Genomic DNA, 67,134 nt, shown 5'->3' on the forward strand with positions numbered 1-67,134 from the left:
TTTCACAACAGATGTTCTTCCCAGGGAGGGGCGTTGCGGCCTCCTACCTCGTGAAACACGAGATGTGGATGGGTTCGCCTCCTCTCATTCGTTCGGCAAATATTTACTGAGTGCCTACTGTATGTGTACGGAACGCGTCTGGGGAGATCGCGTGGGTTTGGCGAGTGCGGTGACTACCTCCTACGTGGTCCCCGCGGGGCATCAAGGGAACCGGGCTCCGGCGCCCGCTTCCCTTGAGTTTAGCGCCGGCATCGCTCCCTCGCCACCCGGGCCCCGCCGCCGGGGCGGGTCAGGACCCCGGCAAGTCCCCGCTTGCGAGGCAGTCTCTCGGTTGGTAAGCTGAGCACCAGCAGCCCCACCGGGTCGGTCTGGCACGTAGTAGGTACTCATTAATGTTTGTGGAATGAATCAACTAGCAAGCAAAGGGCAAGATCATGGGAGAACGTGGGAGAGTTGGTTCGGGGGATTTTACTAGGCCTTGGGGGGAGGGGTGGCAAGCAGCATCCCACGGTCGCCCCCATCCCCCTGCCGCGCTCGAAGCCCTGGCTTTTCCGGGTCCGCCCACTCCCCGGCTTTGTAGGCCAGATTCGGTCCTGGCACTGCCACCTCTTTCCGTAGTGTCCACTGCCACCCCGGCACCCCTAGCCGAGACCCTCAAACCTCCCTCCTGGATGGGCGCGGGGTGGGGGGCAAACCAAGCGCACTGACCACCCCTGGTCCCGGGGATCCCTGGGCAGGCCTACTCTGCCTCGGCGTCTTCTGTCAGAGATGTTCAAACTGGGGTACGCAACTCCGCGGATGCACGGAGAGCAATCCGCTACCCGCTTTCCGAGGAGAGTCAAGCCGATCTTTAGTTTATATTAAGCAAACAGGAAATAAAAGGCAAAATTCACATGCTTTTCTCTATACCGCCCCCGCCGGCCCCACGCCCACTTAAAGTACAAATCAAAGAAACTGCGAACTGAGAGGGAGCTTGGGTTGTTTACTACGGCCCCAGACTTGAGTCCGGCATAATTGAGGAAAGAGCGTAGGGCCAACAGGAGCCTTAGAAGCCCTCTGTCGCCACGGGGGGTGCACAGTGTTTGGAGACCCAATCAGTTTGGTGTCACCGTACAAAGGCCCAGGGACACACGCTGCCGCAGTCTGTTCCCTCCCCTCCAGTTCCGAGTACCCACATGCAGTCCCAGCCTCCCTGCCCGGCTGGGTCACTTGTGGGCCACCTGGGAGCTCAGACCTTTCAGGTGTGCGTGTGTGTGCGAGCGCGCGCGCGCGCGCGCGCGCGGGATGCAGCAGCGGGTCCACCGGCACCCGAGTTCAAGAGACCACCCAGGGCGGCAGCAAGAGCTGAGAACACAAGGAGCCGCCAAACGCCCTGCACAGTTCCCTGAAAATGAAACGGTGCACGCAAGACACACCAACAAGACGATGCATTTGGCTGCAGGTCTGCTTCTGCTTGTGTGTGTTGGGGGTGGGGTGGGGGCATGGATATAAAGGAGAAAAATAAAGAGCAAAAATGAAAGGGCCCAGCACAGACCCGCCCGAGAATGTGGGTCCTTCTGCCAAAAACAAGGCATAAACATAAAACAAAAACAATCCCAGGAAAATATAAAAGAAACCTAATACCTGCCACAAGCCCCCAAACTAAAACTAAAACCAAAAACCCCAAAATGCAATGAATCATTTAAACCTTTTAACCACTGCCTGGCGGGCTGATCCTGGGTTATCTCCTCTCTTAGCAGACTTATACTGAGGCTATAGTCCCGAGGTCCGTTGTCTGGAGGGCCCAGGCGCTGGGACTCGCAATCCAGTGCTCCTTCCAATACAACACCCTGCCTCACCGACTCCACTGCCAAAACACCCCATCAGGAGGATGGCAGGTGTGCCCTTGTAGAGCTGCCACAACCTGCCGGGGGAGGACTGATAGGTCTGGGCGGAGTCCTCCTAGGTCCAGGGGCTGCTGTAAATTCAAGTAGAAAGGGAGGCGACGCTGGTCAACGCTGAGCCCAGACTTGGATGCAGAAGGGGGTTGTCTGTTCCCATGGGTCGATGCTAGCTCAAGCCCCGGAAGGCTTGGCCCCTTAACCAGCGTCCTCAGACATGTCTGCAGCATCCATCCAGTGCCCTGCCTGGTGTACACCATTGTGCTGTGTTTCGACCCATGCATTTCTGCAGCGCGGGTCCATCACTGCACTCAGATTCTCAGGGGGCTAAATTCAATGACCCCCCTGCCTCAAACCCACATCCACAGAGGGAATTGTTCAGCCACAGCCAGAGGCCCTGGGCTTCCTGTGTCCTCCCACATCCCCAGCCACTGGTCACATACATCAGGCTCCCAGATGAAAGCATTTCCGCTAGTGGGTGTTGGTGCTATGGGGTGAGGGGGTAGCCATTCACTCAGTCAAAGGATTCCACAGTTTTCCTGTCTCCCTGCTCCCAGACAGAGGGGTGCTGAGCCGGGCCCGGAGTGCCGCAGGCCTCAAGGTGCGGGAGTGCCCGGCCGGCAGCCTCTAAATCCTGCTCCACTCAGGCCAAGGTGGCAGCACGGAGTTGGTGAGGCCCGACTGGGGTTTTGAGACTGGCAGGTCAGAGGGACGCTTTGGGTGAGCTGGGACCAGCGCTAGGCATTGTTCCTAACATCTGCTGGGTGGGGTGACGCTGGCAGGCAGCCATTTCCGGCTCTATCCAGAGGGGTTGTTGAATTCGACTCTCGATTAACTTGCGAATCACGTAGGTGCATCTGAGTGTGCGTAGACTGTGGGGTTTGGGAGTTTTGGGGGGAGAGTTGTCCCACCTCTTCTGATTGCAGGGATCCCGGCTCAACCGAAAGAGCCATAGCACCCAAGGCTGCAGCTAACTTAGAGCCATGGCTCTCCTTCCATCTGCTTCCTGCCCGCGCCTTGTCCTTTCCAAACATAAAACAAAAGGATCTCCCACCCCTTCTTGTCCTTTCCAAACATAAAACAAAAGGATCTCCCACCCCTTCCCCTCATCAGTCAACGGGCTGTGCAAGCAGAGGTGTGGGGCAGCCTAGGCAGCTCTAAAGTCCCTGTGGGAGCCTAGCTGTGTCCCCGGTGGGGTGTGTGGGGTGCCTGTTGTGTGTATGTCCGTCATCCCAGTGGCCTTGTTTGTGCCCATGTGTGGCACGAAGCAGCCTCCATTTTGAGGCAGGGGATGCAGCAAGGTCAGCCTCCCTGGCTCCCTGACCCACATTTTGCAGAGGCAGGGAAACGTGAGTGATTGGTGGAGCGAGGGTTCCTCAAAGGGGATGCGGGGGGCCGCACTGCGTGGTCTGCAAGGTGGCACTGGGCCTCCTTTCATTAGCCGGTCCTTGACCCCTTGGCCGTTCACCTCCCAACACTTAACACAGCCTCTGGGCCCAGGGGGTGCAGTTGGGGAGGCCTCTGAGGAAGTAGGCCCACCGCCTGAAGCAGTTTGAGTCTCCTGAGTTCTCTCCCCTTTCATTCAATGGAATATTTATGGAGATCCTGTCGGTTGGTTGCAGTTTTATAGACACCATCTCTGACCCTTAGCATAGCCCTTGTAGGGAAGCACTATGCTTTCTTTGTACAGATGAGGAAACTGGGGCATGGAGAGGCAAAGACACAGGTTCAAGTTCAAAGGGCTGTAGTAAGGCCTGTATTGCAAACCAACTTCGCTTAATTCCAGCACCAGGCTTTCCTCTTCTTCCCCTGCACCTTGGGACTCCCCCAGCAGATCTGCTACCCTGGGGTAGAGCCCTCAAGGGAGCAAGTGCTGAGTGGAAAAGAGACAGAAAGAAAGACCCAGAGAGAGTGGGGCTCTTTCCCAGAATCTTCACCCCACCAGCAACCTGACAGCTGAGATGCTAACCGCCTACCTCCCCCCTTTTTATGGTTTCCTCCAAGGGTACTTTGGGAGGATGTGTCCTTGGAAGTCAAGGGTAAAAGGTACTCTTCGCTTAGAGCATACTGGAGGGACATTCAGCCAGGGGCCAAGACGCTGCAGACTTCCCTTCACCAGTGCAGGGACTTTCATCTGTCAGAGCCTCTGCCCTGGGCCCAGTGGGGCTGGAGTGACACAGGTGACCCTGGCTAGGAGGGATTAGCGGTAAATGATGTCCCTGGTATCTCAGGCCTGTAATAACCTCCTTGTCATTAAATGGAAAGGACAGAGGGATTTAGGAGGGCCCTGTTTACCTTTTATTTCTTTTAGGTGCATAAATACCTCCTCTGTGCTCTATTTCCATTATACTGTATAAGTGTAATGGCACTGCTGTATTGCCTACACGCATTTGTAAAAGTACACCTGCCAATGCACACAAGCTGCCCCACATACAGTAGGGGGTCCATCTCTTCCTGGCTGTGGATTGCTCCTAGAGTGGGTGGTCTCTTGCAGGGTAATTTTTTACTCCTACCTTTTGTGAGTCTACACCTAGGAGTTATTATTATTATTTTTTTACCTAGGATTTATTTGACTGACATCTATACACAAAATCTATTCGATCTACATGTGGAGTTAGTAGAGCAGAAGGGATGGTAGGTGGACACAGAACTCACAATTGTCCAGGCAGAAGGAAATGACTACCCACAGATGGAGTGTGAGGTGGTGAGTGTCCTGCAGGGACTTGAGGTCCTAAATTTGGGAGTGTGGGCTTAAGGGGCTGATTTCTCTGTTTCTGGAAGCCCTGCAGATTTCCTTAATGGAACTCCAAGCTGGCTGCTAACACCTTGTACCCAGGACATCCCACAGTCTATGGAGTGAGATTTAATTTAATCCCAGGTGCCAAACAGGTCCACATACCTGTTGGAATCCCTGTTGGGTGGGGACCACCTCCCCATACCCTGTCCTTTGACCACCTCCCCATACCGTCCTTTGACCCAAGCCTGACCCAGAACAGTGCTGGGTGACCATACCTGGCCTGGAGTTTCCTGTGTTTTCTGAAGACCAGGGTCCCTGAGTCTGTGTCCAAGATGGTCATCAGTCAACTTCACATTGGGCCGCCTCCATGCTCTACCTTAGCCCCTTTGCCCAGAGCCACCCAAACCCAGCGGCTGTGCCCGACCAGGCCAAGGTGTCCCAGTCTGCGTGTGGGTAGCTCCCACACAGCCCAGCCCAGATCAGACAAACTCGGGGTCCTAGCGCTGGAGCGAGCTCGAGCCAGTGTCAGTCAGGCTGGTTTCCCTTCCCTAGGCGGTGGCCGAGGAAATCAGCTCTGGCTGATTTCTTTCTAGGCCCTTAGGCTTGCAGGAGAGGTGCTCAAAAAAAAGGGGCAAGAAAAAAGCAGCGGGAGGAAGCCGGGAGCGAGTTGGAGGAGGAGGCCGGGGCAGCCGTTACTCTCGAGTGGCCTCTTCTAGGCGCTGGGTCTCCCGGTCATGGGACTCCGGGATGATGGGGGAACAGACCTCAGGCTCCGACCACGGCCTAGGGACGGGCTGAAGGCAAGACTCCGGGATTCCCTTTCTTCTCCCATCTCGCTAGGCCAGGCCCGGGTCCGGCTAAAGGCGAGCCTAGAGCTTCGCGTGAGGCTGTCTTTGGGGGCCGGGGTAGCCTCAGCCTCGCGGCGAGGAAGCCAGGCAGAGCTGGGCACTCGGACGCTTGCAGGAAGGGAATGCGAGCTCGGCGGAGAGAAATGGCCAGGAAAGAAGAGAGGAGGGCGAAGGGTGAGGGAGAACGGGAGAAACGCAAAAGGCCCGGCCGGGAAAAGGCCGCGCCGAGAGCCGGCTGCACCCAGGCGCCGCGAGGAAGTGGGAACCGAGAAAGCGACGCCCAGGCGGGCGAGCGGGGCGCACGCCGCCCTCCGCGTCCCGGCACCCTCTCCCGGGAGCAGCCCGGTGCGTCTGCGTGGCTGGGAACGGGAAACAGGGCTGGGCAGGGGTCGGGGAGCGCCCCAGCTGCTGAGCGGAGCCTGGCCTCTTCCTCCCGCGGTTCCGGACGCTGGTGCCTCCTTGTCCTGACCCCGCGGCGCGCTCGTGACGCTTTTCTCCGCACCCGCCGCGAGGGCCGCGGGGCGGGGACTCGGCTCTCTGCATCCCGCACTCGCAACTCCGCCCCCGCCACAGTAACCCGCCCGGATGGGCCTGGGAAGCTGAGAATCGTTAAGGCAGTGAAATGGGGATTTCTTCGGTAACGGGCGCCGCTTTGTCCCCTGCACTCAGCTCGCTGTCCAGCACACAATAGACGCTCAAAACAATGTTTGCTGAATGAATGACTGAATGATGACTGTCTGAATGAATATATGAATTGGGAGGTGGAGGGTGCAGGAAGGTCGGAGGCGCCAGTAGGGGATGGGAGGGGCGTCCGGTGGGCCAGGGCTTCGAGCTGTCCTCTTACCTCGCACCAGGATGCGGCGGCAGTGGTCTGCCTCTCCGAGCCCCGGCTGCCCGTCGCTGTCGGCGCCGCTCTCCCTGGAGCCCGCGGGGCTGGAGGCGGAGGTCCCGGCAGTCTCCTTTGGGCTGCGGCCGCAGGCATCAGCACTCGAGTCCTCCGCTCCGCCGCGGTCCCCGCCGCGCCTGCTCCGCGACTCCCGGCGTGAGGTGCCGCGGTCGCACTCGGCGCCCCCATCGCCCATGCCGGCCGCCACCTTCGCCTTAGCCACCGCCTGGCCAGCCTGGGCCGGCCAAGCCTGCTCCTCCCCGCCCCTCGCGCCCCCCGCCCCCCCCCCCCCCCGCGCCCCCCGCCCGCCTCCTCTTCCTCCGGCCCCGCCCCCGCCCGGCCGCTCCACCCCTCCCTGCTGATTGGTCTCGAGTCGGGGTTCTCCGACTCCCAGCGGTGCGCGAGGGAGCTGCGCCAAGGGATGGGGGTTCGTTGGCCCTGATCCCCACCCTTGTCTAGCCCCACACTTAGCCCGGCAGAGGGAGGCCAGGGAGGCCCTACATCCTCTCCTAAATTTTATCAATTCCCTCCCCCAACCACCAGCCTACTCCCCTCCGCACTCCCTTCATCCCCAGGGAAGCGCTGTCTCCGCACGCCGGCTCTTTCAGCGGGATCAATAACCCAAGTGTTCCAGGAAGGCGACACCTACGAGACCGAGCAGAAAACAGGAAGTCGGCCTTGCTCGGGCGCTTGGCGGGGTGGGGGGCTGGGGCTCAGGCCTGGGGTTCAGTGGCCGCCCTTGCCTCCAGACTCATACCTCTGCCCACACTCAGGAGGACAGATCGCAGGCCCTTCCCGGCGCTCCTTGCAGGGCAAGGTCAAGACTGTGGTAAAAAGAGCCCGAGACAGTGAAGCAAGGGTACTGAGGGAATGACCCGCACTCGCCGGGGTGAGAAGACAGATTTGCAGACGGATAGCCGGGTCCGGGAGCCGAGAGGGTCGAGTGAGGCCGAGACTGTGGTAGGCTGCAAACGCCCAGGTCCCCTGCGGCTCTGAGGCCTTCACACGGGGTATCTCAGACTGAGATAGAAGGTGAAAATCTCCCTGTCTCCCCCACCCCACTCCCGGCCCCGAAGAGGTTTTCCCGGGTTCCAGTTCCGCTTCGCCGGGCTGGGGAGAGGGGAAGGGCGGAGGTGAGCGCGGCTGGAAGCCGAGCTGGGTTTTGAAGGCGAGCAGTGGGGTCCCTGGGCCCTCCGAGTCCCAAGCACTTTATGAGGATCCTAGTGTTCTTCTGAGTCGAGCTTCTCCTCGGACAGCGCCTGGAGAGGCCAGGCCCCGATTTCCCTTCCTTTGACTCAGAAAGGGGCTTGGAAGAAAGATTGAGAGGCCTCAGCGAAGACGTGTGTGCAAACCTGTGTGTGCGCGCGGGAGGGCCCGTGACCCCCTTGCCTAAAACGCTATAACTTCAGACTTGTCTTCCTTTTTCTGTGCCGCATGCTAGCGAGCGGGGGTGCTTCGGTGTGTCCGATCGAGAGTGTCTGGGGGCAGGGCCCATGGCTGTGCCAGGTGCCAGTGGCAGTGGGGTGGCAAAGTGCGTTGCTGGTGCAGCCTCCATGACTCCCTGAGCCGGAGGAGTGGTAAATGAGTGAGCGTGTGAGTCAGTGCCTTAGTGGGTGTCCAGTGTGCTTGTGCGCGGTTGAGTGTGTGCATGTGTCCAATCTCAAATGTCCCCAACTGAAGGCGAAGTGGGAGGGGAGCGCCAATTATTTAATTGGGTGACTAATGGCGCCTCCCCACAGGGTTGGGGACGGGAAAAAGGGAGGGTAAAGGGGGCAGGGGAGGAGGCCTGCTGGTCCGTACTATTGGAAAGGAGGGAAGGAAGGAAGGAAGAAAGGGAGGGAGGGAGGAGGGAGGGAGGGAGGGAGGGAGAGAGGGAGAAAGGAGGGAAACGGTCGCAAGGTAGTTTGGGTGGGGGAGGGGAGTTCGGGATGCGCCCAGGGTGTAGGGCAGGGTATGCAGAGCGAGAGCAGCGCGGACCAGCTGCGGGGCCCGAGAATTTGTGGCGCCCTAACTCTCAGAGGGAAAAAAGGAGGGTTATAGTTACAGAAGGGCCCTAGGGAGTGTAACCCAGAGGGACCCAGCTCGGCTGCAAGGACCCATGCCGCGTGGCACCGTGAGCCCTGCACTTGCATTTGGTCCCTCGGAGCCTGGTGCCTGGAGGGGATGCCGAACTCCTCTGTGAACCTCCCCACCCCGCCTCAATGGGCCAGGGCGCCCGCCCTCCACCCCAGACCCGTAGGGCGCTGGTCGCTTGATCCAGCCCCCGTCATCTTCGCTCTGCACTTCAGTCTTTCCTCTCTGGCTCTCTCAAGTTTATTTTTATTATTCAAGTAAGACGTGTCTGGTGTAGAAAAATTCTAAGCAGAAAGCAAACATTCGGCTGGAATCTCCCCGGCCCCCGAGTCCTCGCTGTTCCGTCGACCACATGGGAGGCCCGGGTTTCTGTTCAAAGAAAAATAGAACAGCACCTGCTGAACCCTACCAGGTTTTGTTTGTTTTCACCCTTCTAAATTTTCATTTGATGAATGGTGGTTTACGCGCCAGGAACTCAGGTCTACGTCCCGGCGTCCTCTTCCAAAGTCAGTCGATGGGCTTCCGGGCATGCGCACACTTCCGAGGGAGCCGGGCCGTTCTCCGAGAGAGGCTGGTGGCCTCCCGCAGGGTCCCGTGGAACCGTGACCTGGGAAGTTGGGGCCGCCTCCCCTTTCCTGTCTGCTGGGAGAGCCCGGCAGGGAGCATTGGAGGCGGCTACAGGCCAGCCCCAGGTTGACTCTTGGGAGTGCCCAGTCTTCCTCCCGCGCCCTTTCTTCTTTCCTCTCCTTCTCTCTTGGCAGTAAGGGATTTGGCGTCCCGCAGAAGTCCCGGCTCTCTCTACTCTGCAGGACTGGGAAATGGAATCACGGCCTCCGTGATTGTGCGAGCGGGGATCCAGTGAGGAATGCAGGGCTTCTGCTCCCTGAGGCGGAGTTTGTGGTGTGCGTGTGTGTATGGCTGGGGATGGTGGTGGGCTGGAGGTCCTCGTCAATCCCCCGCTCTGGCCCAGCAGAGACCTTGACCAAGCCGATCCGGGAGCCTGGGCGACCCTTAAACCCAGGCTCTTGAATCCTCCTGGGGCACACTGCCTAGGCTGCCCAGTTCCCCACCCAGGAAGCGTGTCCACTGGGCTCCCACCCGTGCCCTGCCGGACTACATCCTCTGAGCCCCGGCTGAGGAAGGCTGGGAACGCCAGTGCTCTGTATGGCCACGTGGCAGGGATGTGTAGGATCGGCCTTGTTCAGTGTGCGTGTGTGTGTGCACGTGCGTGCGCGCCTGCGGACAGGTTGGAAAGCTGTTTGGCTCTGCCGGGACTCTCCGGCCCAGGAGGGTAAGTGGGACACAGAGCTCCAGATGTCCTGAGTCCGCCTGGCTCGAATTTTCGAGGATCTGGGTGGATCCGGGATTCCTCACCGGGCAGCGGGGACCAGAGGGCCCGTGGCCTATGCCTGCTGCCGTCACCGTCACCGCCAGTCTCCAACCGCCGTCTGACACATCTCGACCCTGCCAAGACGCAAGGAACCCCTAGAATTTCCTCTGCTTCTCTGCCCCCACCCACACACTTACCCTTTTTGTAAAGCGATTGAAGAACCTTAGCTTGGGAGATGTGGGGCGATCTCAGCCGATAGGGGGCGGGGCGTTAACCTAAACTGCTTTTTCAGTGGCTCTGGTCCCGAGGCAGCTGAGCGTAGACAAATCCCAGGTACTGATCCGTCCCTTCCGGGGTTCCGGAGGGCCCTGGCAGCTCGAGGCCCAGCTCGATCTGCGCTATCAATCTCCCTTCCGGCCTCAGCAGGTCCCCGGGAATTAGTGGCCTTGGGCATTAGGGGATGAGTGGGTCTGGGCACAGAGAGCTGGTGAGTCCCGGGCTGGAGTCGGGTGACACTTTGCCACTAGGAGTTCCTCGGACACGTGGTGGTCCAGGTTCTCCACTCAGCAGATGAAGTGGGGAGAGGGTCATCAGGAAGGGGCCACCAACCCCAGCTCCCCTCAGATGCCCCTTAGGACTAGGTTTCCAGAGAGTTTCTTCAAGGAACCCCCTGAGTTGGGGCAAGAACACCCTTGCCTGGCTCAGTACCATAAGTCTCCAATTCCTTCCAACTCCTGCCACTTTGCCAGGGAGTAAGCCTATTCCACTCTTTCTCCAAGAACGTTTCAGTCCCTCCTCACCCACCATCTCCATGCCTTTTGGCGCCTCAGTGGGTGAGACTGACTTCCCGAGCTGCTGGGCTGCTGAGAGTGGGGTCCCAGCGGCCTGCGGGTAAACAGCGGGCCCCTCCCACACCCAGCATCAGGGCTTTCTAGGATCAGAAGTGGGATTCTAGGGGAGCCAAGGTGTGTATGTGGGTGGATGGGAGTCAGATCCTGGGTTCCCCCAGGAGCTACCTATACCTGCCTGCCCAGCCCTCCAGTCCCCCACTGCCAGTTGGCCTGCAGCTCTGGCCTCTGGCAGGAGCCTTCAGCGTCGTCTTCTGGTGCTCAGAACCTGGAACCTCAAAGGTCTGGTCCTGTGTCTGGTTATTCTTCCATCTTTCATATCCCTTGGGTGCTCTGGCAGGTGTACCCGACCAGGTCTCCAGACCTGGACCTCTGGTCTCAGCTCAACCCACTCCTTACGCCTCTTGTCCTTGCTGAGGCTGGGGCCAGCCCACTCCCCCACGACTGCTGGTGAGCCTGGGTTGAGCTTACAGCCAATTCAGATGCCTTCCCCAGATGGCTTCCTTTTCTTTCCTGTCCTCCCTCTTGGCCTCTACTGTGCCACTTCCCTCTCTCAGCCTGTGCATCTCTCCAGCCCATTCCCGGTGCCTACAGGCTCAGGGGGTCTGTCTTCCTCTGTCCTGATTCACCTCCTGTCTGGATCTCCTGTCCACCTTTCTTCCCGCTGGTTTTGGGGCCCTACCCAAATGTCCGTGGGAGATCCTGGGCAGCATTTGCTCCGCCCCCAGGGAATCTAGTTCCCCCAGGTGATTGAATCTGCTCAGCCATCACTGATGGGATGGGGGTTTCCCTGTAACTGAAGGGCACTGGAATTTGGGGTGAACAGGGAAGGACACTCCTCACACACTCAGCTGGGGGGCACAAGACCCAGCTTGTAGAAATAGCCCATTCATCACTTCCTTCCCTCAACCCACCTGTGCCCCACCCCACATGCCTGGGAGCTGGATCCCTGCACTGGCACATTAGGGAGGGAGCCACTGTCCCAGCCCCAGGTAGGGAGGGATTGGCATGTTGAAAGGAGGTGGGATGTTGTTCTTGTTGTTTATAATGAGCATTATTATTTTCGTAAAACACAATCAAAGGTATCTGTTTCTGAGAATGTCAGCAGTGCTGAAACCCAAGGAGGGCAGTTCTAATGATGGGATGTTGGGAGAGGTGCTCGGGCCAGAGTGAGGCTCTTCAAATTCCAGTGCTTAGGCCACTCCTAGATCGGTAGCTGCCCACAGGCTCGGTCACTGCAGTGTCGTTGTCTTATTTCAGGCAACACAAGACGACTGAGGCTTGTCTGTGCTGGATGCCAGTGTTACCCTCTGAGAATTCTGCAGGGAGCAGGATGCTTGGGGGGCTAGAGGTGCCCACCATGGGGGTGGAGGTCACCCCTGTCGGGAGAGCAGGGAACCCAGTGGGCTGGGCCAGGACCGTGGTACAGGTGAGATGGGGGACCACCTCCTGTTGCACCACCTGCTGCTACACCACCTCCTGGGGCTGCCTGTCCAGCTGCCTGACATTTCCTCTCCGGCACCTGGTTGCTTCCCATTCTAGGTAGCCTGGGTTGTTGCTGAATCCTTTGCCCCACCCCCCTTGTCCAGTTCTGAGTCCTGGGGTATGGTCTGGACTCCCAAAGCCACCTCCTAGGCACAGCCTGGACCCTCCCCAAGGCAGTGCTCTCCTGCTTGGCTCTGTCCCCTCCTCTGCTTGGGCAAGGATCCCAGCTGGGCTCTCTTGAGCTCCAGGGCCATCAAGTTCCGCCACCCACCCCAGCCCTGGTAGAACTTGCTGATGCCTTTCCTGAGCCTGTGAGTCCAGGGTTCTATCTGGGAGGGCTGCTCAGGGGAAGCTGTGGGTTTGGCCAGAATGTAAGGAGGAGCCCCTTGGAGTGACCCTCATCTGGTCTGATGAGATTCTCCAGATACCTACCACACAGGGGTGGCTTGTGCCTTGACTCTGGCCTTGGCCCAGGGCCAAGAAGGCCTAAGGGAGGACACAAAGGAGTTCTCAACACCTGCCATGTATTAAATTACCTGGAGAATTCAGAGAATAAAATTTCTGCTTGGCCACAGACCAAGTGGCTTAAAATCTGGTTGTGAGAGGGCTCGCCATATTTGAAAGGCTTCCAGGTGAAGCTTGGTTGGAAGCCACTGAACTGGGCCAAGAGTGGGGGAAGCAGGCATTGCTGGCTGAGAGAAAGACGGGTGTAAAGGCCTGGAGTTGGCAGGTCAGGGAATGAGAAATGGTTGTTTCAGCCAAGACCTTGGGTGGAGTGGGGGAGGGGAAGCCAGCATGCTTGGGGCTGGAGGGTGGGGGCAGTTTCATGGAGGGGCATCAGAGAGGGTGAATAGGCCTGGGCAGGACACAACTGGACCCAACTCGAAGTGTCCAACTTGATCTGAAAACTCCCCCCCATAGGACTCAGGATTCTCTTGGGTAGAGGCCACCCAAGGGTGAGGGAAAAGGCCGCGTAGGGCTAGGTGGGTGTCCCTAGGTTCTAGGACAGGAGCTTGGTGACTCAGGATTTGGCGATCTTCTCTTCCCATTTGCTTTCCTCCAGGCAGATTCCATGAGAAAACTTTCTTGGCTTCCTGCTTCTCTTCCCCACATAGTTGTCTGTGAATATTCCTTGCTCCCCCTCCTCTGATGATTTTGCCACCTCTTCCTTCTCCATTTGCTTCTTTTCTCCTTCAGGTTGTCCAGCTTTCCTCCCTTCTCTGGGCCATCAGTTCCCTGCACTGTTGTCCTCCCCGCCAGGCCAACCTCTGGACCATGGCAGTCTCCCTCCATCCTCCTTCCCCATCCTCTCTCCCACCCCCTCTGCCTCTCACAAGCCCTTATTTTCCCTCTTCTCTTCAGCCCTCTCCCTGCTGCAGCAGGAGTGCCCTCTTCTACTTGTCCGTCTTTGGAAATTATGATCCTGACATGCACACGGAGTTAAAATCAATGAAAAGATACCAGTGACTTGAGAGAATCTTCTAAAACATTTTCCTTCTTTCTTAACAAAACCCCTTCACTCCAGCACATTCTGATTTTATTTGGATCATCCCCTAAAACAATTGCACCTTCATTTTTTTTTCTACCAAGGGATATGTGGTTAATTGTCCAAAGCTATTCTAGGCTCATAATTTCATGAAATCGTCACAAGTCTTAGGGTGGTGACTCAGTTGCTGCATTTTGCAGAGAAGGAAACCGAGACCAAGGTCAAGCGGTGGGTTCAAGCCTGGGTGCCGGATCTTGGGGCTCAGCCAAGGCAAAAATCTCTTGCCCTCACTTTTCCTTCACTCTGAGAACCCGGCTCCCTCCCAAACACAGGAAAGTACTCCTGGGCCAGAGCTTCGGGGAGGGGCTTTTGGACTGAGGGGCAAAGCACCCACCCTCGCAGGGAGCTGTAGCCTCTGTGGTGACTGAAGGAAATCTGGACTTGGAGGATGCAGACTCTGGCAGAGCAGAGCCTGGGTTGATGTGGACAGTGAACTGACTTCCTAGAACTGTGTGTGTGTGTGTGTGTGTGTGTGTGTGTGTGTGAGTGTGTGTTTTTAATTTCTTTATTATTTTTGGCTGCGTCGGGTCTTCGTTGCTGCGCGCGGGCTTTCTCTAGTTGCAGCGAGCGGGGGCTATTCTTCACTGCGGTGCACGGGCTTATTGCGATGGCTTCTCTTGTTGCGGAGCAGGGGCCCTAGGCGCACAGGCTTCAGTAGTTGTGGCACGTGGGCTCAGTACTGTGTCTCGCGGGCTCTAGAGTGCAGGCTCAGTAGTTGTGGCTCACGGGCTTCGTTGCTCCGTGGCATGTGGGATCTTCGCGGACCAGGGCTCGAACCCGTTTTCCCTGCATTGACAGGAGGATTCTTAACCACTGTGCCACCAGGGAAGTCCTGTGTATGTGTTTTGTTTTTGCTCTTTTGGTGATAGCTTCATCGAGATATAATTAATATATCATGCAATTCACACCTTTACGGTGTACAATTCAATAGTTTTTGTATATTCACAGGTATACTAAAATATATAGTATAGGCAGAGATATACAGTGCAGACATCACCACAGTCAATTTTAGAACACTTTTACCACCTCCACAAGAAAGTTGTTGGTGACTATAGTTAATGATACTGTATTGTATATTTGAAAGTTGCTAAGAGAGTCAACCTTAAAAGTTTTCATCGCAAGAAAAAAAGTTGTAGTCATGTGTGATGATGGATGTTAACTACACTTATTGTGGTGATCATTTTGCAATATATACAAATATGGAATCATATCTTGAACACCTGAAACAAATATGTTATATGTCAATTATATCTCAACTTAAAAATGGAAAAAAAAGGAACTTGTACCTTTATCTATCACCCATAACTTCCCATCCCCCCTGAGCCCTAAGCAACCACAAGTCTACTTTTTGTTTCTATGGAATTGCCTAGTATGGAAATTTCATATAAATGGAATCATAATATAGTATGTGACCTTTGTGTCTGGCTTCTTTCACTTAATGTTTTGAGTTTCATTCATGTTGTAGCATGTATCAGTACTTCATTTTTTTAGGTCAAATAACATTCCCTTGTATGTTTATACCACATTTGTTTATGCATTCATTACTGATAGACATCTGGATTGGTTCCATTTTACCTGGGTGAGAATGTGGGTGCTCCCCTGGCCTAGGGTGCCCTGCTTGGCCAGAAGAGGGAGGAAGTTTTCTGGGAGCCGATGGAGGAGACTGGTGAGGCTCAGGGTAGAGCCATCCACTGGCTGTGTGTCCCCAGCTAATCGATCACCTTCCAGAAGCATCCTTCCTACTTCTGTCTAAAGAAGAGGGCCAGGCAGGACTGGGAGGCTTGTAGGAATTATATAGACCCTGGAGTAAAGATTCAGAGCCTTGGCTCTCTGCTAGGCAGGGTTGGAATCCTGGCTCTACTGAGAACTCATTCTTAATGGGTTGTTTAACCTCTCTCTGCCTCAGTGTTCTCATCCCTTAAATGGGGATAATATTAGTACCAACCACCTGAAACTGTTATGAGGAGTAAGTTAGTCTGTGTAGAGCACTTTATTCAGGATCCGGCACTCTGTGGGTGCCCTAGGAAAGAATATTGACGCTTTCTTTTATCGTTTAAGGCTTAAAGCCGAGAGCCCACTCTCAGCACTAGTTGGTAGTTGTCCTTCTCCTCGCGCTGCCCAGGGGGACAGGGGGAGGTTGTCTGCTCTGTGGGTTGTGAGCCCAGATTCCAGGCCCTCAACCCCAGCTTCCACGGTTGGAGTCGGCGTCGGGGTGCGGAGAAACCAGACTCGCTGCCAGAGCCGCGGGACAGAACTCTTTCTGCTGTAGCCCAACCTTCCTTCAAAAGCGGCCAGTGAGAGAAGACAGTGAACGGTGAGACCCGGACTCAGCCCTGCCTTCAGTCCTCCAGCTCGGAGCCCTGGCGCCAACGCTGCCGAGCTTTGCGTGTTTATAGTGCCACTCGTGCCATTTGTGGCTCCCAGGCCAGATTCTCCCGATCGCCAGCCTCCCGGCGGCCTTTCCCGACGCCCCGGGAAGAACGACTCAGGGATGCGGCGAGGAACAGCATCACGAGCCCGGGAGGTTCCCAGTCCTGCCCAGAGGCAGGGGGCTTCGCGGTGGGCAGGGTCCAGGGCTTTCACCCTTTCCCGGGCACTTCCCACGAGGCACGCCCAGGAGAGAGCACCAGCGGCCCAGGGACTGCCTTTTATACCGTTTGATTTCTTTTGAATTTGTAGGATGACACAATTCAAACAAACCTAGAAAAACAACTTCTTAAATGCTGTTAGAAGAGGTTTGAAGAAGCGTTTCGTTTCCGTGCCTCCATCAAGGGCAGCTAGCTGCTCGTCTTCCCTCCCCGACTTTGTGCCTCGGGTAGCTGGCCGGCAGCGACTTATCGTGTAGACAGGTGCCTTTTTGTCTTGGCCGTGCCCTCCGGAACGCTGCACATTCAAGGTCAACAGCTACCCCGATCCCCAGTTCCCAGCGCAGGGGAACCCGCGAGCCTTGGGCCCTGTTGTCCCAAAAAGTGATCATTTGCGATCAGCGTCACCTGTAGGTGGGATTCCAGACTGAGCTTGGCAGGGAAGCGAGGAAGAGCGGTGTCGCTGGCACCCCTTCCGTGGCCACCTTGGCTCTGGAGTCTCCCCTACCTGGTGGACCCGAGGCTTCCTTGCTCTCTGGGTGGGTTGGGTCCAGTTAGGGGTGCGGTGAAAGACGGGATTACCTAGGGACAGGGGTAGGGTGAGGCTGGAGGAATTCTCCATCACCTGACCCAGGGAAAGGACTTCCGAAGGGAAGGGGAGGAGCCGCCTGGCAGTGGCGTTGGGTGGCTAACTGTTGGCCTCTGTGGGAATGCTGAGAATGCCCTGACCAGTAGCCGAGAACCCCTCGTGATCCCGTGATCGTCCCTCAGGGAGCCTGGCCCCTTACTCCGGAGATGTTGCCAGTAATATATATCTACTGGGAGCAATTCTCCAGGAGTTGCTGCCACACTCTTTGGAATATTTTTCATTCAACAAATATTTATTGAGCTACTACTATATGCCAGGCACTGTGCAAGGCACTGGGAGACAGTTGTGAAACGAACAGACACAAATCTCCACGGTCAGGACAGGGGACCTTGGAGTTTGATCTTGCGAGGCCACTCCACCTGGTCGTTCACAGATATACGCGTGCCAGCTGATTTGTTTTCCTGGCTAGAGAACTGCCTCTGAAGATAACTCTCCTTAAAGGGACACCCTAGAGCAGCCTCAGCCGCCCTATACTAAACGAAGGGCCAAGAAAGGGAACACATGGTCTCGTGTCCGGTTCAGTTGGCTGACAAAACAAACGGAACAAAACAAAACAAACAAGCATACAAACAACCCCCCCCCAAACAAACATGTGGACCCAGCATGTGGACTTGTGTTTGTAAGTGCATACGGTGTGCACTAATTTCATTAACTCTTTAAACAATCAGTTTGATCTTCAGAAAGGAAAACATGCATCTGAGGGAAAAAATTCTAAACAGCACAAAGGATTATAAAGTGACAAGTGAGTGTCTTCCAGACCCTCAGCCCCATCGCTGGAAGTCCCAAGCTGTTGCCCCGTATCGGACAAATATCTACCCACCCCAGCCTTAAAAAAGGAATTAAGTCACACTGTCCTCTGTACTTGGTCCTGCCTTTTCCGCCTTTGCCCGAGGCCCAGTGCTTGCTCCTGGAAGCCCGCCTCCGCCTTACCCTTTCTGCGCCCTCACTGCTTGCCAGACTCTTGTGGCTTCCCCACAGCGTCGCCAGTTTAGGGTGTTACCTAAAATTTTGATCTTTGTGGGTCTGATAGATTTCTAAAAGAAACGAATTAATCTAAGGGGAAACAAGGGAAAGCAAGAGAAGGAAAGAATGCAACACCCGGCTGTTGCGTTCGGAGGTCGCGTAAGCGTGGGTCAGGGCGAGGCCGGGCGGTGGTAACCAGCGCATCAAAGCCCCCGGCCTTTGGAGACCCGCAACCCTCGGCGCGCTTCAAAGCCGGGAGAGCGGAGAGTGGCGGCGGGGCGGCGGGGTCAGCGGGAATTAGAACGCCGGGGCCGGGGCGAGGGATCGCCACGGGGCGAGAGTTCGGGACGGGATTAGCGGGTTCAAAAGCAGGTCAGGGAGAGCTAAACGAGGCGACGAGGTCCGTGCGAGGTCAAGGTCCTCGGTAGAGGCGGGCCCCGGGCCGGGCGCGGGAACGGCAGCGGGGGGACTGCGATCGCAGGGAGGCTAGACAGGGAAGCCCGAGGTCCGAGGGCGCGGAGGGGCTGGACGGGCTCCCCGGGGCAGGCCTTGCCTTCGGGCGGCCGCGGGACTAGCACCCCGCCGAGCTTGCGTCTCGGCCTTCGGGGAATGAGCCGGCAGGGAGGTGAGCCCGGAGACACGCCCGAGAAAATTTCAATGAATAAAGAGCAAACGTATCTGATCTCTCGATGCGCGCACATGTATCTGCGGAACAGGGTTAGCCTACTTTTATTTAGATGTTTTATTTTCTTTTAGATTTAAACCCCATTTTTAATAAACTTTTCTTTTTCTTTCTGGCAAGGTAAGAACATCTCTTACGCAAATAGTTCAACAAACTCCTCGGAGCTGTGCTAAGGAATTTCTTGCGGGGCTCTCTCTCTTCCCGCGCCAGATTTCTGCGGCGTCTGCTAAGGAACAATTGCGGAGTGTCACACCTATGTGTAAAGATAAACACCACCCACAGCCCACACTTCCGTGAATCCTGAAAGTGTATGAAGGGAGAGCTGGAGGAACAGCGGAGCGAGACAGCTCTTCCCCGAAAGAAGTGAGTGTTGGAGGTGTGTGTGTCATTCAGGGAGCCTCTGACTTGAACATTTTTTTTTTTTAAGAAGAATGAGAATGTATTCACATATTACTTGAGTTCCCTCTCCTGAAAGATCTCTTGGATGCTGGTGAAGAATAAACTTGGGGATATTGCGTGATGCGAAGTGGGTGATCCACTCAAATTCTGGTGTTGATAGATAAACAGACGACGGATGGCTCTGAGTCACTTGGTGGAAGTGGCCCCGCCCCGGTCGCCATCTCCAGTGTCCCCACGTTCGGTCACTCCTTCCCCGGGGACCTGCTTCTCCCTTCCCCATCCTCGGCCTTTCGCCTTCCCTTCCTCAAGGGCGAGGCCGGCGCCGTCGGGAGAGAGGGAGCCGGGATGCTCAGGCATATGTCCTGATCTCCACGAAAGCCGGCCTCTCTGGATTGGGTTCTGCTGATTTTCCGCGGAGAACTCTCGAGAAGAGCCCACTACTCGGGGGCAAAATTTGACAGTCCTGGGGCAACGGTGATGGTGAAGGCTGTGCTGGACTTCGTGGAGATGGAGGGCGGAGGGTGGGTGTGTGAAGATGGCAGAAAGGGAAAGAGAGCGGGGACGAAGCCGGCAGGTAGGGGAGAGAAGCCAAGAAAACTGGGTCCCAGGAGCCCGAGAGCCAGAGCCGGGGTCGCGGAGAGGGGGAAGGGGCGGGGCCGGAAAGCCTGAGGCCGCGCGCGACCCAAACAAAGCGCCGCCGGGTCTCCGCCGACGGTGATCCGCCTTTTCCCCAATTTCTCTTGAATCTTTCGATTTGGTCGGCAGATCGGCTGGTCTAGGGTGGGGACAAGCAGGCTGGGAGCCTGTCTAAAGGGACCGATCGCTGGAGAAATCCCACTCACTCAACCAACCGACATTCAGCTCCGCCCAACCCGACTCTGGTCGCGGGTGTGGGGTCGGTGGGTAGTGGTCAAGGGGTCCCTTTCCTACCGCTGCGTCCAGATGCACTCGGTGGCTCTGGCTCTGTTCTGAAAGGCCCTGGGAATCTCATTCCTGCTCCCTGGCCCCCACTGGCCGGTCAAGGTGCAAAATGCGTTCCTCCAAGTGAAAATACCTCCTTCGGTTTTTAAATCATATAAACAATGTTGAGACTCTTCTTAATGCCGCTTCCAACCTCTGCACACTGTTCAAAAGGTTACAGTAACGGTAATATAATTTAAAGAAGAAAAAAAAATCCCTATGCCCAAACCTAAAATCCTCCTCCTCATTCCTTAAAAAAGGAGGGAAAAGAGGCAGTGTTTTTTCACTGCACATTTAATTTACATCATTTTAGTCATGGTGAACATGTAGTTTTGAATTCAGCCTTTAATACTTCAGGTCTCACCTACATATTTGTCAGGTGCTATGGTCCCTATAAGTATACTTTTCAATGGCCGCGTAATAATATGTTACTGTGTAAAAGAGCCATTCAATTGTTAGATATCCCAGTGTGTCCAGTTTTTCAGCAGTAAAATAATGGTCAAATCAAAATGATCAAGTATATAGCTTTCTCTTTCGGGAAGGTTTATTTCCTCAGGATCCTTACTGGGACAACAGGATAGGGACATTTTCACTGCTCTTATGTGTTGCCAAACCACTTTCCAAAGCAATTTGTACAGCATTTATTTTCGGGTCATTATGGGCTGGGCGTGGTGCTGGTGGTCAGGCCTTAAAGCCTTTTCCCTGTGCCCCAAGGCTCTGCTGAGACAGGCTCCCGCAGCAGGAATTGCTGTGCAAAGTGGTAAGCTCTCCAGGAGAGGGAAGACGAGGCTTGGGAGCTCTGGGGTAGGGAGAAGGCCGGGGTTCCTCCCCTGCCTGAAAAAAGCCTGGTCAGGCTTCAAAGTGGAGGTGACGGCAGACAGTCTCAAGCAGGGCTTGTCAGGTAGAAACTGAGGGAAGGACAAAGTGACCTTCGCGTGCACCGGCTGGGCGCTGGGAGAGCTTTGTGGGTTTGGAGAGGGCGTAGTGGCTTATATTTTGCGGGAGTGTAGAACGTGGGTGGGAGAGTCCGGAAAGGTGAGACTCACCACCCCCTCCAATGGAATTGGAAACCTTCCTCATCATTGAGCATTTGCACTATTTTAAACGAATGCTATGTTAAGAGAGGCATACTTAGTCATTCTTTGTAAAAACTGCGTTTTGTTGAAAGGAGCTCACATTTCCTTATTTAAATATACCAATTGTCCGTTAAGAAATAATTCCTTCCCTTAGCTACAGTAATATGTATCTTAAAAGCAACACATATATTACTTGATTTTTTGCCACAATAAGAATATATTCATGTATTATGTGGTTAATTAAAAATCTTAAGTTAAAACAAAATTATCGTAAAATAATCAGACTGAAGTGTATACAATTTCCGCGCCTTAATCCTCCCTCCAGAAGTAGCATGGCTAATAGTTACAATGTTGCTTATGCCAACTATTTATATGTTTTTTGTAACAATGATTCGTATTATCCCTGTTACTCTACAAACTGCCCTTAAAAAAAGAAAACCAGCAAAAGGCCATGGCATTCTTTTTTTTTTTTTTTTTCCGGTACGCGGGCCTCTCACTGTTGTGGCCTCTCCCATTTCTGGAGCATAGGCTCCGGACGCGCAGGCTCAGCGGCCATGGCTCACGGGCCCAGCCGCTCCGCGGCACGTGGGATCTTCCCGGACCGGGGCACGAACCTGCGTCCCCTGCATCGGCAGGCGGACTCTCAACCACTGCGCCACCAGGGAAGCCCGGCCATGGCATTCTTACATGTCAATGGATGGAACTCTGTCTCATTTTTAACAGCTGTCTAGATATCATTATATGGAAGTTTCACCATTGTTTCCTCTGTTGAAAATTTTACATAAATAATACATGAATGTCCTTTATATCATAAAACAATTTAAACAATTCCAGAATATAAAGAAAAAACATGAAACAGTGTGGCTTTTTCCTGATGTTTCCCCTCTACATGCTCGCCTCCACTCCTATCCCACCCCATTCCTCAAAAGTGTGAGGTGAGAAATTTGACAGTTGTTCCTTTAGCCCCCCTTCCAATCTTAAAAAAAAAAGAAATTGTTGGGACTTTCCTGGTGGTGCAGTGGTTAAGAATCTGCCTGCCAATGCAGGGAACACCGGTTGGAGCCCTGCTTTGGGAAGATCCCACATGCCGCGGAGCAGCTAAGCCTGTGAGCCACAACTACTGAGCCTGCGCTCTAGAGTCCGCGAGCCACAACTACTGAGCCTGCATGCCACAACTACTGAAGCCCACGCGCCTAGAACCTGGGCTCTGCAACAAGAGAAGCCACTGCAATGAGAAGCCCAGGCGCAGCAACGAAGAGTAGCCCCCACTCCCCGCAACTAGAGAAAGCCCGCATGCAGCAACGAAGACCCAACAGATCCAAAAAGAAATAAATAAAATAAAATTTAAAAGATTGTTTTATTTATTCTCTTTAGCCTGCAAACTTTCATTCTCCTCCCTGGCCCAGTAAGGAACCATTGGGTTCTGTTTACTGTGTATACCTTTGTCATTATATGTTCTCACAAAATATGCATTGTGTCTTTTTCTTGTGTGTGTTTCACCTGTGTACATTGGGTTTTATATTTCATTTTTTACATTATTTTTAAAAGTTTATTTTAAAGTAATTTCAAATTTATGGAAAAGTTGCAAGAATAGTACAAAGAACTCCAGTATACTCGTTTCTTAGCTGCATTTGCTTTATCTTTCTCTTTCCCTATGTATTTATAAAATTATTTTTGTTGAAGCATTTGAGAATAAGTGACACTATGCCTCCTTATTCCTAAATACTTCAGTATTTCCTAAGAAAGGAGACCTTCACCTATATGACCTCAGTGCAATGATCAAAATCAAGAAATTTAACATTGCTACAACGCTATTATATAATCTTCAGATCTTATTCAAAATTTGCCAGTTATTCCAATAATGTTCTTTATATTATTATTATTTTTGCGGTACGCGGGCCTCTCACTGTTGTGGCCTCTCCCGTTGTGGAGCACAGGCTCCGGACGCGCAGGCTCAGCGGCCATGGCTCACGGGCCCAGCCGCTCCGCGGCATGTGGGATCTTCCCGGACCGGGGCACGAACCCGTGTCCCCTGCATCGGCAGGCGGACTCTCAACAACTGCGCCACCAGGGAAGCCCTATTATTATTTTTTTTATGGTCCGGGATCTAATCCTGTATCACTCATTGCATTTTGTTTTCAAATTCTTGCTAGTCTTCTTTAGCTGGAAACAATTTATCAACTTTTCTTTGCCTTTTGTAACATAGACCTTTTTGAAGAATAGGGACCAGTTGTTTTATACATGTTATGGTTTCTTGTTTTATTTTAAACAGTGTGAAACTTACACAGAAGTTGTCAAGCGTAAAGATCTTACGGCACCCCAGACCCACTTGAGCATGAATTGCTGACACATGCTTTATTTTGTATTTACAACAAACAAGGGCATTCTCCCCAATAATCACGATACAATCATCAAAAGCGTAAACTCAACATTATTGCCATCAACTGTTCAGACCTATTGAGCTTTACCAATCGTCCTGACAATATCTCCATGGCAAAAGGATCCAGGGGAGATTGTGTGTTGCACTGAGTTGTCATTGGCCCTTCAGTCTCCTTCAGTCTGTAACAGTCCAGTCTTGTCTTGACTTCCATGGCCAGTTATCATGTTGTAGAATGGCTGTCAGTGTGGGCTTGTCTGATGTTTCCTCACGATTCAATTCAGATTATCCATTTTGGGCAGGAATATCAGTGAAGTGATGTTGAATGCTTCTCATTGTATCTTAACCAGGTGGGGTATAATTTTGATTAATCCCTTTACTGGTGATGTTAACTTTGATTGTATAAGGTGATGTCTGCTACGTTTCTCCCTGTAAAATTATTTTTTCCATTGTAATTAATGCGTATTGTTCAGGGAATAACTTTGAGACTATGTATATATCCTGCTACTTATCAAATTCTCTATTCATTGTTAATATCAAAAAATCCAGTGGATTCCTATTGTATTCAGTAGGGCCATAACTTGTTACTATCATTATTTACTTCATTATTTACTTTCAAGGTGTCCCAAGTGTAGTCAGTGGGAGTCCCTTCAAGCTGGCCTCTGCGTCTTTTTACAACACAGCTTTATGAAGATATAATTCAGGCACCACACAAATCACCTACTTAAACTGTACAATTCAATGGTTTTTAGTATAGTCACAGAGCTGTGCAACCATCCCTACAATCAATTTTAGAACATTTTTGTCACTCCCTAAAGAAACCTCATACCCTTTAGCCATCTACTCCTAAGCCTCTCATGTCGCCAGGGCTCAGGCAGCTGCATATTAATCTACTTTCTATCTCTATAGCTTTGCCTATTCTGGAAATTTCATATAAACGGAATTGTACAATATGTACAGTCTTTTGTGACTGGCTTCTTTCATTTAGCATAGTGTTTCCACAGTTTATCCACGTTGTAGCACGTAGCACTACTTCACTCATTTAAAAATTTTTTTAAATTTAAATTTAAATTTAGGAAGCCTCTCCCGGTTGGGAGTCCCATAGCTTTTATTTTATTTTATTTTGAAGTATAGTTGACTTACAATATTGTGTTCGTTTCAGGTATACAGCATAGTGATTCTTTTTTCTTTTTTTCAGATTATATTCCATTATAGGTTATTACAAGATATGGGGTAAAAATTTCATCCATTTTAAATTCCATTGTGTGGACATACCACAATTTGTTTATTCATTCATCAGTTGATGGACATTTGGATTGTTTCCACTTTTTGGCTATTATGAATAATGCTGTTGTGAATATTTTTGTAAAAGTTTTTTATATTCAATATCTTGTAATAAACTATAATGGAAAAGAATCTGAAAAAGTATATATATATACACACGACTGAATCACTTTGCTGTACACCAGAAACTAACACAACATTGTAAATCAACTATACTTCAATTAAAAAAAAAGTTTTTGTGTGAGTATATGCTTTCATTTTTCTTGCGTATATACTTAGAGGTGGAATTGCTGTGTCAAACAGTTAACTCTGTGTTTAACTTTCTGAGGAAGTGCCACACTGTTTTCCAGCGTGGCTGCACCATTTTACATTCCCACCAGCAGTGTATGAGGGTCCCAGTTTTTCCACATCCCGGCTAATACTGGTAATTACCTGTCTTTTTTATTATAGCCATCCTAGTGGGTGTGTAATGGTATCTCATTGAGGTTTTGATTTTCATTTCCCTAATAACTAATGATGCTATCTTTTCATATGCTTATTGGCCATTCATATATCTTTGGGGAAATGTCCATTCAGATCTTTTGCTCATTTTTAAATTGGGTTACTTATCTTTGTATTATTGAATTGTAAATGTTGTTTGTATAGTCTAGATATAAGTCCCTTATCAGATATATGATGTGCAAATATTTTCTCCAGCTCTGTGGGTTGTCTTTCACTTTTCTGATAGTGTTCTTGTGAAGCACAAAAGTGTTTACTTTCGTTGAAGTCCAATTTATCTATTTTTTCTTTTGTTGCTTATACTTTTGGTATTATATCTAAGAAACCCTTGTCAAATCAAAAGTCAAAGATTTAGGCCTATGTGTTCTTCTGAGGTTTATAATTTTAGGCCTTACGTTTAGATCTCTGATTCATTTTGAGTTAATTCTTGTATATGGTGTGAGAGAAGAGTCCAACTTCATTATTTTGCTTGTGGATATCCAGTTGCTCCAGCACTATTTTTGGAAAAGACTATTCTTTCTCCATTGAATTCTCTTGGCACCCTTGTCAAAAAGTTCCTGTTTCTTTCTGACATGTGCTTATCATTCTTTGAGCACTTCCTTACTTTCCGGCACAAGATGCTTCAGTTTCACCTCATACCTTTCCATGCTCTAGCTTGAATCAGCCATTTTCCCCAAGGAGTTCTGGTTCTCTTAGTGGAAAATGTTATTTTAGAAGCAAAGATCTGGGTCCTAGCCATGACCATTGCTGTTGGGGGTTGTAGCTACAAGACCCTCTCAGTGAACAGAGCCAGGGAATATGTGAATGCACCTATAACACATCTACACTTACATTTATTGAGACCCGTAAGTTCACACCAATAGCTCCAGTTCCAATCCAACATCACAGGGCTCTTCTTCTTTTCTGTATTTGTAGCTCCCTTCTCTGAAGTGAGAAACCTGGCTCCTAGTAACCTCAATCTGTTTACTTGATCATTTCTCTGGCATGTAACCAGTTTCTTATTGCTGCCTTGCCTCCCCCCACCCCCTGGTCCAAATGCAGGGGCCCTTCTCACCCTCTTGGGGCTCACTCAGGACTGAACCACTGGGGTCTCCCTACTTGGATCCCAACCCCCGTGCTGGATCACTGTGGCACACACGCTCCCTTGTGTGGACATTTGCCTTTCTGGGCCCCACATAACGGCTTTTGGGAAGAATTTTCAGGAAGGAAGAGCAACATTACGGTTTTATAGATCCATCCCTGTTTTTCTGTGCACACCTAATCTGTTGCTTTGCCCTGCTGTATAACACTCCATAGTGTGTGACCATCTCATTTTACTTATCTGCTCTTCTGGGGAAAGATACCCAGGTGGCTCCAACTCCCCTGCCACCTCAAATAATGCCACAATGAACATCCTTGTACAGGTTTCCTTAAGCACCTACAGGAAATACCTTTGGGTTATATACCCATGAATAGAATTTCTGGGTCACACGATATGAAAATGTCTAGCTTGCCTAAACACTGGCAGCTTGCTGTCCAGATAGCTGCTCCAGTCCACACTCACCAGCAGGGCACACAGGTTTCTGTATCTGCGTATCCCCTCCGCCCCCAACCTGGCATGTCTGACTCTCTAGTTGCTGGTCTATGAGGCATAAGTGGATATTTTGTTTTAATCTTCATATCTCTGATTATTAATAGTCTTGAGCACTTCTCCAAGTGCTTGGTGGTCTTTTGGCTTTCCCAGGTCTGTTCGTAAGCATTTAGCTATGTTGGTCCTCTCCTTCCTTAAGACCTAAATAGATCTGACTTTTCACATTATTCTCCAACTTTCCTCCCTCACTTAAAATGTCTTGAAAATCTTTACATCAGCTACATAAAAGTCCACAGCTTGAGTGACCCATAAAGTAGTAAGCCATTTCCCTATTAATGGGCATCTGGGCTCTTTCAGGGGTTTTCGCAAACAAATGCTCCCATAACCATCCTTGAACACACATCTCTGCACGTCTCTTTAGATGAATTTCTAGAAGTGTTGTCTTTCATTTAGAATGTACATTTGAAGACATTGTATGTAGTCACATGTAACAGTGTCCTCAAGTCTGTAGTGGAGAGTTGGGACTCAGTCAGACAAGAGTTTGGGAAGAAAGTAGGCATCACTGAGAAGTGCTCCTGGTTTTGGAAATGTGAAGAGGCGTAGAAGGTGGTGCCCAGGAGATAGAGCTGAGCACAGAGGAGTGGTCAACCATCTTGGCCAGGATATGCCAGGCAGTTGGGGAGGAGGCCCCCTGACAAGCTTCCTGAAACTGCCCTGTAGACTCCATCAGGTCCAGAGTCAGAGGCTCTGGAGGGAGCCATGTGGAGTTGTGGGTCCACTGATGGGAGTAAGAAGTGTTATATTTTCATAGGAACAAGGACTGTCTTCCCCTCCTCCCTCCCCCCCTCCATGGCCCTGGAGTGTGGAGGTGGAAAAGTCACCATCTGGCTGATCACAGACATATTCACAGTCTGAATTTCTCCTCTCCATGTGGATTGGCACGATGCAGTTTTCTGCCACGTAGCTGGGCAGTTTGTTCAGTGTACAAGGTCGCCTGGCCCAGAAGGTAAATGGGAACTGAAAACCAGCCTAAGCTCACTTTCAGAGAGGTGTTGCATGGGTTAGAGGTGGACCTGCCTGTGAGCCAAGAGAGCCAGTGCCCAGGGCTCCTGGCCTCAGGCCAGCCTCATGAAATTGTCCAGGGGAGGGTCCCCAGGACCTCTCTCTCCACAGCCATCTCTTCCAGAAGAGGACATGTTTCCTTTCCCAGCAGTCCCCCAGGGAGGTTAGCCCAGGCTCTCTGGGGGAGATCCTACCCATCGGGGCCTCAGTGGGATTGTGCAGTGAAGAGTAGAATCTTCACAGGCTGCAGACTGAAGCAGCTGGGTTGAGCTTTCAACTTGCTTTCTTTGGCAGAGAGCTGAGGAGGGCTAATTATATATACCAACTTCTGGCAGTTGAGTTAGAAATTAGAGATGGTGCTCCCTCTTCCTCCTTTTGGAATCCACAGCCTGTGACAGACACAAGCACAGGTAGAGTTAGGTGGAGCCAGAGACGGAAATGTATGGAGACCCAGGTGCAGGCAAAGCTCTCTCAGGTGGGCTAAACAACCAGTGTGGTCTAGATGGACCACTGGGGACGGGGAGACAGTACTTCCTTTCGCACAGTAGGGAGGCCAGGCTGCCTAGACAGAGCAGAGCTCTGTGGGGCTGGAGTCTGAGGGTCTGAAGGTCTGATTTGGACTGAGGTCTGGGCAGTATTCTGTAGGGCCCTATGTGAAACCCCCATAACCTCATCCCAACTCAGCTGCTTGGCTTCTCACTCACTTCCTGAGCAGTTATTTTTTTATAAGGGCTGGTGCTGGGCCAGGCAATACCAAGATGACTGACTCGTGTTATCTCCCCAGGGGAGCTCACAGTGTGAGCTCCTGTGGTGGGTCTAGTGGTGGGGGCGGGGAGGGCGGAGGAGACAGATGCGCAGAGAGGCAGTTACGATGCACTAAGAAAAGTGCTGATAAGGGCTAACATTTATTAAGCCCTTGTCGTGAGTTTCTGAGATCCATAATGACCCAAAGAGATGGGCTCTACTACCCTCATTTACTACACGGGGAAGCCAAGGCTCAGGCAGGTTCGGTAACTTGCCCAAAGTTACACAGTGAACAGTGAGACTGAAATTCGCTCAGTTTCAGGGCAAAGCCCGTTTCCTTCACCTCTGCACCACAGGACCCCACCCATGTCATACGTTAGTGACAGCGGGGCGAGCTTGTAACTACTCCGTCCCGGGGGTCAGGGACCGCGGGACGTGCGCCAGGCATGCGCACTACTACCCCGTCCCTGTCGTTCCGCTAATTTTACCGCGAGGCGAGGCGGGGGGGCCTTTCTCTCCTTCTCCCGCCGCCGCAGTCGCGTGTCAGCCGGTCCTCCAGCCGGACGCCGCTAACTTGTCTCCACCTTCAGGGAAGCGGCCTCGTGCCGCTCCCTTTTAGTCAAGGACTTACAGCGAAGAGGGGGTTTCGCCCAGCTGCCCTTTCCCTGCGCATGCGCTCTTGGTGGTGGGCGCCGGCCCTCTGGGTTCCCCGTGACTCCCGTCCACGCCCAGGGTCCCGGGTAGCGGTGGGGGGCGAGGGAAATGTCTCGGACAGAGGCCGAGCAGCTGGTCACGCGTGTCATTTCTCTGGTTTACCTGAGTGCACTCGCCCAACCCCGGTCCTTCCTGAGGGGTAGGAAGGGGGCGGGACCGAGGGCCGTTAGGACCGGGAGCCCAGAGAACTGTGGCCGGGGCAAGGGGCGTCTTATGTTCATTCTTGAGGTACGTCCCGAGGACTGAGGGTCCAAGGATGATGAAAACACCCACTTTAATGTAGTGAACAATGGCAGCCCCTACCCCACGCCTCCCTGTGGCCTGACGTCACCGCCCTCCTCCTCTTAGTGACTAGAGGCCACTTTGGGTGTCTAGGAGGGGAGACAGACATAGGAGCAAATGATGCAGGATGACGTATAGGAGAATAATTCTGGGTATAAGGTACAAGCTTGGTGCTTGGAGGGTTAGGGGTCACCAAGAGGTTGCACCTGAGCAAAGCTTGGTAGCATCTATTGGAGCCCACCCGGTGGACTTTTCCTATGCAGGAGGGCTCTGGGAAGAGAGATGGTGGGTAGCAGTTTTGATGTATGCATCTGGGTCTGCTCTGTTCCAAGCAGCACCTGTCTCTTTCCTGAGCTTCTTGGCACCATGTGGGAGATTAGGTCCTTCAAGACCACGGGGTGACAGTTCTTTACTGTGTTTGCCAACTTAAGAGGACAATAATTATCTTTAACTGAACAAATAAAGCATGACAACAGGAATATGAAATATGTCAGGGGAAGGTTGGTCCCCCTAAGGATCAGGAGAACAGGCCTTTCCCAGACCCCTCTTCTGTCTTGTGGGAAGGACTTCCCTAGCTAAGGACTGTTGTCCAGAAGATCAGCCACAGAGGGGAGTCAGAGGCTGCTGCTCTCATCCATAAATCTGGCCACCTTGGACTATTGGTTTCTGTGGTTCAGTTTTGTTGTATGTCCAAAATTGGAGGAAATGGCCCATGGCCATTAATTCATTGGTTTATCTGAATGTGGAATCCTGGTGGTCCTTAGGTCACTGGCCTAGGATGTGGTAGACCCTGACCAGGACAGGGGCTACCAGGGGACATTGATATGGGGAAATGTGTGGCTTGTGTGAGTGAGAATCATCTAAACTGGGCCTGGAGGGTGCCACTAGGAATTTGTGGTGTTTTGGATACTGGGACCATTTCAGGATAAAATGGAATGCTAATATTCCTCAAGGCCAAATGAATGAATGAGCAGTGGCATGACAGATATGCAGGTAACTAACAGGTAGTACAAAGTGACCAGGACCTTAAAACAGTTGACTCCAAAGGGAGCTGAGAGTTCAAAGGAGAGAGACAATCTTCTTGTGGCGTTCAGAGAAGGCTTAATGAAAGATGTAGTGTTTTTGATGGCTAGTGAAAAATGAGGAGAGTTGCAACAGGCTGAGATGACATGGGCAGTGTTGGGAATTCCCTGGCGATCCAGTGGTTAGGACTCCGCGCTTTCACTGCTGTGGCCTGGGTTCAGTCCCTGGTCGGGGAACGGAGATCCCGCAAGCTGTGCGGCATGGCCAAAAAAAAAAAAAAAAAAAAGAGATGACCTGGGAAGTGTTGTATTCATTGAGACATTAGTTGCAAGCTGGGAGGGGTCCCTGGAACCTGAAGGTAAGACACTGCTTGAGATATTTATCAACTTAAAAAAATCATGTTTAAAAATCAAGAGTTACAAAAAAGCGTAACAGCTTAAATTCCCTACCCCAGTCTTTAGTCACTCAGGCACTTTCCTCAGAGGCATTCAGTAGTGTTAGTTTCTTGTGTAACCTTCCAGGGGTGTCCTGTACATATACAGGTAAATGCACACACACCCACACATCCACTCTCTTTACACAAACGGCATCATACCGTACTGTTTTGTACCCTGCTTGTTCACTTATCATATTTTGAAGATGGTTCTGTATCAGTACGTGTAGAGCTTTCATGAGCTTACTGGAGGAACACTGAAAGCATTCCCCCTGTAGCCAAGGACAGGACTGTGATTTTTGAAGTAAACCTGGAACTGCTCCTTCAAACCCTGCCATTAAAAAGCTTCAAAGAGGGACTTCCCTGGTATTCCAGTGGGTAAGACTCCATGCTCCCAATGCAGAGGGACTGGGTTCGATCCCTGATCAGGGAACTAGATCCCACATGCATGCCTCAACTATGAGCCCACATACCACAACTAAAAGATCCTGCATGCCGCAACAAATGAGCATGCATGCCACAACGAAGATCCCTCGTGCCGCAACTAAGACCCGGCACAACCAAAAAAATAATAAATAAATAAAATAAATTTAAAAAAAAAGCTTCAAAGAGGTGGAGGTGTCAGTTTAACTTTGGGCAGACTGTTTATTTTTGGCTGCGTTGGGTCTTCATTGCTGCGAGCAGGCTCTAGAGCGCAGGCTCAGTAGTTGTGGTGCATGGGCTTAGTTGCCCTGCGGCATGTGGGATCTTCCAGACCAGGGATGGAACCCGTGTCCCCTGCATTGGCAGGTGGATTCTTAAGCACTGTGCCACCGGGAAAGTCCTGGGCAGACTATTATTTTAATTTCCATTTGCTCTGCCCCCACCCTGTTGCTTTGGGACACCATTGTTTGCTCCCTTGGTCTGTGAAAATGGCCCATAAGTCTTGGGCAGGTGTCCATGGGGGTACTATTAGGGCAGAACACAGCCCTTGCTGGGGTAATTGGGAAAATCATTGGCCACTGACTGGACTCCTGCATTTATCCTCTATTTCTCCTCCTTCATACCCCCGGGTCTCCAGGGAGACCACCTCTGCCCGATGCTGCTTCTCCATGGGGTCTGAAGTTCAAGGCTTGACTTGAGAAGTTGCCTGGTGGGGTGATAGAAAACAGGTGTGATTACCTGTGGTTCTGGTGCTCAGGACTCAGGGCTCGCCCCACTCCTTCTTTTTGTGCTCACAGGGCTGACAAGGTCTAGGGTCTGAGCAACAGTCCTTCCCTCACACTCCCTATCAGATGGAGTAGTTGGAATTCTGTGGGGAAGATGAGCTCACAGGCCAAAACAACCTGAGGAGAACAACTATCTTAAAAGAAAATAACAAATGAGACAATACATCTTTTGAAGAATTATAATAGATGGACAACCAATATTTCAAAATAAGCTTGATAAATATACTTAAGGAGACAAGGGAAGATATTAGTAACATGAAGTAAGAATAAAGAATTGTAAAAAAGCAAGAGGAAATATTAAGTGTGAACAATATAATAATTGAAACAAAGAACACAAGAGATGGGATAAATAGTAGAACAGTCACAGTTGACAAACAATGAGTGAGTTGGAAGATCAAATTAAGAAAACCTCCTAGAAGGAAGCTGTGAAGGATAAATAGGAAATTTGGAATAAAAGAGGCATGGCAGTAGAAATACAAGTGCCGCGATCCAGATAACAAGGAGTCATAGACAGAGAGAAAACTAAATATGCAGAAGAGGAAATCTTTGAAAAAATAATAGAAATGTTTCTTAAAATGTTAAAAAGATGAACAACCTCAGTTTGAAAGGGTTTACAGAGTATCCCTGGAGTAACAGCGGAGTGTTAAGGAAGAACTCAGTCCTAGATACATTATAGTAAAATTTAGGAATATAAAGACAGAAAATTCTGAAAGCTTCCACAGAGTAAGAGTAGATGATCTCCAAACAAGTCAGGTTGACATTAGATTTCTCAGTAGTAACACCAGATACAAACAACAATCAAGCAGTATTTCTAAAATATTGAAGGGAAATAATTTTTTTAATTAATTAATTTGGCTGCACTGGGTCTTAGCTGCGGCATGTGGGCACTTCCTCGTGGCATGCACCTGGGATCTAGTTTCCTGACCAGGGATAGAACCTGGGCCCCCTGCATTGGGAGTGCAGAGCTGTAACTACTGGACCACCAGGAAAGTCCAAGGGAAAGAATTTTGAAATTAGAATTTTATATGTAGGCAGATTGTCATTCAAGTATCAGGGCATGGGCTTCCCTGGTAGCACAGTGGTTAAGAATCTGCCTGCCAATGCAGGGGACACGGGTTCAAGCCCTGGTCCGGGAAGATCCCACATGCCACGGAGCAACTAAACCTGTGTGCCACAACTACTGAGCCTGCGCTCTAGAGCCCATGTGCCACAACTACTGACCCCACGTGCTGCAACTACTGAAGCCCGCGCGCCTAGAGCCCGTGCTCCGCAACAGGAGAAACCGTCACAATGAGAAGCCCGCGCACCTCAAGGAAGAGCAACCCCCGCTCGACACAACTAAAGAAAGCCCGGGCTCAGCAACGAAGACCCAATGCAGCCATAAATAAATAAATAAATTTGTTTATTAAAAAAAAATATATATCAGGGCATAATAAATATTTTTCTCAGTATATGCTGTAGAATGACCTATACTGAAAACACTTTTGGAGAAACAATTGAAAAAAGGAGAAACAAACCTAACTATATGTTTTTTAAAACAGATACACCTTATAGAGAACAAACTAGTGATTACCAGTCGGGAGAGGGAATGGGAGAGGGGCAAGATATAGGTAGGGGATTACGAGGTACAAACTATTATGTATAAAATATTTTTATTTTTTACTTTATTTTATTTTATTTTTGGCTATTCTGTGTGGCTTGTGGGATCTTAGTTCCCTGACTGGAATCAAACCCGTGCCCCCTGTAGTGGAAATGCAGAGTCCTAACCACTGGGCCTCCAGGGAATTACCATATTATGTATAAAATAAATAAGCTACAAGGATTGTACCACACAGGGAATATAGCCAGTATTTTGTAGTAACTATTAATGGAATATAACACTTAAAAATTGTGAATCACTATGTTGTATACCTGTAACTTATGTAATATTGTACATCAACTAGACTTCAGCAAAAAAAAGAAAAAAACCCCAGACACACCTAAAGCATAAAGACACAGACAGACTGAAAGTAAAGAGATGGAAAATGATATATCAGGCAAACAACAAACAGCTGGTGTGACCATATTAATATCCTACCAAAAGGACTTTAAGACAACAAACATCATTAGGGATAGAGAGGGACACTGAAAATGACAAAAACATTCACCAAGAAGATATAACAGTTCTAAACACGTATGCACTTAATAACATAGCTTCTGGTAATAAAGAAAAAACTGATGGAATTACAGGAAGAAAGGTACAAATTCATCATCCCTATTGGGGGTTTCAGCACACTTCTAAATTATTGATAGGCCAAAAATTAAAAATCATGTCTCTGTGGCAGTTCTAAAATTACAGTCAGATCCCAAGCTTTATGCAAATCTGGAAATATAGTTTCTAGCTTTCACTCCCAGCAACGTAGGGGAGAACATAGCAGGAATAGAAATGGACATTGAAAACCAGTAAATAACATATGGCACATTAATTCAGTATTTATATTAATATGAATAAGTAAAAATTATTCACAGCTGAGTCACAATGTGTATTTTCCTTTCCTGTACTACTTAAAAATTAATAATTGTTTTCTCTTTCTTGTTTGTTTAGTTCTCTATGTACTTTAAAATATTCAACCTGTCAACTCTCCAAAACTCCTCTTAAAAACTTCAGAGAAATCTATCAGTTTCATCACCTTGAAGATATTGCTCCTGAGCTGGTCAGATTCCCCAGAGAGGGTTCTCCCAGTCTCCTGCTTTGAGGGAAAGCCCAGGTTTGCCAGCAGGCTGGGAGCTAGTAGGAGAAGACATCTGGACATGGAATTGGAGGTCTCAACATTTGGCAAACCAACTCAACTTTCCTTGGTTCCACTAATTACAGCTGAAAGAAGTTCGAATTTTCATAAAAGAAATCTACCAAAGGTTGAAGGAGAATAACAACAACAACAAAAAGACAAAAAAAAAAAAAAAAAGGAAAGAAAAGAAAAGAGAAGAAAAGAAAGACAGGAAGGAGAGACTCCCCTAGTGGTCCAGTGGGTAAGATTCTGCGCTCCCAGTGCCTGGGGCCTGGGTTTGATCCCTGGTCAGGGAACTAGATCCTGCATACATGTCACAACAGTGAGTTTGCATAATGCAACTAGGTCTGCATGCCGCAATTTAGAAAAAGAAAAAAAAGATCACTCATGCTCCAATGAAGATCCCTCGTGCCACAACTAAGACCTGGTGCAACAAAATAAATAAATAAATATTAAAAGAAAGAAAGAGAGAGAGAGAGGGAGAGAGGGAGGGAGGGAGGAAGGAAGGAAGAAAGAAAGAGGAAGAAAGAAAGAAAGAAGGAAGGAAGGAAGGAAGGAAAGAAAGAGAAAAAGAAAGAAAGAAATGAAGAAAGAAAGAAAGAAAAAGGGGTGGAGGGGTAATTGGGAGATTGGGACTGACATATACATACTACCATATATAAAATAGATAACTAGTAAGAACCTACTGTATAGCACAGGGAACTCTACTCATTACTCTGTAATGGCCTATATGGGAATAGAATCTAGAAAGGAGTGGATATATGTATATGTATAACTGATTCACTTTGCTGTACACCTGAAACTAACACAGCATTGTAAATCAACTATACTCCAATAAAAATTATTTAAAAAATACAATAAAAAAGAAGAGATCCTTCCCTTATAAAAATAAAAAGTATATATATATATATATATATATATATATATACCAAAAAAAAAGAAAAAGAAAAAAAAGAAAATGAAAGAAAGAAAAAAAGAAAGAAGGAAGGAAAAATGCATTCTATAAAAATAGCCAGGTTCTAAAGGTCAGGCTTTTGGCCCTAACCAGACCCCTGGGTTCTTTCCTGGTTCACAGCCTCCTTCCCAGGATTACCACACTCCCACCCAGAGAAGGCTGATTTATAATTTTAACTCTGACTGGTTGACTGTGGCTGCCTCGTGTACTGTGCTGGGCACTCTTTTATTTTAGCCTTTTTTTCTGCATTTTTGAGCAAATACAAAAGTAGAGAAAATAGTATAATGTCCTCACCCATGCACCCATTACCCAGCGTCAACAATTGACCAATCTTATTTGATCTACACGCCTATGGTTTTTCCTCAAATTGTTTTAAAGCAAATCCTAGATATTATATAATTTCTACTGTAAATACTTCAGTATGTATCTCTAAGAAGTAAGAACTCTTTAGAAAAACCACAATAATGATAACTACAATTAGTACTAATTCTTAACATCATCAAGTATCTAGTCACTGTTCACATCTTTTGTGTTATCTCATATGTGTCTTTCTATAGGTAGCTTGCTTTAATCAGCTTGCAAATGAACTCCACACATTCTGTTTGTTTGATACATGTTTAGGGACCTTGGTGTCTCCATTTTACATTAACGAATTAACTAATGAAGTCACTAATTAATTATTTCCATAAATATTTGACTATAGCATAATGATTAAGAGTAGACTCTGGAGTGAGACTGCCTGTGTTGGAATACTGGATTTGTCACAATAGCTTTTTTTTTTAAAGATTTTTTGATGTGGACCTAAAAGAATAAATAAATAAATAAAAATATTAAATTTATTATTTATTTAATTTAAAAATATTTTATAATTTATTTATATTTATAATTTATTATTAAAATAGTAAATGTATTATTTTATTATAAATAAAATTTATTTATTTTATTTACATTTATTTTTGGCTGCATTGGGTCTTCGTTGCTGCACTCAGGCTTTCTCTAGTTGCGGTGAGTGGGGGCTACTCTTCCTTGTGGTGCACGGGCTTCTCTTTGCGGTGGCTTCTCTTGTTGCGGAGCACAGGCTCTAAGCGCGCGGGCTTCAGTAGTTGTGGCTCACGGGCTATAGAGCGCAAGATCAGTCGTTGTGGTGCACGGGCTTAGTTGCTCCGCAGCATGTGGGATCTTTCCGGACCAGGGCTCGAACCCGTGTCCTGCATTGGCAGGCGGATTCATAACCACTGCCCTGGGAAACTCTGATGTGGACCATTTTTAAAGTCTTTATTGAATTTGTTACAATATTGCTTCTGTTTTATGTTTTGGTTTTGGGGCCCCGAGGCATGTGGGATCTTAGCTCACCGACCAGGGATAGAACTCACACCCCCTGCATTGGAAGGCGAAGTCTTAACCACTGGACCACCAGGGAAGTCCCTAGCCTTGTTACTTTGAATAAGTTACCCCCTATCTCTGCACCTGTTTCCACATCTAAAAAATGGGAATAATACTAACGACTTCACAGGGCTGTTATGAAGAGTAAATGAGTTAAAGCGAGTAAAATGCTGAGGACAGCACCTGACATAGGAGGGGCACTCACAATGTGTTATTTGTTGTTGCATCCAGTTCTGAGCCAGGGGCAGAAGCTGCGTGGTGAACATGACCCAGTGCCTGAGGAAACACACGTGGTACAGTAGGACCAGGGCTGTGCTGAGGGTGGCCTGGGGAGCTGGGAGAGCCCCAAGGGGAATCTTCCGTGACTAGGATCAGGAACATCTAAGAGAGGAATTCGCATCCAAACTGAGACTTGGAGGAGTCAGTGAGGTGGTGAAGGCGGGCAGTGAGGTTAGTCTGGAAGGCTAATAGGCATTTCAGCCACAGGGAACATCATGTGCAGAGACCTGGGCACGGGCAGCGTGAGCGTTTTTGGTCCAGTTAAGCTTGGAGCCTGAGGAAGAGAAGTACAGAGCAGGTGGACAGTTAGTTGTCAAAGGCTAAGGCAGAGAGGAAGGCAAAAGCAGTTTACAGAGGGAGTGGGGTCCTGGCTAAGGAGCTTGAGCTTTCTCCCAGGGACTCTGTGTGTGTGTGTGTGTGTGTGTGTGTGTGTGTGTATGTGTGTGTGTGTGTGTGTGTGTATTGAAGGTTGTGAGGTAAGGAGCAGGATTTGACCTGTTCTGGCTGCTGTGTAGGGAGTGGATAGAAGGCAGGGCTGGAGGCCTGGAGACCTGGACCAGGTGCCATGATCCAGAAAGTGGTAGCCTGACCGTGTGGATGAAGAGAAGTGAGTGGATCCATTGTGTGAGGCAGGTAGAATTGTTAGATTGTTGAGGGAAGTGGAGGAGCTTTAGTGAGTTGAATAATGTCCCCACCAAATTCATGACCACCCAGAACCTCAGCATGTGACCTTCGTTGGAAACAGGGTCTTTGCAGATGTAATTAAGTCAAGGATCAAGACAAGATCATCCTGGATTTAGGTTGGGCCCTAAACCCAAGGAGAGTCTTTCTATAAGAGAAAACAACACACAGAGACTCAGAGAAGAAGGCCATGAGAAGAGAAAGGCAGAGATTGAAGTGATGTTGCCACGAGCTGAGGACCACATGGAGCCACAAGAAGCTGGAATAGGTAAGGAAGGATCCTCCCCCATAGCCTTTGGAGGGAGTGGCCCTGCCAACACCTTGATTTCAGACTTCTGGGCTCCAGAGCTGTGAGGGAAAAAGATTCTGTTGTTTTAAGTTAAGCCCCCCAGTTTGTGGTACTTTTTCCCAGCAGCCCTAGGAAACTAGGAGCCCTAGGAGTCAAGGGTGATACTCAGGTTTCTGGTTTAGGTGACTTGGGGACATAAAGACAAGGGCAGACTTGGGGGCCAGGGAGGGGATAGGAACTGTGGTGGACAGATGAGGTCTGGTTCAGGTTTTACTGCCTTTGAAGGCTCTGTGTGATAAGCAAGTGAAGGGGAGTCTGGCTGACTGATTTAGGTTGAGAGAGAATTGGAGAGTGAGGAGGGAAGGAAGGTTACCCAGGGAGAATTTGTGTGGAGAGCAGGGAAGAGCATCAAAATTAGACCTACAAGGAAGACCGACAGTAGGGGAAAGGTAGAAGAAAAGGAGCTCAGGAAGATTTCTGAGTAGGAGCAGCCAGGGAAATAGGAAAAAACCAGGAGCATGTGAGACCACAAAATCCAAGGGCACTGGGAGTTTGAAGGGGGTGGGGTTTGGATGGAATGGTGCAAAGAGGTAAGAAAAGACAAAGAGAGGAAAGTGCCTATTAGATTTGGAAAGTGTCTTAGTTCAGGCATCTATAACAGAAAACCACAGACTGGGCAGCTTAAACAGCAAACATTTATTTCTCACAGTTTTGAAGTTTGGGAGGCTGAGACCAGGGTACCAGCACAGTCGGGTTCTGCAAAGGCCCTCTTCCTGGTTTACAGACATCTGTTGTTTCTTTGTACCCTCACATGGTGGAGAGGGAAGTCATCTCTCGTGTTTCTTCTAATAAGGGCACTAATCCCATTCATGAGGGCTCCACCCTCGTGATCCAATTACCTCCCAAAGTCCCCACCTGCTAATACCATAACACTGGGGTTAGGATTTCAACATATGAATTTGGGGGGACGTAAACATTCAGACTATAAGAAAAACAAAATGGTCATTTCACCGTGACCTTGGTAAGAACAACTTTGGTGGAGCAAGGATGTGTGCAGTCCCACTGCCGCCTGACTCCTGTTTTTGGGGGCTGCCTCACAACAGGGGACCCTGGTGTTTCTAGAGGTTCTAGACTCTCAGGACCTAACTTGTCAGGGCTTGGTGTATGCAACAGTTTGTGGGAAAGAGGCCACCTCCACTCTGTCCCAAAGACCACGACTGATCCTCTGTGTCTGCTCCGTGGGGATAAGGCCCGCAGCTGTCTGTCTTCCATGAAGCCAGCACCTGTCTCTCTGTTCAAAGAATCTGGCAACTTTATCCATTTACTGAAGTCTTTATCCATTTACTGGCCTAGGGAGGAAGGGGTAGGGATAGGATTACTAGTATTACTGGCCACATTTATTGAGGGGGTCTGGAAATCCCTGGAAAGCCAGGATTCCATCATATCTATCACTCCGTCCTACAGAATTGCAAGGAGGACCAGATTCACACCCATAGTAAAAATACTCTAAGCAGCACCGTCCTGCTGTGCCCAGCCAAAGGTAATAGTGCCATCTACGGGTCACTGGAGGCGAGAGCATCCATGTAATTGTAATAACACAAAGGGAATAGCAGTGGCAGGGCCCTCAGGAACAGGATTCCATGTTCTTCCTGTTGACTAATGAGAAGTGAACTCTACAGTGACATGATGCTTGTTTAATGACCAGACGTGTAAAAGAAACACAAGAGGTGGATGGACCAATATGTGAGCCTGAGTGTGAATTAAGGAGGGGGAAAGATAAAGCTTGTGGAAGTCTGTGTCCTACAAAAGCAGAGCTAAAGGCTTCCTTTCCAGAACATGACCAAAAACAAAAAACAAGAAAACCTGGTGGAAATGGGGTTTGTAGTTGTGTGAGCAGAGGCAGTGGATCACAGCTTAGGGACAAGTTTAGGGCTGGATGCAATCAAATACAGCCTGGGAAGTCAAGTCTGTGTGTCTCAGTTACTTAATAATACCCAACACTTGCTTACCGAGTGCCAGACTTCCTCGAAACGTGTATTAACTCATTAACTCTCAGAACAATCCTGTGAGGTAGATGCTATCTTAGCTCCCATTTTATAGAAGGGAACTGAGGCACAGGGAGGTTAGGTAACTTGCCCAAAGACACACAGCATGAGGAAACCAAGATTGCAGCTCCAGCACTGTCCTGTGTTTCTGACATCTGCACCAACACCTGCTGTACATCCTTCTAAATGCACTACGTGTTCCCTGCCTTTCAAAATGCAGCATGAGGATCATAAAGTAAGCATTTATTCGTGGTTTTGATTAAAGTGTTCATCACCACAATAGCACTAATACAGCACCGGGTTCAGAGGCTGCTGAGAGGTGGTCCTCAGGTGCCAGGTCATTTGGGGTTCTTGAGTCTACTGTTTGAAGACTTTACCCAATGAGGGATGGAAAGTTATGGAAGAATTTTAAGCAGGGGAGTGCCATGGTCCGATTTAAGTTTTAGAAACGGATTTAGGTCTTCTCCAAGGGTGATGGACATGGAGACTTAGCAATGACTGTGAATCCGGAGCCCCTCCCTACAGGTGTGGTCTCCTGGCCTGGCTTCTGGGCACAGGTTTGAGGGGGTGGTCTGTGAGTGAGAAGCATGGAGAACCCAGGTGAGTTGTGGTCAGATATCTTCTCTCTCGTTCTCTGCTCTCTGCCCTCAATGCCTCCCAAGGTGACTGTGTCCTGTCAGAGTGCTCCAGAAGACAGCATCACCTGTCTGCCCTTGCCTCTGGACTTTGCCCTTGCTCCATCTTGTTTCACTGGAAGAAGGACTAGGTGCTCGGTGAGTGGGGCCTGGGGACTCTGGTGACGTTCTGCTCAATGGAGATGCAACATTCGACATGTGCATCGCCCCGGTGCCGCTCACTGGGGGGGCAGGGGGCGGGGGCTGTGCCTGATGGATGGAGCAGACCCAGCTGGCAATGGCTGCTGGGTACCCTGGTGAGTGCCTTACCTCCTGGTCCTGCGGGCACCCCACGCAGCCCTTTCAGAGAGTGCAGAGCCCCAGGCAAATCATCCTGCCGGTTTTTCTAATCTTGGGATGGGAACTAGGTTGGGGGACCTTCGGAACAGGCCAGTCCAGGGCTCAGCAGACAAGGAGGGAACCACACTCTGGAGGGGAAGTCTGGTCAGGTCTCCCCACTCCTTCCTCAGAGCACTCCCAAGGCATGGTCCTCCCCTGGGGTGCCTTGGGACACAGCTTTTCTTTCTCTGCGCTTCTCTGCTTTGGCAGCTGTCTGCTCCCCTGCAGCTCTGGGGAAGGCCACCGGGGAAGATCTGGCCCTTGTGCTTAAGTATCTTAGCAGCTGCCATTCTCCTGCTGGCTTCATCTGGGGATGTGGAGGAAGAGGAAGGAAGGGGTGCTGAGAAAGGGGAAGATTGTGAGCAGGGAGATGCTGCTGAACTCAAGAAAGACCCGGCAGCAGCTGGGGCTGAATTTGGAGCAAAGGGTCTTTTGCAGGTTTCCTTGAGAGGTTGATTCTTCTCCCCATCCAGAGTGTAGAGCCCCAGTTGGGGGTGGGTGGGAACCGTCTGATCTGAGCTCTATAGTCAAGTGCTTGTGCTTTCCTGGGGGATATATACTCCCTACATCTGGGTCCGTACTGCCCCCAGCATAGCCACAGCAATACTCCGCTGGCCCCGGCCTGCAGGGGCCCCCACTGGCAGAGGGCTAGATGGGATGACCCATAGGTCCTTTCTGGAACGATCATCTTCTTTCTTCTTTCTCTTTCTCATTTTGTTTGCAGCATGAATCTGAAACAAATGAGGCCTCCAAGAAAGAGGAGGAGGTGTCCTGATTCAGCAGAAAAATTTGAGTCACAGGTTGGTGAGAAGCTCATAGCAACCTTCAGAGAAATTTCATGCCCTTGAAGGTTTCTGCAAGAACCCTTTTACTCCTTTCTTGTCCTTAACCTCCACTCTGCTAGACCCGCCCCATGGCGAGCACGAAAATGCGCCTGTCAGATCCCCAACTCCAGGGAGTGTAATTGATGGAGGTCCTCAGCTGCTGCGCTCTGAAATCCATCACCCCCTGGGTGTTGAGGCCACACTTCTGACAGTGTTCTCACAGTCAAAGGCAGAGTGCAATGGGGACACTAAAGCAGGATACCAAGGGGATGCCCGGGGGATGTAAGGCTCCTTTGATGGGTCACTGGCTCCAGTACTCCCCATTGGCCTTGCCAAAAACTCCTTGGATGACGAGCACACTGGGATGATTCCACCCAACCTCCTCTCTTCTCTAATTCACTGGGGTCTGACGGCTCCCCCGCCTCTTCTAGCCCTTCCAGATTTCCCCCACAGGCATTTCCCCTAATACATTTATTGCATGTTTCATTCTGTATTGACATTTACTTCTCAGAGGACTCAGACTAACACACTCCCTTTGGTTAAGAATGGGAACCCCCTTTTGGCCTCTTCCTTTCCGGGTGCCAATCCAGATCCCCACCTTCATTGAGCTGTTGGCAGTGAGGGGTGACAGGGATCAGGGGAGGCCTTTGAGGTGCTTGGTACCCCAGAGCAGAGGCCCGCCCTCTTTCACCTCCTTAACCAGGCAGCTGGTCTGTGGTGGCCGTGGCCCTGGATGGCCTCAGCAGTGTATGAAGGACGTGGATGTCTGTCTGCCCACACTGTCCGCCTCATTCCCTGCCCTTTAACCACCTTGGGTGGTAGGTAAATAAGACAGGCAGGTGCTGTCAACGGTGTCTGTATCCCTTCCCCAGGCCTTCCTTCTCCACTGTCAGCCTCCCTTTTGGTGGCCTCACAGGAGAGATGGGGCTCAAATAGCCTCTAAATTTAGGAAAGCAGAGAACTGCAAAGAATAAAACATCTGCCACAAGAATAAAAGCCAGGATAGGTAACGGGGAGCCTTCACTATGTTCCTTTATTTACTTATTTTAATTTTTAACACATTTATTGAATGTCTACTGTGGTAGACACTGCTAGTCATTTTTATGAATCTCCACAGTGAAGCCTGACAGGTCGTGCAGGTAGGTACTATTGATTATTAACCCTGTCCGGCTGAGATGATTTGCTCTGAGGTCATAAAGCTGGGAAAGAGTGGAGCCAAGATCTGAACAAAAGTTGTCTGACTTCAGAGCTGGTTATTCATTTAACATATTTACTGGAATGGCTTATATTTTTCTAAGCACTTGAGATGCAACAGAAAGCGAAACAGGTGAAGATCCTTGACCTCATGGGGCTTATAGTCGAAGCCGTATTATGCTTCCCCAACTGTCTTTGCCAGGAAAATCGTTGATTTCAGACACAGGCTGGGTTTGAACTCTTGCGCTGTCACATATTGTCTGTTATCCTGGGCAAAACACTGTGACTCTTTTCTCCAGTTTCCTTACCCATTTAAAGGGGGCTAAGCGGGTCCAGCTTAGAGAGGTTGCTTTGGATAGATGAGGCCATGTAATAATTTGTGGTAGGCTCTAGATGCAAAAGAGGACACCCCCTAAACAGTACATAGGACTGAAAGGTGACTTTCATGACAAAGTACGCCTGGGGCACAGGGATGGAAGTGGGGGTAGGGCACATGTCAGACTGTTGTGTGGTGGCAGTAGTGGTGAGGGCCTTGGCCACGCCAGGGGCCGGGCTGGCCACACGGAATACTTCCTGCCACTGCTGCCTGGTGGTGGCGTAGCTGGTGTGTCTCCATGGATGCTATCATCTCTTTCACTTCTCCCCAAGGCTTCCTCTGCAGTCCTGACAGGCATCTTGGAAGGATCTTCACTTTCTAGCTTGGCTAAGATATATTTAAAACCCTTGATAATACTGACCATGTTAATTTGAGCAATTTGACTCTGATGTGCCTTTCTTCATGTAGATTTCTTCATGTTTCTTATGCTTGGGGTTTGTTGAACTTGGATTTGCAGGTTATAGTTTTCTTTAAGTTTGGAAAGGTCTCAGCTATTTTTCTTCAGGAAATTTTCTGTCCCTTCTCTCCTCAGGAAATCCAGTTGGCTGCTTAAAGTCCGATAGCTACTGATGCCCTTTTCATTTCTTAAAGTCTTTTTTCTCTCTGTACTTCATTTGCGATTCCGTTGCTATGCCTTCAGGTTTACTAATCTTTTCTTCTGCAATGTCCAATCTTTTGTTAATCCCATCCCATGTCTTTTTTTTTTTTTTTTTAAATCTTAGACGTTAGCGTTTTCATCTCTAGAAGTTTGATGTGGGTCTTTTTAAAAAATTTCCATGCCTCTACTTCTTTTTTTCTTTTTTCTTTTGGCCATGCTATGTGGCTTGTGGGATCTTAGTTCCCTGACCAGGGATGTAACCTGGGTGTGCCCCCTGCAGTGGAAGCGCAGTGTCCTAACCACTGGACCACCAGGTAATTCCCTCTACTTCATTTTTTAAACATATGGAATACAGTTATATGTCTGTTTTAATGTTTTTCTCTGCTAATTCTAAAGGCTATATCAACTCTGGGTTGATTTCAGGGGGCTGATTATTCTCCTCATTATGGGTCTGGTTTTTCTTCCTCTCTGCACACCTGGTAATTTTTTTTTTTTTTTTTTTTTTGTGGTACGCAGGCCTCTCGCCGTCGCGGCCTCTCCTGCCGCGGAGCACAGGCTCCGGACGCGCAGGCTCAGCGGCCATGGTCCACGGGCCCAGCCGCTCCGCTGCATGTGGGATCCTCCCGTACTGGGGCACGAACCCGCGTCCCCTGCATCGGCAGGCGGACTCTCAACCGCTGCGCCACCAGAGAAGCCCCCTGGTAATTTTTGATTAGATTCCGGACATTATGAATTTTTCCTTTTCGGACACTGGATAGTTTTGCATATTTGTGAATCTTCTTTACTTTATTCTGGGGGTGCAGTAAGGTTACTGGGTAACAGGTCCTTTCAGATTTAGCTCTTACGGATTGTGAGGCAGGTCCAGAGAAGTGCCCAGTCTAGGGCTAGGAATCCTCTACAGCTGAGACAAGGCCTTCCTGAGAACTCTACCGCGTGCCCTGTGAATTACAGTTTTTCCGTCTGGCTGATGGAAACAGGCACTATTCCAGGCTTTGTGTGAACGCCCACACTACTCCTTCTAATTCTCTTGCACGGTCCTCTCCCTGGCCTCGTGTGCTTCTCTCACACACATGCATGATTAGTCCTCTTCTGGAAGCTGCAGGGGGCCCTCTTCAGGTCTCAGGAGCTCTGTATCTGAGCAGCTCTCTTCTCTTGGGTGCTCTGTCCTATGTACTCTGGCTGCCTCAGTCTCCCCGGACTCTCAGCTCTGTCTCTTCAACCCAGGGAGTCTGCCTGGCTCTGCCTGTTCTTCCTCCCTGTGCTGTGGAAACTCTCAAGAGAGTAAACTGGGGCGATCTTAGGGCTCACTTCACTTGTTTCCTTCATCTCACAGATCACATCCTTCATTGCCTGATGTACAGTGTTTTAAAGACCATTGTTTCCTGAATGTTCTCCACCCCTCTCCCCCCCTCCACCAGGCGGGAGAGTAAACATTATCTCTGTTACCCTGTCTTGGCCAGCAGTAGAAGACTTCGTTCAACCACTTTAGTTTTGAACTGGGCCAAGCCAAATTCCTGGATGGCTAAAGTCACCATTAGAAGATCCCGGTCCATCTCAGTGGATTTGGGCCCAGCCCCTGTTCCCAGGGTCACACAGTAAAGGCATTGTCCTCTGCAACCAGCTAGGTGTGGTTGGTATCACAGATATGTGATAGGTCTGGTTCATGGTCCCACTATGGAGACCTTAAGGATACAGCCAGGGCCAACACTGGCAGGAAACCAGCTCTGTGCTTAATAATGAGGCATCTTCTTGGTCTTGGTGAGGGGTTCCCAGAACATGGGCTTCTGGATGGAGTTGCTTCCTAGTTTCTATGTCCTCCATCAAGACATGTTTGCCCCAGGGCTCAGGTATCACTGTCAGAAGACAATAAACACAATGTTGTGTTAGTTTCAGGTGTACAGCAAGGTGATTCAGTTATACATATATAGATATTTTTCAGGTTCTTTTCAATATAGGTTATTACAAGATACTGAATATAGTTCCCTGCACTATACAGTAGGTCCTTGTTGTTTATGCAGCCAAGTTTTGGATGAGCCTGAGAAGAAAGCCTGGGGGCGCAGGTGGATGAAAGAAGCTGTGATTCTTGCCCCATGTTGGGTCTGTGGTCTCTAGAGCTCTGGGGACTTCTAACGGTTAACTAGCCTTCAGTAAGTGGTTTACTGAATGAGCGGGACTAGTTAGACAGTAACTTTATGATTGCCCTTCAAACTTGCTTTCGTTTCTTGTTCTTTTTCACCCTGGATGGAACCTCAGGCAGGTGTTATAGCTTTTCTAGTCACATTAATATAATCAAAAAATCGAGTCAAAAAATCACAAAAGGGCAAATGCCCATCAGATTTGAGTTTCTCCCCTTCCCCAGTATGAGATGTTGGGGGGAGGGCTTGGCTTTTATCTTGTTCCCTTCCTTTCTCTCTTCTTCATTCTACCCACCCCACTCCTAAATTGTAGCTTGCTACAGGTGTCAGAAAGGTCTTCCTTGATGGGAACAGTTGAAATCTGGTATGCATGCTTCTGGACGCAGCATATTGTAAATGTCAATTCATTTTCCTTGGCATGTATTTGGGGGGTTTCAGGAGACCTGCATTGCCCAGGTCTCTCAATGGCCTTCCTCTTGCACAGGCTGTCTGCTTATGGCCTGACCTCAGCGCCTGCTTTATGTGGTCCTGCCCCACACTCATCCAGGTGGTCCATATTGGCTCAGTCCCTCTCAGTCAAGAAGAATTTCCTACAGGGAGAGGGTGCAGGGCGGGGGGCGGGGGGCGGGGGTGGAAGGGAATGGTGGCGGCAGGTCTGGTCCATTGACACACATTTTTTCCCCATCAAACTCTGGAAGAGATTTCATCTTTATATTTTGCTTTTCTTCCTCACTCTGCTGTCCCAGCGCAGTAGTTAGCTAAAGCTTCTTGCCTTAGATTTTCTCCACTTCTTCTTTTTTTAAAAAAATTTTATTTATTTTTGGTTGCATTGGGTCTTCGTTGCTGCACATAGGCTTTCTCTAGTTGCAGCAAGCGGGTGCTACTCCTCGTTGCAGTGTTTGGGCTTCTCACTGCTGGTTCTTCTCTTGTTGCAGAGCATGGGCTCTAAGCGCATGGGTTTCAGTAGTTGCAGCATGCGGGCTCAGTAGTTGTGGCACGTGGGCCCTAGAGTGCGCGGGGTTCAGTAGTTGCGGTGTGGGCTCTAGAGCACAGGCTCAGTAGTTATGGCCCACGGTCTTAGTTGCTCTGCGGCATTTGGTATCTTCATGCACCAGGGCTCGAACCCATGTCCCCTGCATTGGCAGATGGATTCTTAACCAGTGTGCCACCAGGGAAGTCCCTCCCCTTCTTTTAAAATAGATTATTTTTTAGAGCAGTTTTAGGTTTACAGCAAAATTGAGCAGAAAGTATGGAGCGTTCTCACATACTCCCTGCCTCTAGAGGGCGCCCCCAGCCTGTTCCACTCTCAACACACCCCACCGGAGTGGTGCATTTGTTACAATCGATGAGCCTGCTCGACACATCGTTATCACTCAAAGTCCATAGTTCACATTAGTGTGAGCTCCTGTTGTCGTACATTTTATGGGTTTTGACAAATGTGTAATGACATGTATCCACTATTACTATATCACACAGAGTAGTTTCACTGCCCTAAAAATCCTGTGCTTCACCTATTCATCCCTCCCTCCCCCATAACCCCTGGCAACCACTGATCTTTTTACTGTATCCATAGTTTTGTCTTTTCCAGAATACCATAGAATTGGAACCATACAGTATGTAGCCTTTTCAGTTTGGCTTCTTTCACTTAATGATACACGTTTAAGTTTCCTCCCTGTCCTTTCATGGCTTGATGGCTCATTTCTTTTTATTTTTTGAATCCAAGGATAAATTGATTTTATTAAAAAATGTTTTTATTGAAGTACAGTTGATTTACAATGTGTATTAGTTTCAAGTATACAGCAAAGAGATATATATTCTTTTGCAGATTCTTTTCCATTATAGGTTATTACAAGATATTGAACATAATTCCTTGTACTATATACTAGGTCCTTGTTGTTTGTCTCTTTTATAGTAGTATGTGTCTGTTAATCCCAAGCTCCTAATTTATCCCTCCCCCACCTTTCCCCTTTGGTAACCGTAAATTTGTTTTCTACGTCTGTGAAAATAACAGACAGAAATTTTTTTTTTTTTTGCAGTACGCAGGCCTCTCACTGTTGTGGCCTCTCCCGTTGCGGAGCACAGGCTCCGGACGCGCAGGCTCAGCGGCCATGGCTCACGGACCCAGCCGCTCCGCGGCATGTGGGATCCTCCCGGACCGGGGCACGAACCTGTGTCCCCTGCATCGGCAGGCGGACTCTCAACCACTGCGCCACCAGGGAAGCCCGAGATAGAAATTTTTGTTTTGTAAATAAGTTCATTTATATCATAATTTTAGATTCCACATGTAAACAATATATGATATTTGTCTTTGACTTCACTTAGTGTGATAATCTCTAGGTCCATCCATGTTGCTGCAAATGGCATTATTTCATTCTTTTTTATGGCTAGTATTCCAATGTGTATATATATGTGTGTGTGTATACATATATATATGTACATATAAATATACCACATCTTCTTTATCCATTCATCTGTCAATGTACACTTAGGTTACTTCCATGTCTTGGCTACTGTAAATAGGGCTTCTATGAATATTGAGGTGCATGTATCTTTTTGAATTAGAGTTTTCATCTTTTCCGGGTATATGCCCAGGAGTGGAATTGCTGGATCATATGGTAACTGTATTTTTAGTTTTTTAAGGAACCTCCATACTGTTCTCCACAGTGGCTGCACCAGTTTACATTCCCACGAACAGTGTAGGATGGTCCCCTTTTCTCCACACCCTCTCCAACATTTGTTATTTGTAGACTTTTTAATAATGGCCATTCTGACCGGTGTAAGGTGGTACCTCTTCGTAGTTTTGATTTGCATTTCTCTAATAATTAGTGATGTTGAACATCTTTTTATGTGCCTGTTGACCATCTTGTTATGTCTTCTCTGGAGAAATGTCTGTTTAGGTCTTCTGCCCATTTTTTGATTGGGTTGTTTGTTTTTTTGATATTGAGCTGTATGAGGGATTTTTGTATTTTGGAAATTAATCCCTGTAGGTCACATCATATGCAAATCTTTTCTCCCATTCCATAGGTTGTCTTTTCATTTTGTTTATCGTTTCCTTTGCTGTGCAAAAGCTTTTAAGTTTGATTAGGTTCCATTTGTCTATTTTTGCTTTTACTTCATTACTCTAGGAGACGGATCTAAAAAAAAATTGCTGCAATTTATGTCAAAGAGTATTTTGCCTGTGTTTTCCTCTAGGAGTTTTATAGTACCCGGCCTTACATTTAGGTCTTCAATCCATTTTGAGTTTATTTTTGTATATGGTGTTAGAGAATGTTCTAATTTCATTCTTTACATGTAGCCAGGACAAATTTATTTTTATTTTTTTGAAAAGATTTGAGAACTGTTTATTTTTTATTTTTATTTTTTGCAGTACGCGGGCCTCTCACTGTTGTGGCCTCTCCCGCTGCGGAGCACAGGCTCTGGACACGCAGGCTCAGCGGCCATGGCTCACGGGCCCAGCCGCTCCGCGGCATGTGGGATCTTCCCGGACTGGGGCACGAACCCGCGTGCCCTGCATCGGCAGGCGGACTCTCAACCACTGCGCCACCAGGGAAGCCCTCTACACATTTTTTTTTAACCAAGTTGATTTTGTTATTGGTGTTGAGTTGTATAAGTTCTCTATATTTTTTGGATATTAACCCCTTATCAGATATAGCATTTGCAAATGGTTGGTTGTCTTTTCATTTTGTTGATGGTTTCCTTTGCTGTGCAGAAGATTTTTAGTTTGATGTAGTTCCATTTGCTTATTTTTGCTTTTGTTTCCCTTGCCTGAGGAGACCTATCCAGAAAGATATTGTTAAGGCTGATGTCAAAAAGAGTGTACTGCCTATGTTTTCTTCTAGGAGTTTTATGGCTTACGTTCAAGTCTTTAATCTACTTTGGGTTGAGTTTTATGTATAGTGTGAGATAGTGGTCTAGTTTCATTTTGTTTTGCATGTGGCTGTCCAGTTTCCCCAACATCATTTATTGAAGAGGCTATTCTTTCTCTTGTTTGTTCTTTGCTTGTCTGTATAAATTAATTGCCCATATATGTGTGGGTTTATTTCTGGGCTCTCAATTCTGTTTCACTGACCCATGTATCTGTTTTTCTTTCAGTACCATTATAGCTCATTTCTTTTTAGTGCTGAATAATATTCCATTGTTTAGAAGTAACACAGTTTGTTTATCCTACTATTTATTTATTTTTTAATTTTATAAAAAAACTTTTGGCGGCATTGGGTCTTCGTTGCTGCTTGTAGGCCTTGTCTAGTTGCAGCGAGCGGGGGCCACTCTTCACTGCGGTGCATGGGCTTCTCATTGCGGTGGCCTCTCCTGTTGTAGAACATGGGCTCTAGGCGCGCGGGCCTCAGAAGTTGCAGCACACAGGCTCAGCGGCTGCGGCATGTGGACCCTAGAGCACGCCAGCTTCAGTAGTTGCAGCGTGTGGGCTCAGTAGTTGGGGCGTGCAGGCGTAGTTGTTCCGAGGCATGTAGGATCTTACCAGACCAGGGATTGAACCCATGTCCCCTGGATTGGCAGGCGGACTCTCAACCACTGTGCCACCAGGGAAGTCCCATCCTACTATTTATTTATTATCACCTACTGAAGGCCTTAGACCTTTCATTCATGTGTCAAGTACCAGACTGTTTATCTCTCAAACTTCAGGGATATATACCAAAATTTCTACTAAGGCTACCCTAACTTAATATGGTGAGGAAGTGTGGTAGGTACAATAATGACCACAAAGATGTCCACATCGTAATCCCAGCACCTGGAAGTACATTAAGTTACATGGCAAAGTGGAATTAAGGCTGCTAGTAAGCTGGCTTTAAGAATTCCCTGATGGTCCAGTGGTTAGGACTTGGTGCTTTCACTGCCGAGGGTGTGGGCTCGGTCCCAGGTCAGAGAACTGAGATCCCGCAAGCCTTGTGACACAGCTAAATAAATAAATAAGCTGGCTTTAAGATACAGAAACTATCCTGGATTATCTGGGTGGGCCCAATGTAAGAGGCCTTAAAAGTGGAAGCAGGAGGCAGAAGACTCAATGTCAGAGTGATGGGTTGTGTTAAAAACCCAACCTGTGGACACTGGCTCTGAGCCAAGCAAAGTGGGTGGTGAGAAGGGGGTGTAGTTTCCCAAAGGAGGAGGACTCTTCGTATCACAAATGGAGATGGGAATGATGCTGGGGAAAAGACACAGGAGTTGTCCCATTCAATACTTATATAAATATATACACAGTTATAGTTAGGTATAGCTATGGATATAGATGTAAATACATATATACATACATGTAGATAGGAAGAATGAACTGTGTGTACAGCTTTTTTTTTCTGTATGGTAGATAGTTTTTTTTTTTCTTTTCACTCACCTGGATTTTTTTCTGTAATGAATATCATTAATAAAGAAATAAAAGATACAAAAGGAAACTATGCATACTTTTCCCAAGAGCCCTGTGTTACTTTCCTGCCGTGAATTTGCCCTCTCACTAAGGACACAGGCAAGGGCTCTCTGACCCGGATAGTTCAGAGCAGCCTCCTCTACCTGGCACACAGTGATCCTTCCATGCAGCCAGGAGGCTCCCCCATATCCATACCACATTATTTATGATCGCACCTGACGTAACTGCCTGTTCACTGAGGTCTAGCCCATTGTCACCGTGCCAGAGAAACATTGCCCTCACACAATGTTCTAAAAAAGAGGAACTCATTCCCAGGGTCAAGGGAGAGCTGAGGAGGCCCCCTATGGTCTTGGGAAAGTCTTCCCTTCTCCCTGGGATGATGGATGCCGTGTTTTCCCAAGAGAAGCACTGTTTCTGAGGGCAGGGTCCATGGTTTTCTTTCTCTTTGCAGCTGGTGCAGAGCAGGCATTCTAGAGGAAAGGATGGATGAAGGGCCTCACCTACCATTTCTTTCTTCTTGGTTTCTCTGCCCTATCCCCTGTTCCCAGGGCACACATCCAGAGGGGGGCATGGAATCCTTTGGTTATCTGGCATCTGCTGGTCAAATACCGCATCACATTATATACAGGAGTCCCCTATGAATCAGCCTGACCAGCTGTCGTAACTGTCTCCTTTCTCATCTCATTCTCCCCTCCCCTCCATTCCTCCCAGCCTCCTCCAACCCCTCTCCCTGGTTTGTTGTCTACTTTAGTTTCCTCTGTGCCTTGCATGGAGGGACTCAGATCACCACTCCTTGGAGATGACCCCCAGCACTGCTGGGGCATTTCAAACAGCCCGGGTCTCTTTTCCACTCCCATTGATTATGCCTATGGTCTACCTCCAAGCATAAGGAGAGTCCCAACCAGAGAAGGGGAGAGTGGCCAAACTGTTTCCTTCCTCCATCCTTATCCAGAGGAGGCCTTAGAACCCCAGGAGCATGGCAGTGGGGCAACAGAAAAATGAGCACTGACTTCCCCCTCTCTCATCACAGCAGTGATTTTTGGTCACTCTAGATCTGGCCCAAAGTTCCTCCTCTGTTTGGAAGAGCGGGGATCTCCTAAATGTCTGGGAGAATTGCCCTCCTTCCTGGCTGGAAAGTGAGGCTGAGGCACCCACCTCCCACTTGGTCTTTTCTGGGAGACTGCTCAGGAAATACCTGCGGATAAGCATGGCCAGAGGAAAATAGCTCATGACCCACATCTTCCCTGCAAAGTGGGAAATGAAACTCCTCATGGTCAGGACTTTTACAGAAACCACCTCTGAAACCCCAGAGGGCCCAGAGGATTGCGGTTGCTTCTTGCCTATCTTCCTCATGCTGGATCAGCCTTTTGTACAGCTATCAGCAGGACACCTACCTGAAGCCTCCATTTCCATCACTTGGAGTAAATGCCCCCCAAGCCCAGTCCCATCTTACGCAGTGAGTCCCGTCCCAGCTTGGCGAGGCTTCCAGATCCTTTCCTGGGACCACTGGGAGGGCACACGGGCATTCTACCAATCACTCATGCTACATAACGGAAGAGGTTGGGGAAAGTCAACTTTTCAACAGAGAGGGAAGGGGACAGGCATTCCAAGGTGTTATGTGGCAGCTGCTCTCCCTCAGATGCCTCAGGAGGAGACCAGGACCCCAGTGGTACTTTCTACCAAGAATCCAAAGTAACTTGGATTCTTCTCCATCCCCAGGCCCTGGGACGTGGATGTGAGGCCAGGAACCAGGAGCAGAAGGGCTGACGTGATCCTGGGATTAGGCTGGGTAACAAGCATGAGAGCCCAGAAACAGAACATTCTGACTCCTTCTGAGCCCTGGTAGAACCAAGGCTCTTCAACTAGGTGAGTGGCTTTAAGAGAACAGGCGTGGTTATAAATGTTCAGAGACTGGCAGTGAATTAGGAGTGAGGCCTTCAGCTTGTGGGATTAGCTAACGTCAAAGCTTAGAGCAGACGGCAGGCCTGGACGTTATGTGGGTAGGGAGGAAATGAGACAGGATGAAAGGAACACCATCCTTGTGATCCAGCTTCCTTCCCAACACTTGGAAAGGGTGGTGTGGAGTCCTCTCCGGTTTCCCTCAACCAGTCAGAGAAACAGCTCTAGTCTGAGGCCTATTCAGCCTGGAGAGGGGAGCAGCAATGGGTCTGTAATCACAATGAACTGGTCAGAGAGGGAGCTGGGATCCTCTCAAATATCAAAGACAGTAGAAGCCTCTTCAAGTAAAGGTAGCTATCTCCTTGGCCCTGATCATTTAGCCTCCAACCTTGGTCCCTGACATCAACCTGTCATCCAGCTCCACTGGCTCAGGGTCAGTGAAGCCCGGTCAGGTTTCTAGTCCTGTGGCCAGAGTTGTTATGCATTTTTGGGTAAGGTTTAAAACCACACTTGCCTCGTGCCTTTACTGTGGGAATGAATGAGAACTGCTGGAGGCCATAGAAAGATGCAGTAGCTTCCAGAAGACAGATTCCAGTCCACAGGCTGGAATCTCAGAGTTGAATAATGATCAGCCATCAATTATTCTATTCATTTCTCTTTCATCTATTCATCCATCTTCCATCCATCCATCCACCCACCCATCCATCCATCCATCCATTTTCCATCCATCCATCTTCCATCTATCTATCCATTCATCCATCCATCCATCAATCCATCCAATTATCTGGACTGACTTCCTTCTTTTTCTCCTTTCCTCCCTCTCTTCCTCTCTTCCCTCCTCTCTTTTCTACCTTCCAAGAAATATTTGTTTAGAATCTGTTATATACCAGGTTTCTCAGATGTGGCAGGTTTCTTCAAAGTGTCAGAAGCTTCCCAGGAGAAAACTTAGTCCCTCATGGAGCCCCAAATCAGCTCCTCTCTGCCCTGAGCATCTCCCATGAATGAAAGAGCAGCTCCTGGTCTGATATTGCTGGGCCTCCCGCATTGTCTGAGACCCTCACAAATGCAGGAAGCAGAGAGGAGAAGCCAAATTGTACATTTACAGTTTGAATCTCCAAGCCCCATTTTATAGAGGGATATTCTATCATCTAAGATGCCCTAAACAGAAGTAGAATATTTTATTGCAGTGGTCTGCTTACTGGTCTCCCTGCTTCCAGACTCCCCACACCCTGATCTCTGCCCCTCACCACGATCAGACGGATTTTTCTTCAGTGTTCCTGTCCTTGTCTCTCTCCTGCCTAAAGTCCTTCACCGGCTCCACATCACCTATAAGCCAGAGTTCAAGCTCTTTAACACGACCCAAAAGGATCTTTATGATCTGACCCCAGGTGCCTCCTTAACCCAAGCCCTCCCTGCTCAGGTCATATATTGATACTCTATACTCCAACAGTGCCAAACTACCTATAATTTGCCAGGCACTCCATACTTTCCAATATGCTAATCCCTCTACCCGGAACTTCTTAAAATTACTTCAGCCTCTGTACTTCCCTTGAACTGTGCATATTCTTCTATCGTTATGCTTATCACCCTGTATTGTAATTTATTTGCTCAGGTCTGTCTTTCTTACCAGATGGTGAGCCCTTTGAGTACAAGGACTGTGAGTTCTTCAGCTTTGTGTCTCAGTCCTAGCGCAGTGCCTGGTATCTAGAAGGCATTCAATATGTATTTGTGGGGTGAATGGATGGCAGGATGGAAGATGGATGAGAGCCGTCTTAGAAAAAGCTTAGCCTGAGGACAAGGTAGTTAAAGTGCCCATGTAATAGACCCCCCGGAGAAGATGACAAATGGCCTCTTCCTGAAAGCTCAGGCCCTTGAGGAGAGAACCGAGCTGTAGCCTAGGTGCTTAAGCCAGGAATGGGGAACTTTGGGATAACACAATGACTTCTGGGGGTCACTTCCCTTTTCCTCTAGATAAAAGGACTTTGGGGAGAGAGCTGGCCGGGAGCACCTGTGCCAGGAGGGTTATGGTGCAGAATCTGCTCAGGGCTCTGTGCCCAAACCCACAGTTTGCTGGTCCAACGAACACTCTCCTCTTCTTCCTGCAGAGCCTCCTCCCAAGACGCGTCCATCTCTGGTTCTGGGAAGACTTCTCACAGTCCGTGCTGCAGTCATCTTCCTGATGCTGGTCCTGGTCGCCTCCGTCCTGCTGCAGGCCATTCTCTGTAAGTCCTCAGCTTCCACCTGGGCTCCATCCTTCCCCACGGCCAGTCGGCTCCCTCTCTCCCCCGCTCTCTGGTGGTCTCTCCTGCCTCTGGCTTTTTCATTTGTCTTGTTTCCCCTCTTTCCATGTGCAGTCAGAGAGTCCCCTCCCACCTCCACACCCCCGCCGTCCCCCATAAGATGAGTTGCTGCTCCTTCCTTTCCAATTCCGGGGAGGTTTTCCTGACAGGGATCAGCATGCTTGTGCTCTAGGACACGCTCTTTTGTCCCCAAGAAATGTTCGCCCATCTTCAACCTGTGTCATTTCCTCCTTCCTCTCTGAGTTTCGTGTCCCTTTGATCGAGAGCCTTGTGGGTAGCCCCCAACAGTGAGCATGATGTTTCCTGACCCGACAAGGGATGGTGTCCCAACTGTATCCTCAGCCCCAACTGACTAGATGGAGAACCTGGCCAACAGGTTAGGGCTAGGGTTATGGTTAGTGTTAGGGATCACTGCCCCCCCACCACAGGACCCCTTCTCTTCACTCTCCTGCTCCCACAAAGGTCATGTCAAGGGAGACTTCCTACTTCTTCATTGGATGTGTGATGTATCTTTCTCCCTCTTCTGGCTTTGCCAAGCCTCGTGGCCTCTGCTTCTTCTTCCTCTCATTAGGTCTCCAGAAAGCAGGTGGAGGGAACATCTGCACTCTCCCTTCAAGGCCTTGGGACATATTTGGTCTTGGACTTGGAGGGTCTGAGCAGAGTCTCCTCTGCTTTGAGCCCACTTGGCTTATTTTTGGTTTCCTCTATGGCACGTAAGCCTGTGGCCTGAACAGAGTGTGACAGGGGGTGGGACAAGGGAAGAGAAGAAGTGGTTTCATAATTCTCCCTTTTTGTAGTCTCTGGAGAAGAGATCACCTCCAGATTAGAAGTCTGCATAGGCTCTCCCTTCCATAGCCGCGAGGGGCTTATGGGTAGTCATAAGCCGTGAGGCCCAGAGGGACATGGGAAGTATGACAAAGGGGTGTTTGAAGGCATCCCTTTACCAAATGCGCCGTGAACATGCAAAGAAAATTTAGAACTGGATTCTAACCCCCTCTTCTGCTTACCCGTGAGAGCCTCTAACAGAGAGCCCGTGTTTTGTCGATCTTTGCATGATCTGCCTCTCCCAGAGTTCCTGGTGCACGGAAGGTGCCCATCGCATGTTTGTTGAATGAATTCATTATGAATGAGGGAGGGTAGGCAACTGCTCCTTGGGTTGGGTCCTTGGGAAGCTTGAGCCCATCCCTTCCCTCCCCTTCCTTTTATTACCCTGGCAACAGCCCCACTCCAGTCCCTGGGGATCCCCTTGGCTGACCTCTTGACTGTCTCATATCCAGATCCTTGGTTTTGGGCACAGTATCAGATGTCAAGACCAATGCCCAGTTGCTGAAAGGTCGTGTGGACAACATCAGCACCCTGAGTTCTGAAATAAAGAGGAATAGAGGTGGCGTGGCGGCAGCTGGCATTCAGGTCCAGATGGTGAGTGCCAGCCTGGATCGTATGCGTTCTCAGATCCGGAGGTTGGAAACCAGCGTGAAGGAAGCCAATGCACGGCTGCAGGTGCTAACAAGTAGTTGGGAAGAAGTCGATAAGTTCAATGCCCAAATCCCGGAGCTGAAAAGAGATTTGGATAAAGCCAGTGCTTTAAATGCAAAGGTCCGGGGACTCCAGAGACGTTTGGAGAATGTCAGCCAGTTGTTCCAACAACAAAGTAAGTGACTCAGAAAAGAACATTGCAAGTTGACCAGTGGCCCGTGGGACCTTGCCACTCTTAGGCATGACATCACTGGGCTGGTGTGTGTGAAGGGAAGGGAGAGAGGAGCAGGGCAGCCATGGCTGGAAAGTTAAGAAGAGAGGGCTCAGCACTGGGTTTGGGGAGGGCTTAGGGGCTGTTCAGGAGAGAAGGCACTAGGGACCAGCCAGGGTTCCCACACCAAGGCATAGAATATGAAGGCATTAGGGAGTCTCTTTGTCCTGATCCAAAGCCAGCCATTTTCCATTAGTCTCTACCTAGAGCCCAGGGGCTCAGACACTTGTGATGGCTAATGGAAAATTACTCCTCCTCACAAGAGAGACAGATTCTTGATTCAGCCTCTCTCGCTCTCCCCTCTCTGAGCCCAGAGGCTCTACAAATCTCAGTCAGACTTTCAGGATCTGAGGGAATGTCCCCAAGCTCCTACACAAGGACCCAAAGACCCCCAGAGCCCAGCCCCATTCACTCTGTCTCTGGGATCCCACTCAAGTATCCCTACCTAGCCAGCACCAGAGAAAACAGGAACACCAGAGTACATATTTCACTCTTGTTCTCTAGATGACATCCTACAGATGGTTTCTCAAGGCTGGAAGTACTTCAGGGGGAACTTCTATTACTTTTCTCAAGTCACAAGGACCTGGTACAGTGCCCAGCAGTTCTGCTTGTCCAGGGATTCACACTTGACCTCAGTGACCTCAGAGAGTGAACAGGTGAGTGCTTCCTGTGGGCTCTAGGAAGGGGGTGTATTGGTAGCTGTATCAGGCAGGATGGGCAAGATTACGCTGCAGTGACAAAAATCCCCCAATACCAGTAATTCTTCAGAATTACTTCTCACTTGTACACTGCATGTCCAATGAGGGTCAGCAAGGGGTTCTGCTCACTGTGGTTACTCAGGGCTTAGGTCAAAGGAGATTTCATCTCAACATATGTTTCCACAATTGCTGAGGTGAGAAAAGGGAACATGGCACATTGTGTGTTGGCTCTTAAAGTTTCTGCTGGAAGCAACGGACATCACTTCAGCTCACATTTCATTGGCCAAATAAATGATGCAGTATTTGTAGCTTCAAAGAGGGCGGGGTAGTACAATCTTTCCATGTGCCCAGAAAGTAGAAATATTTGTGAATAGCATTAATGACATTGTCTAACCCAAGAAGTCCCGTACCTGGTGAGGCAGAATATTGAACGAGCTCCTTTCATCTGGAGGTGGGCTAGCAGAGCAGGTGAGATCATGGGCTCTGGAGTCAGAGTCTAGAGTCCTAACCCTGTGTCTGTGGGTTCAGGGGCTGTCGTTGAGGATGGGTGAAGAGCACCCAGAGAGACAGATGCTCCAACTCGGAGTCGTAGCAGCACCTCTGCTCATTCTGTCTCTCTGCAGGAGCTTCTCTACAGGACTGCAGGCGGACTTCTCTATTGGATCGGCCTGAGCAAAGCAGGGAGTGAGGGGTACTGGTACTGGGTGGATGACTCGCTGTTCAACAAGGTCCAGAGTGTGAAGTAAGCCCCGAGAACCCTCCTTCCCAGACTGACTTTCTTGGGCCAGGGCATGAAGAGTGGAGTGATAGTTCCTACTGACCACAGGGTTTGTGATTCTTCCCCATCCTCGGGCGGCAGGAGCATTGAACAGAGATCTAGCTGACCTCTGCCACTAATTGGCTGTGAAACTGGGGACAAATTCATGGCCTCTCGGTGCCTTCTGGGGTTTGGCAGCATGGCCGTCCACCCAGACTTGGCAGGGACCTCGTTCTAAGTTTAGGTCTTTGCACTGTGGGTTCCTATAGGGCCTTGAGAGTTGTGGGCTGGTGTGGCCCTGACTTGGGGGGTGATTGCAGGCTTAGAGATTGACAGATCACTGGTCCCCTTCCTCTCAGGCATGGAAAAACTTGAGATGCTATCACCCGGCACCAAAGCTGGAGTTGAAATCTCTCAGTTATTCATTGGAAATATGTTTTTCTTTGTTTTTTTCCTTTCATAGGTTCTGGATTCCAGGTGAGCCCAACAACACTGGGAACAATGAACACTGTGCTGATATAAAGATGTCCTCATTGCAGTCACGGAATGATGCCTCCTGTGACAATGAATTTCTTTTTATCTGTAAACGACCCTACATGCCATCAGAACCATGTCAGGACTGGCCCCCAAGCTCAAACTTTAAACTCCAATGCTTGTTGAATTCAAGGAAATGCGGCTCTCTCCTTCATACTCCAGGGCGATTTTGAACTTTAATTTTTCTTGTTTCGAAATTGTCTTGAAGGCATCCGGGAGTCTATCTGCCTTGGCTAGGAGTTCTCTGACCCCACAGAGTCAGCTGAAATGGAAAGGAGATCTTGGGTTGAAATGGGAGCTGAGGGTGGAGAGGATTAGAAGTTCTCTAATTCACCCAGTGAGGTGAATCAGAACCTGCAATCTGGGGCAGCACCCTGGGGCGTCCCATCCCTTCAGAGGAGCCTCGTCTTCACTGCATGAAAGTTGCTTTGACCACCCAAGCAATTGTCTGGAGACTGAGACTCAGGGCTTTTCTGGTTGACTCCCCAGAATTCCCAGTTGCCTGCTGAGGTGGCTGTGTTCTCAGTGGGAAGAGCTCAGCTCTTGGTGACCCTGTTCATGCCATGTACCCACGGCCCCCTTCATCCACATCCTCTGAGATCTGAGACCCTTCCTCCCTGGGACGGGCTTGACTGGTTCAGATCTGGGGCTGACATGGGAATGTGTCTCCTTAGAGCTGGACCAGCGTCCATGCGCTTCTCCCTCCCCCTCACTCGCTAAACTCTGGGACCAGTCTGTCTGCCGAGCCCTTCTGCCTCCCCTCCTCTTTCTTCTGCATCTCCTCTCTCCCCAGAGGGCAGGGGAAGGGGCCTTCAGTGAAGAGGGCACCTCTGAGCTTCATTAGAATAAAATGCTGCCTAGGAAAAGGTCAGTCTCTTTTGTTGTTTTCTTCCCGTGGGTGCAGGTGAATGTGCGGGGAAGAACATCTGCTCTCCCGGACATGAAGTTCTGGGGTGTCCTCAGGAAACAGTTGGGGGTTCAAAATAACAGAGAGTAGGAATGTTCCAGCCCCAGAAATGCCATGAAATATGAGTAGTACTGATCTCTGGCTTTTATTGAAGTGCAGCAGAGCTAGCACTGCAGTGTCTGCAGTGTCACGACCCTCCTGGTGGTCTTTCTTCCCAGATGTTCATGGACCATCTTTTGTTCTCTGCCTTTGCTCCCGATGGGGAGACACATCAAGTTTCCCACTCTTCACAGAGACCGTGATCACAGACATCGGGTCCAAATCCCCCATCCAGGGGCCGAGGCAGGAATCCAGGCCCGCACCAGACAGGAGAGGAGCAGAGAGGAAGCAGAAAGGGTGCGGTGTGAGTGTGGGATGGGCTCAGCAGAGTGGCCCTCCCCTCCCTGGGGTCCTAGTTAGGTGTCCTCTTTAGGGTCCTGGGGAGGGGACGTTTTCCTTCAGTGACTGTGACCAGCAGCGTGGTGTTCTGGGTGCAAAGGGGTCGGGGCTAAGGTCAGGGGCATTAGGAGGAATCTTGAAGGAACATGGGGCAATTGGGGTTTTTAAAATATGGTGATGGACGAGGGATGGGCAGTCAGCGATGGCGTCCACGAGGGAGCATTTGTAGGCCAGCTCCAGGGACATCTGAGGTCTGAGGAGGCAAGGGCGTCAGGGAAGGGAAGACGGGCAAGTTCACAGGGGTGGATGTGCGGGCATGGAAGGCATCTATGTCTTCCCTGAGAAATACTTGGTTGTTCCCACTCTTCATAATTCGAAGTAGCAAGTTACAGGAGAATGTTATTTCTTCCCAGTGTCGGCTATGTGCTCATAGCACAAGCTGATGTAGAAATGAAATACAAGTTGTGGGCTCAGGGCTGCCTCTAGGGAGCTATCCCATTGTGTGTCCAAACATGACACTGCTCTCCATCTTGCTGTCACGCCTGGCGTGTTAGTCACCACGTCTGGGCCGCCACGCTGAGTAGCATGTGACCCTGCCCCACGCTCCAGCTTCTTCCCTGAGGTGGGCACTTGTCACCAGGGCAGTGGATTCAGAGGCTTGCATTGTAAGGCCTAAAATTTCACTTATTGCCATGATATTTTCTGAGGCTTACAGGGCCTCAAAAGCCTAACTAACTTTGAGTTCCCCAGCTCTCACCAGATATGTCCCCGCACCTGGCCAATTCCCCTTAACTGGGCCAGCTGCACTCCACCCAGTCTCCAACCTACTGGGTTCCGCTAACCCACCAGTCCAGAAACTGTTCAAACAAGCCCATCACATCCTCCTGCGGAACCAGGGACACACCATCCTCTTGTTGCTGCAAAGCCGGCCTCTCACGGCTCTTGCTGGTTCCCTCTGCTCCTGGGTGTAACCCCCGTGTGGCCCTGCATGGTATGCAGTGTCCTCCTCCGGACTGTGACAGCATGTGACTAGTAAACTGCCGTGAGTATTTTCTGCCCAGCGTCAGATGTCATGTGTTTGGCCATCTTGTATTATTTGGGGCAGGAGATGCCTCCCTCACTGACTGAATGCATCCCCTCACAATTCATATGTTAAAACCCTAATCCCCACTGGGATGGTATTAGGAGATGGGGCCTGTAGGAGGTAATTAAGTCACCAGGGTGGAGCCCTCATGATGGGATTCGTGCTCTTATAAGAAGAGACATGAGGGACTTCCCTGGTGGTCCAGTGGGTAAGACTCCATGCTCCCAATGCAGGGGGCTTGGGTTCCATCCGTGGTCGGAGAACTAGATCCTGCATGCCACAACGAATATGCCACGGGCCACAAGTAAGACCTGGTGCAGCCAAAGTAAATAACTAAATTTTTTTTTTTTTTTTAAAAAGAGACATGAGAGCTTGCCTCTCTCTGTCTGCTCTCCATCCTGTGAGTTTACAACGAGAAGACAGCCATCCACAAACCAGGAACAGAGCCCTCACCAGGGACTGAGTCTGCCAGTATCCTGATCTTGGATTTCCCAGCCTCCAGAACCGTGAGAAAGAAATTTCTCTTGTGTAAGCCTCTTAGACTGTGATGTTTTTGCTATAGCAGCCTGAATTGACTAAGACACTCACCACTGGTGTAAATAGGAAGCGATAAGAACAAGGCTGGCCAGGAATCTCTGGTTGGTTCTGATGTGAAGGGATGAATGGGACTCTCTGACCACTTCTCTGGAAAAGAATTTGAACTTGGAAATACCCAGGGATTGAGGCAGTTAACAGAGAGAAGTTGAGTTGGAAGGGCCCTGAGTTAAAGAAAGGCTGGAGGGGCCACCATGGGGCACCTGCGGAAACTAAGAATACGCAGAAGCTGTGAGGCAGAGAAGCAAAGCACACGAGGAATATATCTGGCAGAGAAAAGAGAATGGTGCAGAGGAGGGAATAGGCGAGACACAGAGGGGAGGGCAGCAGAGTGAAGGCCCAAGAGCCAGGCTGCTGAGGTTCCTGGAATCTCCTCAGATGCAGTCCAGCCCTCCTGACATTCCTGGGTCCTGTGCACGTGTATCCTGCGATACGACCTGCCCCCATGACCCTGCCTATTGCTTTTTCTGCAAACTGAAGGAGCCTGGGTCAGTGAGGATGTATTTTTATTTGGAGTCTGTGCCCCACTCTGTAACCAACCAGCGTAGCATTGCCAGGCCCTCCTCCCTTCAGGAAACTGGGACGGCTGCTGCTTTGCCTTGCCGTGTGACCTTGGCTCACTTACCCCCGCAGGCAGGGCTTACTTCTCCAGTGAGGTCACTACACGGGTACCTGCCCTTCTGCTGGCAGTGGGTCCTTACCCAAGAAGTTCAGCATTGACAGAGCTTTAGCCCTTGTCTCAGGTCATGGACACGATAATATGTCTAATGAAATTCCAGGATTGTTTCCATTATAAGCTGGAAAGTTGGGAGCCAAGGATGGGTGAGAATTTTATCTCATCCAAGTTGTGTATTTATTTTATTATAGTATTATATATTTTTTCTGATTCTGCAGGCTACCAATGATTGACATGCCTACTCTGAATGCTGCAATGAAATGCTATTGAAAAATCTATATTTTTGTATTTGAATACAAAGAAGAGGAGAAAAAATATTTGACCCACTCTTACTGATTGACTGATCCTAGCTCTTGTGAACAGATACATGCTATAATATTTTATTTTTCTGTTTTATGCTTTATTTCTCTATGCATCTATGTATCCATGTATCTATCTATCTATCTTCCTTCTTTCCCCTCCATTCCTCTCTCCCTCTTCCTTCCTCCCTCTTTCTCCCTTTCTTCCACCTTTCCTTCCTTCCTCCCTTCCCTCCCCTCTCCTCCCCTCACCTCTCTTCCCCTTCCCTCCCTCCCTCCTTCCCTCCCTTCCTTCCTTCCTTCCTTCCTTCTTTCCTTCCTTCCTTCTTTCCTTCCTTTCTTCCTTCCCTCCCTCCCTCCTTCCCTCCCTCCTTCCTTCCTTCCTTCTTTTTTTCTCTTTCTCACATCATGCCACAAAGCTATCTGTCTCCAGCCCTGCCCTTGGCTGCCTCTGCTTTGGCGCTGATGCCAGGCGGACTCTCCCCAATGGTGATCTGGGTAGCTCCAAGCTTAGAACCTCACAGCTCTGTAACTTCAGAGGAGAGAATTTCCCCTTTCCAATAGTTTCAACAAAAGCCCAGCATTGGGTCACATGCTCAGCCCTGAAGCAGTAATGGAGGTCAGGGAGATGGGTTATGTTGATTGAGCCATAGGCTTAATCCTGGGAATTGGGTACGGGCTCAGCCTCACCCCTGCCAGAAGACTGAGCACGAGGGCAGGATGGTTCTCAAGACTAATCCCAGGAGAGATGCCTGAAGGAGGGAGGCTGTTAGTTCACAGCTGCCCAGGGCCCTGCTTGCAGCCGTGGGTCTCTTCCTTCCATCAAAACTGCGGGATCAGCCACTCCCAGCTGTTCACCCTGTGCTGTCAGGGGTTGATATGGCTGATCAAAAACTTCTGGGGTGTCTGAAGCTAAGGGTCTGCATCTCTAGGAGGACGGCCCTGTACCATTCAGCAGACACAGGGACAACCAACCTGTGAGAGGTCCTGACCAATGAGTGGTTCTAAGTGTTAATGTATAAGATGTCCATTTGATTTTTTTCTGGCCAGAGAACAGAGAAACCTCTCAGCAAGGATTAGAAACCTCCTGGTGCTTCTTTCCTGCTGGCAGATTACATTCTTGTGGGAGAAATAAGAGCTGGGAGCCTGGAGTGGGGAGGGGATTGGGCACAGGGAAGGGGGCGAGAGGAGGAGTCCTGCTGATCAAGCCTGGAGGACGGTGCCCCTTCCTGGCCCAGACCTCGCCCTTCTAGCTGAGCAAGGGTTCTCCAAAGTTCTGCTTTCGAGGTTCTCTCAGCTTCTCAGGCCCAGGAGGAAACAGCTCCTGAGAGGGCTGACGTGGGCCCTTCCTGAATGTGGGGAAACAGAAACCAAGGCAGGCCCCTTCTTTTCTGCTGCTCCCCTGGGCCTCTTACAAGCCTCTTGGGGGGTACCTCTGGCATCTCCCCTCCCACTTGGACACTCCTGGGGTCTCAGGCAGTGCTATTATGGACTTCACATTTTCCTGTGTCCTCTCTTCTCTGCTCAGCTTTCAACTGGCAGGAGGTAGCAGGCTTGTGGATGGTGACTCTGTATTCTCCCCACACACTCACACACACACACACACAAACATGCACATATACACATACCACGCATATATACACACATATATACACATATAAACACATACACATATCACACACACACACCACACCACACATAAACATACACACATATATGCACACCACACATCACACACAAGCCTACACATATACACACATACACATATACACACACCACACATATATACACACACACATATAAACACATACACATACATATCATGCACACATATACTCATGCACACACACGTATACACACATACATATACGCATACACATATATATCACACACATATACACATACACATAATCACACATACACATATCCATATACGCAATATATGGATACGCAATACACAAATATACACATACACGCATATATCACACAATACACATACACACACACACACACACACACACACACACTGCCATGGCATCACGAGCTGGGTGTAGGCAGGCACGCCCCTCCTCGCCCTGCCGACGAGCTGTGCTCCCGGCTGGCTGTGGCTGCGTTGACAGTGGCCGTCCATGGCACAGGCTCCTGCTGGACCTAAGCTGCTCTCCTGGCCTGGCCGCAGGAGGAGGCACGTTCAGTGTGGCTTCTCCACCACAGAAGCCGGATGGTGGGCTTCTCAGGTGGTGCTCGGGGCCCTATGGGAGGCTGACTCCAGCATTTGGGAAAACACTATGGGAATAAGATGCAGGGACTGAAGGTGAAAATGGGAAAAATCAACACAATTTGGATGGAACAAGCCACTTGCAAGCAAACTGACATCTCGTAAATGGGCCGCTGGTGAGATAGGGGACAAAGACATAATTAGATTTTCATGAGATAAAAAAAATGTGATCCATTTCGATAAGATTGTAACTCTGGACTGATGGGGAACCGACGAGCGAGAATCTACCGCCATCCTCAGAACTGACTTCAGGAGGGCTGCCTTGACCAGCCATTGGGGCTACTGATTCTGTCCAGCTGGTCACCCCCATGGGGGTGGGGACTTGGGGCTGCACATCTCCACTGGGATGGCTCACTCCTAGGTCTTGGTCCAGAAGCAGCAGGAACCCCCTGACGCAGTGTTTGTTCCTCCTGGGAGTTACAGGTCTCATTGTAAAGCAGCACGTTGGCTTACCCCGCGGTTTCTTCTGAGTTAGTCCTGAACCTGATCAACTGAGGGGAGCACGGATGCAGTCAGCTTGAGGTGAGATCTTGGATTACGTTAGGTCCTCTTTGATGTCTTCTGACATCACTTCTGACACTAGATGTGTGCTGTTCTCTGACATCAGCTGAGTGTCCTACAATTCAATTCAGTTCTGACCCTCACCCCTGGAGTTAGCACAGACCCCACAGGTGAGGGGCTCAGTCCCACAAGGCCGCCCCAACTTCAGATGCCAGGGGCAAGCAGGCTCTCCAGGCAACCACACTTCTGCCCAGACGACGGCGAATCTGGGGAACCCCATGACCCCTCTCAGGTCGATAATTCACTAGAATGACTCACAGAACTCAGGAAAACACTGTAATTACTTTTTTTTTTTTTTTTTTTTTT

At 49.5% G+C, this 67,134-nt stretch overlaps 2 protein-coding genes across 2 annotated transcripts in view; one reads left to right on the forward strand and one right to left on the reverse strand.

Moving 5' to 3' along the window:
• VAX2 (ventral anterior homeobox 2) overlaps nucleotides 1-6,547 on the reverse strand; it is a 26,745-nt gene extending 20,198 nt beyond the window's left edge. Inside the window, exon 1 of the mRNA XM_029231428.1 lies at nucleotides 6,310-6,547. Within this exon, the coding sequence (XP_029087261.1) occupies nucleotides 6,310-6,547 (238 nt within the window). The remainder of the gene's footprint in view (nucleotides 1-6,309) is intronic.
• A 12,841-nt stretch (nucleotides 6,548-19,388) lies between these two features.
• On the forward strand, nucleotides 19,389-60,228 carry CD207 (CD207 molecule). The gene is given in 9 exon segments (XM_029231607.1): nucleotides 19,389-19,485; nucleotides 55,260-55,343; nucleotides 56,061-56,177; nucleotides 57,533-57,541; nucleotides 57,544-57,906; nucleotides 58,507-58,658; nucleotides 59,324-59,442; nucleotides 59,921-60,069; nucleotides 60,200-60,228. Coding segments are annotated over 9 exon segments (1,119 nt in total).
• The last annotated feature ends 6,906 nt before the right edge of the window (nucleotides 60,229-67,134 follow it).

This window comes from Monodon monoceros, unplaced genomic scaffold (genome assembly GCF_005190385.1).
Source record: "Monodon monoceros isolate NGI ecotype Baffin Bay Population unplaced genomic scaffold, NGI_Narwhal_1 Super_Scaffold_19, whole genome shotgun sequence".
NCBI classification, from domain to species: Eukaryota; Metazoa; Chordata; class Mammalia; order Artiodactyla; family Monodontidae; genus Monodon; species Monodon monoceros.